Genomic DNA, 72089 nt, shown 5'->3' on the forward strand with positions numbered 1-72089 from the left:
TTTAGATTATAAAAGTTTGTCCATCTTGTATTTATTTAATTAAACATTTGAGTGTAACTGAATATTAATGAAAGATATTACTCCAAATCGGAAACATAGTCAGACATAAATTAATGGTTGGTTTGTATATCTAAAAAAATTTACCCCCCCCCCCCCAAAAAAAAAAAAATAATAAATGATGATTATCCCTCGCACATGGCCGAGGAGATCCAGCGCGAGTGGACAAGTGATCTGCGGTCGGCTCGTGTTCTTCTATATGTACCTTATCACGCGTTCATGTTTCATATTTTGCACGGACAGAAGTATATTTTATTATGTTTTCAACTATTATATAGATTTAAGACGAAAATAAATAAATTTATTTTACTTGTACAGTTGATTAAGCATTGATTTAATTATACGATAGCGTACAAGGTAGTTTAAAAATCAAATCAAATTATAATCAAAGTTCCATGTTACATGTACATGTTTGCGGTAGGTGCTAGCACGATAAAAGAATGTCCTGAATTGTCCTGAATTGAGGCATTTGATGATTATTTAAAAGAATATTCACATGAGTTTTAAACAACTTAAGATTAATAGATTATATCAGTCACATATTAATCACTCTGTAGTTTTTCTACATGGTTGTTCGTTTCAGTGTGGAAGCGAACTCAGTGCTGTGTCCCCCCTCCTCCCGCCCCTCTGACAAGTGCTCGCGCTGGATTTTTTTAAATTGGCGAAAAGATATCCAGATCTGTCGAAAATCATTTTTGGTGACTTCTTCTCATGTGTAACATTTTCTCCTCAACGTGTTTAATTTTCCCACCCGTGTGTTTATTCGGTCAGTCTGTGTTAATTCAATCGCCACGTGCGACCGAAGATCTTGTGTCGCTTCAGCGCACACAACTCAGAACATATGTAATTGAGTAACAACTGGAAGGGTGCTTTTATAAACAATAAGACTATTATTCTAAGTCAATCATCTTCACATTAAAGATGTGAACTCGTAACCTAAGAATGTGGCTAATAAATTAACCTGTTGATCACGCTAAACTTTTATAGTTATGAACATAATAATTCATGATATATTATAATTAAAAGTTTGAAGACAAAGACAATTTTTTTCTTGGGAAATACGACTACATTATGCAATGCAGTCGTTCGCCATAGAAATCATCAAAGTACTACAACTGTCGACGGATTTCTTATTTCTTTGAAAGACCATGATAATTCACTTGACTTGCAGGCTATAATATAGCGATATATCTGCCTCCCAAAAATATATGCGCTTCTCAAAGTTACACTTAAGTGAGATAGATGTGCGTTATTGGGAATTTTATTTATTGCTAATTGTATGGAAATTGATTTAAAAAAAACAACTTTTAATTGAAGTTGTGTATTATGAGGTTGTAATGCAACTTAATTTACTTACAAGGTTAGCTACAGCCAGTGGAATATAGGTGGCTTTTATGTGAACAATGAATACCCAATATATTAAATACAAGATAAATAGTTTCCAGAATTATAATACTAATATGCTTGTGTATATGAAGGTTGCACCCTCATTTGTATGGCTGTAGGTGAGGAGGTATAGGTGTATCGATGTACATACAATGTATGACTGCACATACGGATTCCGGACCATGGCTACAGACGATACCAATGATAGTCTTTTAATACATCAATGCACAGTTTGATCTAGAAACTGACCAGTTTCATAACTTCTTCGAATTTCTCTAACACGGACTGTCTAATTCCTTCCCAGAATTCCAATTTACGCAAGCGCAATTGAAGTTGTTTTTTTTAATTTAATTAGTCAACCCACTGACATAAAAATAAGGATTTTGCATATTATTACATCGTCGAGAGAAGTAAAATTCATTTCTGCATATAAGGTTATTAAATTCACATTACATAGCGGTGTCTCTATGAAACAGCACCATCTGGTGTAAAAGTTAGATGCTCGCCTTTGCATAAATTCTCCCGCTCATCTTTTTTATTAGCTGATTATATATTATTTTGAATGTCCAAATCTACTCGTATCATTAAATAATATCAGACGACACACATTTCCCTGAAGAAAATCTCAAAGATGCCATCAATTTTGACTAATTACTAAATTTTGTCAGCACGTAAAAATTTTAAACTTGCAAATAGTCTTCAAAAATTTAGAAAGATTTAAATAAACAAGTTATCTTAGAGAAAAGGTTACGTGTTTTGTAGGCGGGTTAGGTTTTTAAAAAAAACTGCAATTCCTGACATGAATCATGAGTACATACTGTTTATAACAATGCTTGCTACCCTTTTAAAATTTAACTCGCCATTAAACATCTCACATTTTATAGAATTTTTGAAACGATTACACAGACTGTGTTCGACAAATAGTTTTCCTAAAACATTTTCTTCCTGTCTTGTTCAAAACACATTTTATATACAGGCTTTCAATCACAACCCGTTTTTATAGCAAAAGCAGAAATGAAAGTTTAGTCATTATAATCGTTTGACACCATATTACATATATTTTTAACCCGCAACAACAACGGAAGACCCACTCGTGGCTTTGCCACGAGCTCTGCTCTAGTTATATCTCTGATAGTCTTTGAGTTTATGTCTGCACAAAATTGGTCGTAAAAACTTACAAAATCGGCCGTAAATCGGAATCGGAAGTGACGATTTCAAAATTAAAATTATGACAACTGGCAATCATCGGTTAAAAAATGGTGGAAATCGGCCGAATAGTTTTCGAGATATCGCGTGCAAAAAATTTGTGGAAAAAATAATAATAATAACTAGACACGATCTCGTTGCGAGCAACGAGGAGGTCTTCCGTCCGATTTTTAGAAGAGGAAATGACCTTTCCTTTTCTCTTCATAAACGAAACATATCAGGAAATGCAGATGTGATCTTAAAGAGCGATGGATGAAGAATTATACACCCCGTTGGATCCCTAATTTGAAGGACCAGCCCCATTTTATTTCATATTAAATAAGAGGTCTTTTGACCTGATAACACGTCTAATAACCTGTAATAAAAAGAAACCGGAGAAAAAAAAGAGGGTCTTCCTTTGTAAACGGAAGACCTTAATAACAATAAGAATAGAAGGGTCTTCCGATGAAGACGGAAGACCCTAATAATAAAAGACTGTTTTTGTATAAATCTTAATTGAAAAGTGTTTTTCAACTTGAACTTTAGTCCAACAACCCTTTTATGTTGAATATTTTAGTTAGAAAATTAAATGAAAAGGAGAGAAAGAAATAGAGAGAAAGAACAAATCTTGGCTCCGGCGAGATTAGAACACACAGCCTTTGCAGATGTCTCAAAACATGGCTGACGCAAAATAATTCCCGAATTTGTCTTTGAATTTGGGGCGTTTCCGCCCGGGAGAAGAGCTGAGTTTTTGTATGAGATGAAAAACAACGTGTAAGATGTCTGACTATTCAGGTTTGGTAACAGTGCGAGGTCATTTGAAATATTGATGCGTGTTTGTGTCTGGAGGGGGGGGGACGAAAAGACCTAAGCTTGATTTTCGTCGTAAATAAATCGAAAATAGAATTTTGAGGTGTGGATCTCGGATTCGGTCATTTCTTGTAGTACAGTAATCTAGAATTGAACTAGGTTGAAAATAAAGGTTCAAGTCGAAAGATCCAGTAAAATCAGGCCAGAAAAACTAAATTATTTTGTGAATAGGAGGAGGGGGGGTCGGTGCGTGTACTGTGTAAATTTAATTTCCCAGTATAAGCAATAAGCGCCGTTTAATCTCAGGAATTTCGTCTTGATTGTTCAATCCGCTGCATATTTAGCAGAAAATAAGAATGGTGTCCGAGGTTCATTTTCACGAATTTTCATTAGGATTGAGTGAAGGGCTTGGGAGTTATGAGTTTTTTTTTTACAGTAAATGTCAATCACGACCATTGAAACTCAAATGCCAAAAACTTCATAACTCTGTTAATAATGAACAAAAATTGGTCTGGTAATTAGTACAGTAATCTAGAATGGTACTTAGTTGAAATTAAAGGCCCACGATCAAAGATCAAGGGAAATCGGGCCAGAAAAACTAAATGATTTTATGAATGGGGGGGGGGGTTCAGTCGGTGACTTCTATATTAAATTCTAAATATCACAAATAACACAATTTCTAAACAAAATACATATGTTAGAACAATGTATAAGCGTTGTTTGAAAGATGTAACTATTGATTTTTTAACATCTGTTTATCTTAGGCTCAAACACTCATAAACGGCTGGTCAGTGTTCAAACCTTGTCGCAGTCACCCGTTCGTTTGTATAGTTACGTGTATAAACTTTTGATGTTTTTCTTAATCCCAGACAGGCAACAGATTTGTATCAGTATATAGACATGCACAACAAAAGGAAAAAGTCCACTATCTTTAATAAAAATGACTTTTTAGCGTTGACTTCAAATCAGTATGAAGACAATCATTAAACAATGAATTTCAAATTATTTGAATCCATAGACATTATCCCGTAACTTGAAATAAATACATGTTTAGGATTTTTGGACGGCAATGTAGATTTAGCCTCTATCCAATTTACTGCATGTTACCTGTACTAGTTCTTATTTAAATGCTAAAACATTTGTACTTGAGAGAGAGAGAGAGAGAGAGAGAGAGAGAGAGAGAGAGAGAGAGATTTTCTAGTTTTTTATAGTGTTTAGGGAATCATTATATTAGCAACGTATGTCAATAAACACATTTATATACATGCATGCGTGTATCTATATATGTGAATAAATACTAATCAGTCCTCCTTTTCAGGTACTGTTGAATACTTATTTAAACGTGGGTGCATTGCTAAATCTTGTGTGTGTCATTGAGATGGCGGCATTTCTTTGATGCCAGCAAAGCGACCCAGCGTACTGCAGGGGTACTTCGGCGGCACGTCTTTGATGCCTGCGATGCGACGAGCGTTTGAATTTAGCGAACTGCTGATAGAAACAAGCTATCTATTTGTAATGAAAAAAAAATACTATTATTCTTATTAACAATAAATATAAAACGGAAAACATTAAAATCCACCATTTTAAAGATAAAATCGTTAAACAAACCTCAATTAAGAAAGAAAAAACGTTCGACACTCGGGAACTGAACCCGGGTCGCCTGGGCACAAGTCCACCACTTAAGCGACTGAGCTACGGCGGACTCTCGCTTCAAGACTTTGAAGCCTAAAATCTCAAAACAAAAAGTTAAAAAATGACTTTTTTGGTTTCCTTCCGGTGACGACCGGAAGTGACGGCGGGCGTTCGGATATACGTAGTACACTGCGGCTGGACACTCTCTACCATCCCTGAAAATTTAAAAGTTCTACCTTAAATACTTTTGGAGATAACTCGTGAACAAGCAAAAACATAAAGTCTTTAATATCTCGGGACTGGAAGTAACGACCGAAAAAATCCCACGTAATTGTCTTACAAATTTTGTCATAAACAAGATCTGAAAGTTTTATTAAAATCGGCTGAAGCGTTTTTGAGAAAACGTGGGAGAAAAATAAAAGAATAATAATAATAGAGGAAAAGAAACAAAGCAATAACAATAAGGTCTTCCGTTGGAAACGGAAGACCTTAATAACTAGATACGATCTCGTTACGAGTAACGAGTAGGTCTTCTTTGCGATTTCTGTTTTAAATCATACCATGAATAATCGATACAATTTCAGAATTATCCCCCCCCCCCACACTTTAAGATAATGTATACAAATCCATTATTACGTAATAAATGGGTGTGGCAATGAGTTTTCCAGATAGATATTGCTACAATTAACAACTTTGCTTTAATAATGCATTACGAAATCTTAATCGTTTTTATGTAATTTGTAATAGACTTTACGAGTTTATTGCCCCCCCCCCCAAAAAAAGGGGGCCAGCCCCTTTTTCTTGATTTCTTTGAAAAGGTCTTAAGAATACTAACAATTTTCATTCTTACACCCATCTAAAATTGTTGATCATTTTTAAGATACAAATGTATGAATAGTTTAGGGGCCAGCCCTCTAGATCCTTAATGGGGACAGAAATTGGTATTTTGATTGCTGGAATCGATGAGAATTATCAATGCAAGCATTTTCTCTTCTTTCGTGTTTTGATAAGTGGAATCGATTTAAATCATAAATTCAAACATTTTCTCTTCTATGATGTCTAACAAAATATGTCTACTTCTCTAGTTATATTGCGTCAAAGTTGAAGTACTTTGGCCCCTAAAAATTCCTAATTACGTAATAAATGGGCGTGGCAACGATTTTTTCTAATAGATATTGGTACGATCAACAACTTTGCTTTTATAATGCATTACAAAATCTTTATCGTTTTTAAGTTATTTGTAATAGCGTTTTTGAGTGCCTTGGCCTCTTATTCAAGGGGCCAGCCCCTTTTCTTTTTTATTTCTTTGAAAGGGTCTTAAGAATACTAACATTTTTTGTTCTTACACCCATCTAAAATTGTTGATCATTTTTGAGGTACAAATGTATGAATATTTTAGGGGCCAGCCCTTTAGATTCCTAATGGGGACAGAAATTCGTTTTTTGATAACTGGAATCGATTTAAATCATTAATTCAAACATTTTCTCTTCTAAAATGTCTTACAAAATATGTCTACTTCTCTAGTTATATTGCGTCAAAGTTTAAGTACTTTGGCCCCTAAGAATCCCTAATTACGCAATAAATGGGCGTGGCAATGATTTTTTCCTATAGATATTGGTACGATCAACAACTTTGCTTCTATAATGCATTACAAAATCTTTATCATTTTTAAGCTATTTGTAATAGAGTTTTCGAGTGCCTTGGCCCCCTATTTAAGGCGCCAGCCCCTTTTTCTTGATTTCTTTGAAAAGGTCTTAAGAATACTAACATTTATTGTTCTTACACTTATCTAAAATTGTTGATTATTTTTGAGATACAAATGATTGAATATTTCAGGGGCTAGCCCTCTAGATCCTTAATTGGGACAAAAATTCGTGTTTTGATAACTGGAATCGATTTAAATCATTAATTCAAACATTTTCTCTTCTATGATGTCTTACAAAATTTGTCTACTTCTCTAGTTATATTGCGTCAAAGTTTAAGTACTTTGGCCCCTAAAAATCCCTAATTACGCAATAAATGGGCGTTGCAATGATTTTTTTCTAATAGATATTGGTACGATCAACAGTTTTGCTTCTATAATGCATTACAAAATCTTTATCGTTTTTAAGCTATTTGTAATAAAGTTTTCGAGTGCTTTGGCTCCTAAATAAAGGGGCCAGCCCCTTTTTCTTGATTTTGTTGGAAAGAACTTTCAATTTTCTACCACTTTTGTTATATATGTCTTAACAAAATATGAACTGATAAAAAGATACAGATCAAAACGTGTGAAAATTTTAAGTGGAAATTCGTACCCAATTTTTGCGCCCAGGCGAGCTCCAAGAAATGGCGCAACAGACGTTTAACAACTACATGCTGCACAACTTCAAACTATAGTCTACCTGAAATTTTGGACTTTTGGCCCCTTAAAACCCTTAAATAGGTAACACATAATAAAATCTTTACATTCCTTGGATACATAACAGTGAGATAAACATATTTGCTTCTATAACCTTCAAACATACAAAATGGCCGATAATTCGGTACCGGAAGTGACTACGTAAAAATTAAGAAAAATGTATGAAGTTTAGATCACGCTCAAACACCTGTGAAAAAATGGTTGAGATCGATCGAACAGATTTTGAGACTTCTCGTGCACAAAATTTGGAAAATAATAATAACTAGATACGATCTCGTTACGAGTAACGAGGAGGTCTTCCGTTCAGTTTTTAAACGATACCATTAAAATATCAATGAAATGTTAGAATTTCCATTCAACCCCTCCCATTAAGATAATGTAAACGATTGTTATTATCCTTTCAATTGCTTGACAAAGAGTTTTGCTTTTTCACATACAGCACATTAACGATTTAAGATTGTAGTCCCCTTAAATTTCTAATTACGTCATCAATGGGTGTGGCAATGAGTTTTACAAACTCATATTGTTACGATCAACAACTTTGCTTCTACAATGCATTACAAAATCTGGATCGTTTTTAAGGTAGGTGTTAGAGACTTTACGAGTCTCTTGGCCCCTAATTTAAGGGTAAGCCCCTTTTTCTTGGTTCATTCAAAAGGTCCTACAAATACTAACAGTTTTTGTTTATACACTTACCTAAAATTGTTCTTCATTTTTGAGATACAAATGGTTAAATATTTCAGGGGCCAGCTTTCTAGATCCTTAATGGGGACAGACATTGATGCTTTTATTAATGGTATCGATTACAATCATAATTGCAAACATTTTCTCTTCTACAATGCTTAACAAAATATGTCTCCTTTTCTATATATATTGCGTCAAAGTTTAAGTACTTTGGCCCCTAGAAATTCCCAAGTACGTCATTAATGGACACGGCATTGTTTTTTTTTTTTTTTGATAGATATTGTTACGATCAAAAACTTTGCTTCTATAATGCATTACAAAATCTAAATCGTTTTAATGTTATTTGTTATAGAGTTTACGAGTGTCTTGGACCCTAAATAAAAGGGCCAGCCCCTTTTTCAATGATTTCTTTGAAAAGGTCTTCAGAATTCTAACATTTTTTGTTCTTACACCCATCTAAATTGTTGATCATTTTTGAGATACAAATGATTGAATATCTTAGGGGCCAGCCCTATAGATCCTTAATGGGGACAGACTTTAGAGTTTTGATTAGTGGAATCGATTAGAATCATTAATGCAAACATTTTCTCTTCTACAATGCTTAACAAAACATGTCTCCTTTTCTATATATATTGCGTCAAAGTTGAAGTACTTTGGCCCCTAAAAATCCCTAAATACGTAATAAATGGGCGTGGCAATGATTTTTTCTGATATATATTGTTACGATCAACAACTTTGCTTTTATAATGCATATGCATTACACCATTTTTATTGTTTTTAAGTTATTTGTAATATAGTTTACGAGTGTCTTTGCCCCTAAATAAAGGGGCCAGCCCCTTTTTCTTGATTTTGTTGGAAAGAACTAATACTTTTGTTATATATGTTTTAACAAACTATCAACTCATAAAAAGATACAGATCAAAACGTATGAAAATTTTGAATAGAAATTCGTACCCAATTTTCGTGCCCAGGCGAGCTCAAACAAATGGCGGCACTGGCGTAAAACAAAATAATACTGCACAACTTCAAACTATAGACTATCTATCCTGAAAATTTCATAGTCATAACTCTGATAGTTTCTGAGATCAACTCTGCACAAAATAGGTCGTAAAAATGTACAAAATGGCCGATAAATCGGTACCGGAAGTAAAGACAGGAAAAATCTTAGAAATGTATGAAGTTTACATCAAGTCCCATCTTCTGTGAAAAAATGGTTGAAATTGATTGAACAATTTTCGAGAAATCTCGTGCACAAAATATGGGGGAAAAAATAATAAGAAACAGTACGAAAACTATAAGGTCTTCCGTTGGAAACGGAAGACCTTAACTAGATACGACCTCGTTACGAGTAACGAATAGGTCTTCCGTCCGATTTTTTGTTTTTTTTTAGTTTCAATGATACCATGATATATCGATACAATTTCAAAATTAACCCCTCCCCCCCCCCCCCCAAGTTTGAAGATAAAGAATAAAAACCCTAATTACGTCAAACATGGGCCTGACGATGACTTTTTCAAACCGATAATGTAGAGATCAACAACTTTGATTTTATAATGCATAACAAAATATTTATCGTTTTCAAGTTATTCGTAATAGACTTTACGAGTCTCTTGGTCCCTAATTAAAGGGGCCAGCCCCATTTTCTTGATTTTATTGGATAGAACTTTTAATTTTCTACCACTTTTGTTGTATATGTCTTAACAAAATATCATTTGATAAAAAGATACTGATCAAAACATATGAAAATTTTGATTCGAAATTTGTACCCCATTTTGATGCCTCAGCGAGCTCCAAGGAATAGCGCCACTGGTGCAAAACAACTAAATAGTGCACAACTTCAAACCATGCTCTACCTATCCTGAAAATTTCAAAGTCATATCTCTTATACTTTCTGAGATCAGCTCTGCACAAAATTGGTCGTAAAAATTTACAAAATCAACCGTAAATCCGGACCGGAAGTGACGACGACAGAAAATTCACAAACATATAAAATTCAGATAATGTCCCATCATCTGTGAAAAAATTGTTGAGATCGGTTGAGTAGTTTTCGAGAAATCGCGTGCACAAAATTTGGAAAAAAAAAATAATAATAAACAGTACGAAAACAATAAAGTCTTCCGTTGGAAACGGAAGACCTTAATAAGAAACAGTACGAAAACAATAAGGTCTTCAGCTGGAAACGGAAGACCTAAATAACTAGATACGATCTCGTTACGAGTAACGAGTAGGTCTTCCGTTCAATTTTTTAAACGATACGATTAAGATATCAATAAAATTTCAGAATTTCCCCTCAACCACTCCCTTTCAGATAATGTATGCGATTGTCAATTTTCTTTTCTTGAGTTCATTTAAAAGGTTTCACGAATACTAACATTTTTTGTTCTTACAACCATCTAAAATTGTTGTTCATATTTTGAGATACAAATGATTGAATAGTTTAGGGGCCAGCTCTCTAGATCCTTAATGGGGACAGATAATGGTGCTTTCATTAATGGAATTGATTAAAATCATCAATGCAAACATTTTCTCTTCTACAATGCGTAACAAAATATTTTTTTCCAGATATATTGCGCCAACGTTTAAGTACTTTAGCCCCTATAAATCCCTAATTACGCAATAAATGGGCGTGGCATTGATTTTCTCTGATATATATTGTTATGATCAACAACTTTGCTTCTATAATGCATTACAAAATCTGTATCATCTTAAAGTTATTTGTAATAGAGTTTACGAGTGTCTTGGCCCCTGATTAAAAGTGCCAGCCCCTTTTTCTTGATTTTTTTTTTAAAAGTCTTAAGAATACAAATATTTTTAGTTCTTAAACCCATCTAAAATTGTTCATCATTGAGATACAAATGTTTGAATATTTCAGGGGCCGGCTCTTTAGATCCCTCATGGGGACAGATATAGGTGTTTTGATAAGTTGAATCGATTAAAATCATAAATGTAAATATTTTCTCTTCTATGATGTCTAACAAAATTTGTCTACTTCTCTAGATATATTGTGTTAAAGTTTTAGTACTTTGGCCCCTAAAAATCCCTTATTACGTAATAAAGGGTCGTGGCAATGATATTTTCTAATAGACATTGGTATTATCAACAACTTTGCTTTATAATGGATTACAATATCTTTATCGTTTTTAGGTTATTTGTAATAGAGTTTACGAGTCTCTTGGCCCCTAAAAAAAGGAGCCAGACCCTTTTTTTATTTTATTGGAAAGAACTTATGATTATCTACCACTTTTGTTATATATATCTTAACAAAATATCAACTTATAAAAAGATACAGATCAAAACGTATGACAATTTTGAATGAAAATTCGTACCCAATTTTCGTGCCTAGGCGAGCTCCATGAAATGGCGCCACTGGCGTAAAACAATATAATAGTGCACAACTTCAAACTAAAGACTACCTATCCTGAAAATTTCGTATTCAATATTGAATAGTTTCTGAGATCAGCTCTGCACAAAATAGGTCGTAAAAAAGATAGAAAATCCGCCATTACTCGGTCCCGGAAGTGACGATTTCAAAATTTCAAAAAACGTCTAGAATTATGACCTCTGGCAATCATCTGTGCAAAAAATGGTCAAAATCGGCTGAATAGTTTCTGAGAAATCGCGTGCACAAAATTTGTGGAAAAAAATAAGAAGTAGAGACAGTACGAAAACAATAATGTCTTCCGTTGGAAACGGAAGACCTAAATAATAAGAAACAGTACGAAAACACTAGATCTCGTTAAGGGTAACGAGTAGGTCTTCCGTCCGATTTTGTTTTCATATGATACGATGAAATATCGATATTCTCTGCCAAATCTGCGATCTTGGTGAATCTAGGTTTTTTGTCTCGAGTCCGAAACGGACGAACAAAAGAGGTTTATGAAAATAAAAGCTAGGTTTTTTTTATACATTTGTTTATTTTTTTATTCTTTGTGCAGAAATATTAGCTATCCTTATTAAACAAAATGTAAATATTTGAGGCATTGTGGCCAATGGAAAAGAACATAAAATATCCCAATATGCTGACGACACAACCTTGGTGCTTGATGGTTCTTCAGAATCCCTTGTTGCTGCTCTGGATACCATAGATCTTTTTTCAACTTTTCCAGGATTGCAGATAAATAGTCAAAAACAAAAATGTGTGGATAGGTTCTAAAAAATTTCTAAACAAGTATACCATCATACAAGATGGAAACTGGAGTGGGGTTGTACAAAATTCAATCTGCTAGGAATAGAACTCTCTGTTGAGATAGAAAAAATTGTTAGTCTAAACTATTGTGTTCAAATACCTAAAATCAAAACTTTAATACAACAGTGGAAAAGGATAATTCTTACTCCTTTTGGTCAAGTTACTGTAGTTAAAACATTACTTCTTCCAAAACTCAATCACCTTTTTATTTCCTTTCCAAGTCCAGATAAAGAAATTATTTCTTCCCTTACCAATCTTTTTTATGAATTTATATGGAATTCAAAAATAGATAAAGTCGAGAGACAACTCATTACTCAAGACTACTTAAAAGGTGGTATTAAAATGTTGGATATTAACAATTTTTTAGTGTCATTAAAATGTTCATAGATAAAGAGGTTAACAAAAGACAACAAACCATGGACGGATATTTTTTTAGCCATTCATAGCAACAAAGTGGTAAAGCATTTGTTAGACTTTGGTGACAAATATGTACAAAACATAATAAATCATAGTAATAATTTTTGGAAAGATGTTCTACACTCATGGTTTAATGTTTTAAGAACAATTGACTATTCATTATCTACAACAAATGTATGTGCTATGCCAATCTGGTACAATACAAATATATGTGTGGGTAATAAACATGTCATTGTTTATAATTGGTATGAACATGGTATTAAAACTATAGGTGACTTTCTAAATGAAGATGGTCAGTTTTTGAAACAGCATGATGTTGCACAAAATTATAGACTGTCTAATGTATGTACAATGCTATACAACAGTGTTATTAATGCAATATCTAGTTTCCTAAGATCTCAGTCTATAAAAAGATCTGATGTTAAAAGATACTACTATCCATACATTCCATTTTACTTTGAGTATGTTTTATTGTTTGAAAAAGTTCGAAAATCTTGTACAATCTTATTAATAGTGAAGATATTATACCTAGTTCCATTCAGAAATGGAACACTGAACTATCCATGCAACTAGAAATTAATGTTTCTGTTAAAGAGTTCTTTAAAGTATGTTTTAAAACAAGTGCTGATACCTCAGTACAATGGCTTCAGTGCAGAATTCTTTTCAGAATGTTGCCTACAAAATACTATCTTAAAACAATCAATGTAAGCACTGATGATTGTTGTTCTTTTTGCAAAGAAGATGTAGAAACAATTCAACATGTATTTATTAAATGTTTAGAAATACTGCCATTATGAAATAAACTCAGCATGCATATCTATTGTAAAACTACAAATAGAATTAGTTTTAAAGTTAATAATGTAATATTTGGTAAAATACCTCTAAATCAAGGTAACAAAGTTGTAAACTTTATAATTTTGTATATCAAACAGTATATTTTTAACTGTTTGAAACAAAAAAAGATCCCTCACTTAAAGGGACTACTACAACATATCTATTTCAAATATAAGGTTGAAAGATACATATCAATTAAATCATGTGAAATGTTAAAATTTGACAAACAATGGTAAAACTGGAAAAATATTTTTGAAATTTAATTTTCCTGTAAACAAATAGAACGTGTTTCTGATATTTATGTGTGCAAGTGTATGAAAGGATGTGTGAGTGCCAATAAATATTTGCTTTGTTTCTTTGATTCCTTGTAATAATTATGAAAATGACAATAAAATTTTTTAAAAAAAACCTCTTTGCTTCGATAATGCATTAAAAAACCTTTATCTTTTTTAGGTATGTGTAATATACTTTACGAGTGTCTTGGCCCCTAATTTAAGGGGCCAGTCCCTTTTTCTTGAGTTCATTCGAAAGGTCTCATGAATAATAACATTTTTGTTCTTATACTTATCTAGAACTGTTGTCCATTTGTTAGATACAAATGATTGAATATTTTAGGGGCCAGTCCTCTAGATCCTTAATGGGGACAGACTATGGTGCCTTGATAAATGGAATCGATTAGAATCATAAATGCAAACATTTTCTCTTCTACAATGCTTAACAAAATATGCATCCTTTTCTAGATATATTGCGTCAAAGTTTAAGTACTTTGGTCCCTTAAAATCCCTAATTACGTAATAAATTGGCGTGGCAATCATTTCTTCTGATAGATATTGTTACGATCAACAACTTTGCTTCTATAATGCATTACAAAATTTTTATAGTTTTCATGTTATTTATAATAGAGTTTACAAGTGTCTTGGCCCCTAAAAAAAGGGGCCAGCCCCTTTTTCATGATTTTGTTGGAACGAACTTTTGATTATCTACTACGTTTGCTATATATGTCTTAACAAAATATCAACTAATAAAAAAGTGAACATTTTGAATAAAAATTCGTACCCAATTTTTTTTTGCCCAGGCAAGCTCCAGGAAATGGCGCCACTGGCGTAAAACAACATATTAGTGCACAACTTCAAACTATAGACTACCTATCCTGAAAATTTTATAGTCGTATCTCTGATAGTTTCTGAGATAAGCTCTGCACAAAATAGGTCGTAAAAATGTACAAAATGGCCGATAAATCAGTACCGGTGTTATATAGTGCCTTTTCCCCATGGCCATCTTTCCCCCGGAAAAATGGCTATATAGCAGTTTTTCCCCCACGGAAAGCTGACTATATAGTGGGCTTTCCCCCTTTTTATAGCCAGATTACCCCCACGGAAAACCTACTATATAGTGGATTTTCCCCCATTTTTACTTTCCGGCCATGTTTATTGCGGACCACTCGTGACAATAATTTGCAATAACTGATATGATATTGATTTCTCACAAAAAAGGATACTTATGGCATTTATTAATACATAGAATAAAATACATGGTTTTTCAACCCCAAATATGAACTAATGCATGCGCCTTCATAACATGCATGTGTCATCATCGTTTATTTCACCTGTTCTCACCCCTTTTTGGAACACCTTTTACACGGATTTCGGAATACCTCGAATCTTTTTCATCTAATCGATGCTTATCCACAGTTTTGACTTCGACGTTATGAACAGGCGAGAACACATTTGAGTGAAAATACGCTGGTTTAGAATATTATTAATTTTCCAATGTATTACCATCAATGTATAAGCTTCTCCCAGGGAACTAACTGACCAATCTTGACTTAATTTTGTAGAGGAAGGGAATAAAAAGTGGAAATGTATTATTTCCTTCGTCCAAAAGGTTATCAATTTTAAATTAATACCGCTAGAATTGACGATCTTAAAAACAATTATATATTTCTTCTGCTAAATATCAAACGGGAGACAGGATGCAATGATATGATGAGAAACTGAAATGTTTTAGTTTTACTTTGATTGATTGGGTTCTAAATCATGGGTAAGGGGTATTTTAATTATGTATTAAAAGCATATGTGAAGTTAGTGTTTACCATTTCGTTTTAAAGTTACGCATATTCATATGTTTAAGCACATTTCTACGAAACGCGAGATATTATGATTTAAACATTTTAAAAAACAATGAAATGTCTTCACAACCAGAACAATGTCGGTGTCTTTCCTGGTTACTTTGGAAAATGTGAAATGGAGCCTGAACTAACTTTATGTTTATATTGTCACTCACTATTTGCTAATTTTTCCACTTTTAAGTTTGCAACGTGATTTATAAATATACAATTTTGAAAACGATGCCATATAAATCAAGATGTACGATTCCATTACCTAAAAATTTATACTATTTGTTTCATATTTTTGCAATAAAGATTTACTTGTGTACCATATTATTTCTTCGAACAATTAAATAAGGGTAATTAAAAATGTAAAACAAAAAAAAAAACCCTCAAAAACAACCAACACATATATTGTGATGAGCTGACTTTTTTTTAATATAAGCTTGTTTTTCTAATCAACTAACAAATGAAAAAGACGTATATGCGCTGAGGTTGGTTATTTGTTTTTGATTTTCGATTTCTCCTTTTATGAATAAACGTTCATTGATTTATTTATCTAATTATCTATTATATCATTAGTCATCTTATGAATTGATTAAATGTTTTGAAGAATAATGAATTTTACCCGCGTACCTTTTTAAAAAAGTTTGTTTGTAAATTTAAAAAAAAAGCAGCAGAATTAAAGTAATTTTCAATCATTTTGATAAAGAAATGAGTGGTTGTGTATTTTTAAATGATGGTTTTACTTTTAAATGACCGTAAAAATATGTTCAAGTGGTCATCTTTAGTTTTTAAGATATGGGGCCCTAAAAATACATATTCTTTATAATTGGATTTCAAACATCGGGCTCGAAAACAACAAAGGCTCCTACCCTGCATTGGGGCTTAAATTTTCGGTGTCATCTACTAGTGGTATACCACTATCACTGTGAAAATATGGTTAATTGGTCATCTCTAGAATTTGAGATTCGGGTCACCACTCATAGAACACTATTCAATCATTATAATGGGGTTTTAAACATCGGGCCCTGAAACATTAAGGGCCCCTACCCTGAGGGCTGAAATTTTCAGAGTCATCTTTAAGTGGTAAACCTTTGCAACTTAAAAAAATATGGTGATATGGTCATCTGTAGTTTATGAGACATTGGACCCTGAAGAATATGCACTATAAATATTATAATAGGATTTTAAAAATCGGGCTCTGAAACATCGGAAACAAAATTTCTCTAAAACAGAGGTTTAGCCTGGATGAAATTTTTACAAACAGACAAACAGTCTGATAGATTTATCAAGATTTCTTAAAACATTTTCGTTTAATACAATTTCAGAACACAGAATTATGAATATAAGTGTTTAACTTGTAAAACTTTTTTCAATAAATTACGTAAATTAAGTTCTATGTGTAATTCCATTACATACATGCTCAACTTTAAGCATCGTCTATAAAGATAATAAATCGGCAAAACGAAACTTAACCTGTACAGATGAATGCAGATATACATGTATGCAACATGGGAGTGTAGAAACATTGATTTTAATCCCTACTGGATTTCCATAAATATTTTTTATAAAATCTGAACCAAAAACGTGCGGGAGAAACCCTACTATGGGGGAAAAGCTACTATATAGTAGCTTTTCCCCCCGGGGGGAAAGGCTACTATATAGTAGCTTTTCCGGGGGGAAAAGCTACTATGGGGGAAAACTGCTATACAACACCGGAAGTGACGATAGGAAAAATCTCAAAAATGTATTAAGTTTACATCAAGTCCCATCTTCTGTGAAAAAATAATTGAAATCGGTTGAACAGTTTTCGAGAAATCTTGTGCACATAATTTGGAAACAAATTTTAAAAGAAACAGTACAAAAACTATAAGGTCTTCCGTTGGAAATGGAAGACCTTAACTAGATACGATCTCGTTACGAGTAACAAGTAGGTCTTCCGGTCAATTTTTAAACGACACGATTAAAATATCAATGAAACTTCTGAATTCCTCTCAACCACTCCCCTTTCAGATCATGTATACAATGGTCAAAATCGTTTAAAATGCTTAGCAAAGCTTTGACATACAGCACATTAAAGATTTTAGTCCCCTAAAATCCCTAATTACGTCATCAATGGATTTGGAAATGAGTTTTACAAACTGATATTGTTACAACCAATAACTTTTTTTCTACAATGCATAACAAAATCTGTATCGTTTTTAAGTTACCGGTAATAGAGTTTACGAGATTCTTTGCCCCAAATGAAAGGGACCAGCCCCTTTTTCTTAAGTTCATTCGAAAGGTCTCATGAATAATAACATTTTTGTTCTTATACTTATCTAGAACTGTTGTCCATTTGTTAGATACAAATGATTGAATATTTTAGGGGCCAGCCCTCTAGATTCCTAATGGGGACAGACATTGGTGTTTTGATTAATGAAATCGATTAGAATCATCAATATACACTACGGCCAACGCGGTTTATGTATTTACCGCGAGTCCTCGTGGTGTGAAATTGATCGCGGTTTAGCACTGGTAACTCAGGTAAAACCGCGCATCCTCGCGGTACAGCTTCTCACCTTGGCCACACCGTCGCGGTACTGTGAAAACAGTCCCAGGTGAAAACTATTCTTGTTTTTTTTTTAACGCGAGTTACCTCCCCCAATTTCTTCTCATACGGGAAATATGATTGAGAGAATTAATGAATATTAAATCATATTTTTTTTTAATAAAAAGGACTTGATTGTTACAATTTATTATTATTTAATAAAAAGTGGGAGAAATAAAAGGAAGGTGTAATTATGCTAATACAGAATTTTGTATACTATTTTGTATATTCGATGGGGTTACATATAAATTAATCTTGGCACATTCATCGCTGACAATTCTTTGTTATCAATGAATTTGATTGATAATTATATACCCGATAATAAACGCTTCACCAAAATATCTTATTTCGCCTCGAGAAAGGGATACTAATTAGCGTTTCATTTACAATCTTTCATATTTAATTCTTACCTTCAAAACATACCTTACACTTGGTCATTTCTCTTCAATACATTTAAAGAACTCATTTAATGAATAAAACAATACATGTAGATATAAAATGTTTTAAAGTGCACTCGCTGATCACCGCTGCGACCCAAGTCTTTCCCCGTGATCGACATTACTTGAATAGATATGCTGGTAGCCATTCTACCATATCGACGACCCCCTCGCGCTAACATCCATGCCAACGAAAGATATTGATATAAGTTGTATAACTTGTTTATCAAACGTTTTAAAATTAAAAAAAAAGTCCAATCAATTTACAAAAATGCTAATGTTAAAACCGTGTCTATTTAAAAATTGATTTTCCTATCCGATCTAGCAAAAGTATGATGTTCAGAGGGTCGCCCAATATTTATGCTTGTTGTTCAAAACCCGGGATTTAAAAATATGAATGATCATTAAAAAAAATTTATCCTGGGGTATCCATCACATGTTAAAATGTCGCAGTGTCAGTTGACCAACAGAGGAAGGTGAATTGCGTAACATTACGTATACAGTATGTGTATATAGAATTTGGGTGGTTGCCGTCAGGGTGGGTGACCTGCAGCAATTAGTGTGACTTGGGGTCCGCTAAATAGAAGTATATAGTCCGTTCTTTCAAAAAGCAAAATTTTCTTGATATAATAATTTAATTTTAAACAAATGAAAATTTGTTTTTCAATTTAAATTTAAGGAAATTATTCTGCGTATTCATAACACAGTGTTTACAAAATACATCCATAAAATAACGTTTTAATGATATACTCGATTGAAATACAATTAATGAACAGACTATAATCAGGGTTAATCAGGAATAGAGAGAGTAATTGAGAACACAGCTAAAGTTATTTTATATACACATCTAGTATTTGTACTTTTTAAAATGGTAAGAATGTGATTGTTTGAATGAATCAATTGGGAATCATATGAACAAAGATTTGTGTTTGTGTGCATAAGCAAAAAAAAATTCTTTACCCGATATGTGGTATATTATTTATTTCTCTAGCCATGTTAAAATTAAGAAAGTTTAAAAATTCAATTTTCTTAGAACTTTATATATTTTAATTTTGGAGAGAGAGAGAGAGAGAGAGAGAGAGAGAGAGAGAGAGAGTTGTCTCAACATTCGATAAGATTTTTCACGGCACGTGGTCAGAGCACATGTGATATTATGTGCATTTCAATCAGAATGCCGTTACGGCTACATGTACTACTTTAGCAGTTCACATAAAAAAATTGTTATTTGAAATGAGAGTGAGAGAGAGAGGGGGGGGGGAGAGAGTCTCAGCATTCAATAAAATTCTTTATGGCACGTGGTCAGAGCACGGGTGCTGCCATGGTCAGGAAGTGTTATGTAATAGTTACACACCCGTAAACACAGGGATGACTGATTGTTAATGTACCTGTCTGAATTATGCATTATTTTGCTCGAAGTGAGTCTCCGGTCCATATCCTTCACCCCCCCCCCCCCCAATATTACCAAGTAAATCTACTCTCTAGATCTCTCGAAACCCTTGATCCCTCGAAGTCAAACTGCAGTACCATTATTCATAATCTGTTGTTCTTTTACTCTCGATACTCCGAAGTGGCCGGTATATGCAAGCGTTACATAATTTTAACACCTACTTTGTCATTTAAATGGCTTAAGGCATTAGACGCGGGACCCGTGTTACGGGATTTTCTTCAGGTGACACTTGTCCTGCAAGGTGATAATTGTTCCATGATTGACCATACCGTTGCCTAGACTATAATTAATACCGATCGTCCTAAATGTACATATAATCCGATTTATTTAAAACGAGAGAGAGAGAGAGAGAGAGAGAGAGAGAGAGACGCAGAGGCCGGAAAGTATTTAATGAGTTAAATAAGAGTAAAATTGAGGGGAAAACATACAAGTTGAGTTGATGTCTACGGTAGCGACCTTATAATAGTACATCGCGGAATATTTGTCTTCTTTAAATCTGTGGCATATTTTCAACTCATCATATGCAAAAAATAATACTTTAAAATATTACTGATTTTCAAGTACACGTATATGCATGATTTGCGTAATATATTGCTAGGTTTGGGACTCTTGAACAACATTAACAAAATACATGCAGCAATAGTTTTATAGAAGTTTTTGTTAAAAAACAATTCAAAGAAAATGAACTGTTCTTTTAATAATATTTATTTCTAAATTCGAACAATAATCAAAACAGCTCTTGTTCTTTCCTTCTTGGTTTAGTCCCTAATACAGATAGCACGCCTGTTACGGTGTCTTACACCATCGCGGTAAAATCGTGGCCCCGCGATCACCGCGATGACAATACCGTGACGGTGTATCGCGGAAGGATTAAAACACCATCACGGTGTCGCGGGAAAATACGGGATCCGCGTTGGCTGTAGTGTAGATATTTTCTCTTCGACAATGCTTAACAAAATATGTCTCCCTCTCTAGATATATTGCGTCAAAGTTTAAGTACTTTGGTCCCTAAAAATCCCTAATTACGTAATAAATAGGCGTAGCAGTGAATTCTTCTGATAGATATTGTAACGATCAAAAAGTTGTTTCTATTATGTATTACAAAATCTGTATCAGTTTTCATTTATCTGTAATAGAGATTACGAGAGTATTGGCCCCTAAATAAAGGAGCCAGCCCCTTTTTCTTGCAGTTTTTTTTTTTGGAAAAGTCTTACCAATAATAACATTTTTTGTTCTTACACCTATCTAGAATTGTTTTCGTTTTTTTAAGATACAAATGATTGAAGATTTTAGGGGCCAGCCTTATAGATCCTTAATGGGGACAGACATTGATGTTTTGATTAATGAAATCGATTAGAATTATCAATATTGATATTTTCTCTTCGACAATGCTTAACAAAATATGTCTCCCTCTCTAGATATATTGCGTCAAAGTATAAGTACTTTGGCCCCTAAAAATCCCTAATTACGTAATAAATGGGCGTGGCAATTATTTTTTCTGATAGATATTGTAACGATCAACTACTTTGCTTCAATAATGCATAACAAAATCTTTATCGTTTTTAGGTTATTTGTAATAGAGTTTACGAGTGTCTTGGCCCCTAAATAAATCTTGATTTTGGTGGAAAGAACTTTTGATGATCTACCACTTTTTTTTATATATGTTTCTACAAAATATCAACTGATAAAAAGATACAGATTAAAACGCTTTAAAAATTTGAATCAAAACTCATACCCAGATTTCGTGCCTAGGCGAGCTCAAAGAAATTGCGCCACTGTGTAAAGCAACATAATAGTTCATGACTTTAAACTATTGACTACCTATCCTAAAAGTTTCATAGTCATATCTCTGATTGTTTCTGAGATAAACTCTGCACAAAATAGCTCGTAAAAATTTACAAAATCGCCGATAAATCGGTACCGGAAGTGACGACAACAAAAATTTTAAAAACATAAAAAAATTCAGATTACATCTCATCACCTGTGAAGAAATGGTTTAAATCAGTCCAATAGTTTTTGAGAAACCGCGTGCACAAAATTTGTGGAAAAGAAGACAATAAAAATTGGTACCCAATTTTCTGACATAGGCTAGCTCCATGAAATGGCGCCACTGGCTAAAACAAAAACAATAGAAACAACTTCAAACTGTAGTCTAGGTATCCTGAAAATGTCATGCTTATATCTCTGATAGTCTCTGAGTTTATGCGTGCACAAACTTGGTCGTATAAAAATTACAAATTCGGCCGTAAACAACAAACATTTCAAAAACATATAAAATTCAAACGATGTTCCAGTGTCTGTGAAAAAATGGTTGAAATCGGTCTAATAGTGTTCGAAAAATCGCGTGCACAAAATTTGGGGAAAAAAATAAGAAAAATAAACAGTACGAAAACAACTAGACACGATCTCGTTACGAGCAACGAGGAGGTCTTCCGTGCGATTTTTAAAGGCAATATGACCTTGACTTTAATATTTTACCCTTTATCTCCTTATCGGGACCACATAACAAATTTTGATGGTTGAATTTTGTTAGAAATATCATTCTCAGCATCTTTTATTCTATATTGCTTTTCAAAATAATGCTTTTCAAAATACTTGTTCTGTTTGAGATATAGATTATCAAAGTTTTGGATTTCTGGCCCCTTTGAACCCATAAATACGGAACGCATGATAAAATAGTTATAATTCATTGTTTAATAACTTTGAGATGAACATTTTTTCTTCCAAAACATGTAACATGATATTTTTCTGTAAAGTGCTATAATAGAAAAACTTCCGAGCCTTTATGGCCCCTAAATTGTAGGGCAAGCCCCTTTTTCTTGATATCAAATGTAAGGTTTTTGCTATTAAACATATTTTGTTCAACAAGTGTTTAGAAATTTGTTATTGTTGCTAGTGTGTTTTGTTAAGACTGTTTTAGGGACTAACCCCCTATCTCCTTATTGGAGACATATAACAACAGTTCGATGGTTGATAATTGACTAGAGCATTATTCTAAGCATTTAGTATTCAATATTGCTTTTCAAAATATTTGTCTTTTTTATAGATATAATTGGTCGAGGTTTTGAACTTCTGGTCCCTTAAAACCCCTAATTACGGAACGCATGATAAAGATTTTATAATGGATAGTTTTAATATGTGTAAGATAAACATTTTTGTCTCTTAAACAAATTACAAAATATGTCTTGGTAAAGTCCTATGGAATAAATACTTTAGAGCCCTTTTGGCCCCTAGATTGAAGGGCTGCCCCGTTCCTTGAAATGAAAGATCTTTTGATATTAAACATATTTTGTTCAACAAGTATTTAGAAATTTGTTATCGTTCTTGAGTTATTTGGTAAAGACCACTTTAGGGATTCACGCCTTATCTCCTTATTTGGGCCATATAACAAAACTTCGATTGTTGAATATTGACAAGACCATCTTTCTTAGCATTTTTTATTCCATATTGCTATTCAAAATGTTTTTTTCATTTTTGAGATATAACTGATCGAAGGTTTGAACTTGTGGCCCCATAAAACCCCTATTTACGTAACGCATGATAAAGGTTTTATAATGGATAGTTCCATATGTTTAAGATGAACATTTTTGATTCTTAAACAAATTACAAAATATTTCTCAGCAAAGTGCTATAGAAGAAAAACTTTATAGCGCTTTTGGCCCTTACATTGAAGGGCTAGCCTCTTTTTCTTGACATCATATGAAAGATCTTTTGATATTAAACATATTTTGTTTAACAAGTGTTTAGAAATTCGTTATTGTTTTTGAGCTATCTGAAAATGGACGTTTTAGGGGCCGACCCCTTATCTCCTTTTGGAGTTGATAACGAAGTTTTTAAGGTTGAAAGTTGTTTAAAACATCATTCTTAGCATCTTTTTTTCTATATTGCTTTTAAAATATCAGTTCTTTTCGTGATATTTTTGATGAAAGTTTTAAACTGCTGGCCCCTTAAAACCCTTAATTACGTAACGCATAATAATTTTTTATAGGTAAATTTATAGGTAAAAGATGAAAATTTTTGCTTCTTAAACATATTACAAAATATTTCTCAGTAAAGTGCTATGAAATAAGAACTTTGTAGCCCTTTTGGCCCCTAATTTGAGGAACCAGTCCCTTTTTCTTGATATCAAACGAAAGCTCTTGTAAAAATAAAGTTTATTTGCTATATGAGTTATGTTTAAATATTTTCAAGAAAGGAGGTAAAGAACGAACACTTTTAAAAATCACGTCGTTATTCAAACTCAGTTTTCGGCTCTGAGCGAGCTTCGACGCTTTTTAAACCAGACAATCATAAATGCCTTTAAACACATATACAATCGTTTGTCTACAAAATGTTTGTCTGAAAATTCAAGCTCAATATCTCTTTTCGTTTAGGAGGAGATAACAGGACAAGCAGACCCTCTGAAAATCGTTAAAACGTCAATATCTCACGAACGGAAATGACGTCATTAAAATTAAAAAATTATAGATTTGAATGGACTATACATGACTATATATGATATGGGCCTAAAATGGCCCCCTTAAATGAACATCACCATTTTACTGTTATTATTTGTTTTCTTTACACAGATATATATGTGATGTTTTTCATTATGTTCATTTTGATTCAAAGGCTCAGTTTAGAAATATGATATCATAAAGAAATCGGAAGACCTTAATAATATTTTTTTTCTAAACTTGTTTCAAAAGCAATCCTTAAATTCGCATGAGAATTAGAATTTAGAATTACACTAGGATTGTTTCACAGATAAAAACAAGCTGGGATGATTTTTTAGCAAGTGTTTGAAAGAATTTATCAGACTTAGCAGCTTGTAAGGCCACCATTGCGAGACATGAATAAGACCAGGACAATCCTCGTTAAGTAAATATATCAATTCACTTTATTGAATGTAACAGCTCTTCTGCAACATATGTCTAACAATAAGATTAACCTATACACGCGCATTAGTTAGCATTTGCCACATGTTTGTGTGAATATGAAGTTAATCGTCAAAGTGATGATCCAGACTGCACCTTTCCTTGGCACGCTTATCTACTTTACCCTTTTCGAGTTATGAGATTTTCACCACTTTCATGCTTATTTTTAAGGACACTCTGCTTTTGCAAAATTTTATGATATAGGAGTTTAAGCTGCAAGCTTTAAATTTAAATGTTAATATGTAAAAACCAAAATTATTATTGTATATAGGGTTCCCGCAACGCATAGTCACCGATTCTCTTTATATTGTATACATATATACATATTGATGCAAAAAGTAGCAAGATACCCTAAATTGTTTCTAAGGGCAACCTTTGTCATTGAAAGATATACTAAAGATTTGAAATGGTAAATATTATCAAATATAAAGAAATATAGAAATCAATAGCCGCGAATATACTGTAAGTAACTTTTATGAAATATAAAATACAGTAATTTAATTATCTATAAGGAGAAAATCATTGGTAGGCAAAAAAAAAATATTACCATCACTGAATGAAAACTGATGACTATACGCAAAATATGATTTTTTCTCGTATTAATGTTATAAAGTACCATAAATTGGGGTCATTTAAACAAACCAAAAGATCCAAAGATTTTTCTTTCGTAGCAAGGTTAAAATAAAAAAAGGAAATAATATTATGATTCTAAAACCAACTATACTAGTACTTGTTTAAAATACAATTTTTAATTACTCTGTGTTTCTATTTGTTAAAGAATGCTTAACTTTACATCAAATGTGTTCAGCAACAAAACAAAAACCGCAGTTGTTAAGGAAATACACGTATGTGGATTTAAGGTAATCGTTTGAAAATTCTTAACTTTCGAAAACGTCATGCCAACGGCTTTTGCGTCAGCTAAAATGCAGCTTCAATTGATATTATAAAAGTCGAGGACATGTTCAGTCTTTTAAAGCGATTCATATTTTTATTATCATGCCATAGGCATGAATAAATTCTTTTTTCAAATGTAGGACCTACATCAAAATCAGCAGATCTTCATAACTTTTAGTCATGTTAACAGAGCGACAAATTTGATTCCTTATACGGTGTATATATTTTCTTTTTTGCCAAAAATTGCCAAACCATAACAACAGATTTTTCTTTATTAAAAACTATTCATTTATGAATACATGTAAATTAAAAAAAATAGAATAGCTTAAAGTTACTATTTTCAAACTTTTGTCTCTATTACAATGGCAACCAGTCTTTGTATTAATCGTTTAAGGTTGTCTTGCATCTTTAATGATCAAAGCGTATCAAAATAGGAAATACAAAGAAAATCGGTACACGTTTCTATGCATGTCCACCAACTTTTTCCCATCTTTAAGCAAGTCCTTAAAGGTGGCTTAAAGGTGACTTAAAGGAGCTTAAAGGCTATACAACCTTTAAGCCGCCTTTAAGTCACCTTTAATCAAGTACTGATAGGTCCTTATGTCTAAACTTCTTTAAGCTACCTTTAAGCCACCTTTAAGCATCTTTTAGTGGCATTTACGCTCTCTTTACACTGCCTTTACACTGTCTTTAAGTGGCCTTTAAGTCAATATTGATCAAGCTGAACAATAAAAACATATATTAAATGCAAAAGCTGTTTTATAGGGATGGGAGGGGGTCATCCGAGTGATAATATAATTTCCAAGGAAAGGGGGGGGGGTGTTCCAGGCGGTTTTAATCGTCGCTCCATTAAACACAGATCGCTATCATCACCACCGCTCCGATGGACACAGATTGCCGTTTTAAAATTCTTTATAATTTTTGGGGGGTTTCAAAATTATTGTAGGGATGAGCGCAGTCTCTGTATCTTAATATGTGCATAAAACTAATTAAAGTATGTTTGTTTCCTATTATAAATTAATCGGTGAAAAAAATCTCTCTCTCTCTCTCTCCCTCTCTCTCTCTCTCTCAGTTCATCCGGTTATTAAACAAAATAAAGATAATGAACCAAAAATGCATGATTTAATTTGATAATCTATTTAAGGTTTGTATTTTTTTTTCAATTTTCATTATTTCTAACTCTAGATCTGCTAGATACATGTTAAAGATGAAAAGACTCTCAACCGCCTTTGTTATATCGGGCAGGATATTACTGCTTTGTTTGTCTAGACATAGTTTTGTTCGTTTATGTATATCTAATTAGAGTCTATTGTTTTTCCAACTTTAGAAAACCCCTGGAACTAACACAGAATATACAAGATATACACAACAGTTGTGTCGTGTGCCCAGGTGCATGTTTGTGTATATCTAATTAAAGTCTATTGTTTGTCCAACTTAAGAAAACCCCTGGAACTAACACAGAATATACAAGATATACACAACAGGTGTGTCGTGTGCCCAGGTGCACGTCAGGGTTTTTAAAGGCGTTGAATCTTAGTATATACGAGTATACGATAAGTCTAGTGAATAAAAGTAAATTTACATTTGTAATTCATTTTCAAAGTATTATTTCCTAGCTCTGGGTTTCAAAAATGTTACGTCTACAAATTAACGATACATGTATGTAAGAGTAAAATCTTGAGGCTAATTAATTAATGTACCGGTGGTCATAAATAGGGGTTGATTATTTAAATATATGTATAAGTGTAAATATGTCAAATATACCCGGCCTGGCACATCATACAATTGTATGTACAAGTCATTTGCAATTGCCACATGCAGTAAATACGTCACCGGTAATTGGTAATTTTGTTTGTTATAGAATTGATAGTTTAAAAATAATGTACATACAATTACATGTAAATATTTAAACATATTGGAACGGCGCCGCGATCATGAAAACCGGGAAATTGCGGGAAATTGAACATATACCCTAATAGTATCAATGCATTTAATAAAAGAAATGATTTCATTTTCTTTCTTACATTTTTATAGCTACATTGTATAAATTAGATGAACGTATATCTACTCGGTTTAAATTTATTAACTAAGATTTTAGAATGCCTACTATAGTGAACCTAACGGTTTCCACTTAGGTATAATAAATGTTTGTTCACTGAAGACCAAGTTCCGTATTTCATTCTAAATACATGCATGCATGTAATTTATAAATTAGATATAATTGATTGTTACAAACTGAATGGCTTGTCAAAATCTTTTCAAGTAAACACATTCAATACAGATTCAATATCCACTGATATATAGGATATAAAAACGCTCATATATATGTAAGTTGCCGTGGCGCAGAGGAAGTGTGGTGATGCTAGTAAACTGAGGGTCCCAGGTTCATTTCTCGCCGTGGCCGGGTTTTTTTGTGGTTTTTTTTCATTTTTCTTTCTAGAACAAAAACCGTTTTAATACCTTTTCTTTCATAAAGTTAATACATTTTGTTGGAAATTAAGCACAATATTGAATTAAAAAAAATTTTATGGCTTAAAGGTGGCTTAAAGGTAGCTTAAATGTGGCTTAAAGGTGGCTTAAAGAAGTTTGGACATTAAGGACCTATAAGTTGTCCTTAAAGGTGGCTTAAAGGTGGCTTAAAGATAGTCTTTAAGCTGCCTTTAAGCCATCTTTACGCTTTCTTTAAGCCACCTTTAAGCAACACATATAGCTTAAAGGTGGCTTAAAGATCGTCTTTAAGCTACCTTTAAACACCTTTAAGCTATCTTTAAGGAGGACTTAAAGATGGTCATTCATCCTGTGTACTATGAATAAACCAATAAACATATTTGCGCCATCTTTTCCCCCCATCTTCAATTTGCCAATATAGATGGTTTTCCATAGAAGCAATTCGCAATGGAGGCCATGTTGTATATTTTTACGCGAATTTCCCCTTAAGATTCCTATATCTTTCTGAAAATATCACCTTGTTATTTTGGGAAGTTGACGAATATAGTACTGAAGTTCCTTATATAAGGATAATTTGGGTTTTGAAGCATCGGTTAATTTGCAATTGTGATAATGTTTTTGATTTCCCCATGTATATACCTGCATATCTCGTTTGCCGTTTATTACTCGAAGAGGAAACTCTGTGTCTTAATCTACAACATTACCACAGATCGAGAGGAGGTAACTGCTGCAAAATACGTCTTTTTAATTTGAACTTGAAGTCATTAACTCACACAGACACTTAAATATAAAAAAAAATCGATAAGCACGTTTGCTTTATTATATCTATAGGAATCAGCCACAACCCCTCGGAACGTACTGTGCATATTCTCGCCTGAATAGCAGTTGTAAAATACGTAATGGCTATAAAAAGCCGAAAATGTCCATTATGTAGGATATTGTACAGTCCAGGGCGCGTCAGGTTCTCATAATCACATTTTACTTATTTCCGTTGAAATATTTTTCAGAGATTTAAATTTAATTATTATAAGAATGAGGTCATTGACATGATAATAATGATACGATTTATGCTAGGTAGCATAATTAGCCTTCGTTATTTATAGAAAGAATTGATCTGTTTCTAATAACAACACAAACAAATGTTTCATACGATACCCTTTAACATTTGAGATGCTAGGATTGTGAAATGAATTATTCACAAATCAATAAATACTTGACCGTACGCTGCAAATTCCACATTCTTCTTCTACTTGTTTTGCATGATTTGTAAAGTAGAAAAAACTTTTTTCACCTTTAATGACATCTAGAAATATATGATGTAGACACTCAATCAATAAGGTCAACCAGATTAATGAAACAGATAAAAAGAAACGTGTGATCGATTAATTTTGAAATAAAAAAGTGAGAAAAAAGAGTCTTCGAGTATCGAGTGCCGATAAGAGTGAAATAATAAGAGTATTATATTTGAATAAGAAGAAAAATATTTATTCTCTAATCTTAAAGTTCAAGCGTTTTAAGGTACTGATTGATATTAAGCAACAGCAGTGTATTTTGTTGACAGAAACTGAGACAATACCAGATATCTGAGTCATATTTAACCTACTTAAGGTTAAACGACATGTTGATGTGACGCTAACAATTAAATTTTACTGTTTACTTTATATGAACGTACAGAAATAAATCAGCTGATATTACTCAGTATTAAGTAGATAATAATTAACAGAAATTGTGTGCTTAGTAAAATAAACAAAAAATATATCCATTGTATTCTTCATAAAAATAATGACATTGGTAAATGCCAGTACAAACATGGACACAGACATACAATTAACAACATTAGCCGCGGAATGTTTAACGACGCTTTCAAAACCTCGTGAATGAGCAAGTATTTAAAGGCATAATTCTCTATGCTTCTTTTGATAATATTGCTTAAAATTGAGAGCATTGATTTGAGTTTATCTGGAATATCAGTCAATAGATCGTTCCCTCATGTAATAGTTTCCGTATATGCTTTGGTGTCTATCTGCTATCACCGCCTTCCACATAACGTTCAATTCTTTGTCTCTTGCAGGCATTACAAGATATTCACACTTTCTTTTCAATTCCTTGTAACATTTTAAGCCTTCTGGGTGCATAAATGTTAAGTTTCCTCGAAAATTTTCGTGTACCACATTTTTTACTCGGCTTGGAAGCAATCCAAACAAATAGAAGTCATCGACACAAAAGAATGGGGCAGTGAACACTGCCTGGTACAGGGTGGGAATTAGGTCAGTAGATATAAACACTACAAACCCGCTACAGTATGTGTTGGGGTACGTGTCACGCCCTTTATAAAACCACTCACTTACAAACCACTTGCTGGAATTCTTCCTAATAATTGGCATTGAATTTGGATTTATTTTGTTACAAAATATAAATCGCTTACGCTGTTTCAAGAATGAAAAATCTTAAAAAAAACTTAAAGATATTTATAAATGCATCGTCAATTTTGATGATTATTTCTGCATTCATACAATTGTCTGTGATCCATCGATATCCCATCACTCCTTTATTTGTTAGATTTCTATAAGAGTCCACAAAATCACCTTGTATGATGTCGTGGTACTTTTTATTCTCACTCTTTAACAGCCCTGTCACTGTTTTATTACTCGTCGTACCAACTAAGAAGATCACTTGTAGGTTTTCAGGACTATATATAATGGGAACTATTGAGCCAGGTTCTCCTCATTTCTTTCCGTCTCCAGAAATTCCCAACAGAAGTGTGAACCATTACTAACACCGAAACATTTTCGTATTTCCTGCACATATTTCTGTTATTTAAGAGAAAAGGTACGTGCATTCCGTCCGGGTACCTCGTTTTAGTCCTTATCCTTCGGACACTAATTTGTAGTTGTTTCCAAGTTGGAGTAAAGCATCTTTAATCTGTCTATTTTGGCATCAGCGTCCATTATTTCTTCATTCACTGTAGAAACATGATCTTCCTCGTTGTGAATAGCTAAGAACAAACGTGTTGAGATCACTAAACAAGTAATCCTCACGAATTTTAGGTACGACTTCTCTCTAGATCTGTTCATAGTTATTGATTAAAAGACCGACTCAACTTGCTTCTACTCTTGAATCGTTGACAGCCAGCTGTGGTTGCTGGACGCCATTGATTTATTATATATATATATATATATATATATATATATATATATATATATATATATATATATATATATATATATATATATATATATATATATATATATATATCTATATCGTTTACTTATAGGAAATATAATCTTTTCCGCCCGGTGCGATATAAACCGAAAATTCACCTACCCCAATGATAAAAACCCGAGGGGTGTGACATAAGATTTATATCCCACCCCTTTCCAGAAATCTTTGGATTTTATATCACACTCCTTACCGTCAATCATCGTCTATTTCAGGGAAGTTTATTAGAGATGAAATATATTGACAAGGAGCGATTTGTTAAATAATAATCATTCACCACATTATGTTTTTATTGTCTTTTTTAATATTTTCTATAAGTATATATATGATATAAAAAATCAGAACATGGTAATTTTTATTGCCATGTACTATATAACATATAAAGATTGCCGGAGAGTGGTGTGAAATATATAGCACATCTTTCTGTTTATCATCGACTAGAGTTTGGTATAGATGGCAATAAAAATTGCCATGTTCTGATTTCATGTTCAGCCCCAGAGCCATGGAATAATCTAAATATATATATATTAGGAAGGTTGTCTGTAATTCATGCTGCTGTAAACGATATCATGTTGTTTCAAAATTACAAATTGACCGGTAGAAATTAAAGCTTATGGTCCAAGTGACCCTTCAGTTCAAGCACTCACTTGAACCTTCTATTAAGGTGAGCTAAAACAATACAACAATTCTATATTGAAATACGTTTTATATAAAATATGTTATTCATGTGTATACTACAGTTTGATGCATACTTTATGTTATACAAATGAAAACTCAAAAGTCCACTTAGTGTGGCATGTTAATATGTTTCAGATGTGCACAGTCTGTCAAATATTCCAGGGATAAAAAGGAATACACGACAGTGTTACTGAGGCTTGGAATGACATCAATTGCCGGTTCATTGTGGATGACTCCATAGAACAGTTGTAATGGCCGAGCTATCACCACGCCCACTCCGATGTAAAACAGCACGATCTGGAAGGCATAGTTCATTTTGTAACAACGGCTGCATGTGGCATTTTCGTGGGCACAGGATTTCAGAATGGCAATGTTCCAAAAGGAGACACCTGTCAAAAAATTTGAAACAACAAATTGAACAAGTGAAAAGCTGTCAATGTGACAGCAAACCGGGTTTTCATTTATGTGAACTGTATCCATAATCCATGTCAACCCGTATCTAATGAAATAGAGTACCCTATATGCAATATTTTGCCAAAATGACTAAGTTCAAAAGCTGGGGTTTTATTTTTCATAAATTATCGGAAATCAAAATCCTAGCAATATGCACACCTCTGATATATGTATAATTGATCTGCAAAAGAACAACTTCTTATCTTGAAAACTGTAGGAGGAGTTATACGTATAATGCGGGTACCCTTTCGGCAGCCGCCCTCCAGCCCGCCATTTTCACCATTTTGATAACCGGATTTTTCCGTTGAAAAACCCGATTAAAAATGAACTCATGCAGTTATATATAAAAGCATAGTTATGAACTTGTCTTGGATGCAATAACATGTTAGTCAATGATGAATATCATCTAACGTTCTTATAATGTACTTTTTTTAAAAAAAAGGCATATTTATTGAGATTCTTTATCAATAATTTTTATATACAGTGAATTAGGAATTCCAACAATGACTTGATAATTTAGCCTTGTCAATTAAGAAATAAACAGGAATTTAAAAAGTTCACCGTGATATGAACTTTATATTTGATCACGTACCAACCAAGTTCATATCCTGGTGTTTTTTTAATATTGCTGTTTTTTAACTTATATTTACTTTTGAGAAAGGCAAATTGTTTAAAATTACTAATATAGCGGCGTTTTTACGTTTACAATTATGCAACTGTCAAACGATAAGCACCTGCACTAATCATTGTGACATCATAAAAAAGTCCACACAGAACTGGATATTTTCGTTATTCTATAAGAAAGCATACTTTCAAATGTAAATATTTTGATATGTACATATATCAACATTATCTGCTGGTTTACGAGCTGAGTAACTGATATTGACAAATCATATACAAAATATCAAGGTCACGCGGCACGTTCCTCAAAAACTGTCGATTATTTTTCAAATCTCCAACGGCCTGACAATACATGTATAGGATATAAAATTATTAATATTATTGAAATTATTTTCTAAATGATTACAATTTCGTATATATATATTTATATATATGAGCCAGTGTATGAGAAAAGGGGTATATATATATATATATATATATATATATATATATATATATATATATATATATATATATATATATATATATATATATATATAACATTTTTGAATAAGTTTTCCCGTTATGTCACAAATGAGATAATTTTATTACTATGCCCTGAAAATTGCTGAATCACACCGGAAACAGTTATATTGCCCTCCCGGAAACAGTTATATTTCACAGGAAATGGTTATATTGCCCTCACGAAACTGTAATATCACCATCGCGTGCAAGAATTCTGCATATTAATTACGTCGGGTTCGAAATTCAGCGACCAGTTGCTAAGCAAACGTAAACAGATCCGCGAATTTTAAACATGTCAGGCCAACGTCTGCGGTTTGTTCATCTAAATTCAGATGAACTCGATAGTTTAATTGATGAAAAAAAATACGACAAAAGTGATAAACTCAAGCGTGAGTGTTTTTAGAACATTTGCCTCTGCCTTGTGAATTAAATAAATATGTTGATAACCCGAGTTTGATTTGTTGAAAAATGTTATATAACATATATTACATGTCTTCTCGGGCGACAATACCAGAATATTTGTCCCTCGGTGACAGGAAAGCCCTGGAGTGTTATGTCGCCCTCTGCCTTCGGCATCGGACGATATAACACCCCAGGGCTTTCCTGTCACCTCGGGGCAAATATTCTGGTATGTCGCCCTCAAAGCCATGTAATATATGTATAATATATAAGAGAAATTCACCTTATTGGAGCTCGACCTTTGTTCACCCGGGGCTTGAACTCACGACCTTTGAAATCTATTCTCCTAGCAGTGACCAGCAATCGCACTAACAACTCGGCCATCTTGGCAAGACTTGCGTAGATTGCCGAGTGGTTAGTGCGGTGGCCGCTCACTGCTAGGAAAATGGATTTCAAAGGTCGTGAGTTCAAGCCCCGGCCGGGGCGGAGGTGGAGCTCCAATAAGATGAATTTCTCCGTGCTTTATGTATATCATTCACTATGGGCAGGTAAATGTCAATTTGAGAGTATATTGTATATTGCAATGTTTGTGCTAATTATATATAAGCACAAATAATTCGTTATTTTCAGTGCAAACAACACTTCCAGATATGTTGTGCATTTAGATATCTTTTTGTTATGAAAAACACTATTTTACAATGTTTCAATATTTCCATCGACACATATTGCCAAATTTAACTTAAATTCCATAAAAGTCAAGGAAAAATGAATCCCAATTTTTGCTTAAAATCAGCATATTTCATGCCATATCTAAAATTTTACATAATAGACTCATACTTTTTGTTTTATTTCCTGAAATTTTAAGATTTTTTTTGACAAGTTAATCATTACTGGAGAAAAAGTTTGAGACTTTTAAATAATTTCATTACATGTTGAATTGGTAATGGATAAGAATAGCGTTTTATCAGTGCAAAAAGGTCAAAATATTAATTAGGTGAAGATATTGTAACATTTTTCTTTATGATAATTTTAATTTTATTTATTTTAAATAGTATAAATTTGTAATTGATGCCATGGTTCATTCCGATAAAATATAGAGAGAAAACCGATTTTTGTGCAATCTGCACTTTGAGTGCAGAAAGGTCATATTAAATACATCGTAGCGCCAAATGAAGTATATAGACCCCAGAATTTTGTTTTAAATTTTGGCTAAGCTATGTGTGTAGATTTTTAAAAACCACTTTAGAAAAAAACAATTAAGACTTTTGATTGCAGGATCCAATGTCCTTAAGAGATATTTTTGAGGGAAAAAAAATTATATATCTACTTTGTGTCCATAAATTTTAAAATGCTATTCATCTGACCAACTCTAAACATGTAAAACAACCAATGTAGTTATCGATTTCTTAAAACTGTAACAAATGTCTTAGCACATATCAATTACATACAAACAATAAAACATATTAATTTTGCAATGTTTCAAGGTTAAATACTAAAAATTTCATATTCATGCACATACATATTTGTAAAAACAAGGATATATTTTATGTTGGTAAAAACAAAATGCCCATTGCTTGCATTTGAAACCATTGCGTGAATCATGCATCATCAAGTACACGTAGTCTGTAGAAATAATTTTTTCAGTAGAAAAAGAAACCATGCGATTAAAACGATTGTAATAATTACGATAATGTGTTCATATGACTCAGATAAAAGTTTCGGAAAGCTGGAGATACTAAATTATTCCCTTTCACATTGTACAAAAAAGACAGACAGTGAGTCTATCACTATGATCGTAGTCAAAACAACAGGTCTAGACATTTCCAGATCAGACACGATTTTGTATTTTTTTCTGAACGTAATTTGAAACATTTATAGAACTTTAATTGCAGCCCCTCTAAATGAAGTCCTGCATGACTATCAGATGAATTTCAAACATATTTTATTCCTATTTTCACCATGATTTATGGCAAATTAATTTTCATTATGCAAATGCGTGCAACAAATGCTCTAAAAATTGTCAAACTACCCAGATATTTAATGTCAAATATTGAAGGAAATCTGAAAAAAAATTAACTGTAGAGAGTTCTTAAACAGTTAAGGTGGTTTAATATTAACATATTTGGGCATGCAATTCTATTGATACACAATTTTGAATCTACATTAGTTTAGCATTTGAACAGTAGTAAGACAATACCTGTATCAGCTGTAGATAACTGCCTGGCTGTCCACACATAAAAGCACACAAGAGGAAGATAGTACAATATGTACTCCATCAAAATATGTGAAGCATTCTTGTCCACATTGTTCCTGCATACAGTGAAGTACACCTGCACATCTGATGTTAAATTCATCGAGGCCGTTTGGTGTAAAGACTTTTCTGGGTTTTGCCAAATGATCAAGGAAACAGAAAGCAATGCGTGCACAACAATCAAATTGTATGCTGTACTTTTATTCCTAATGAAGGATCCAGCAAGAACAACATGTGTAGTTATGATGGTAACAAATATGACGTTAGAAATCAGCGTTGGGACAAAGAAATCTCGACAGCCATCGTCCTTTGGTCTGAGACTTTCTATCTGCATTAAACGCTTGAAATACCCCAACACAGATGCACAGTACAACTCGTGCACCAGGCCAGTCGTTACTATGACTACAGTTATCACGGTATGTTTGCAGTTATCCAGCATCAAAAATAGCAGCACCAAAAAGCCGGCAGCCAGTGTCCCAAACAGAACTACCGACTGCAACATCTCCAGGGCAAAAAATGGCATCCCCATGTTGGCTTTACGTTCTCCTTTCCTTCATTCCACTTATATCGTACTTGTTTCTGTAAAAATATAAATTTATCAGCATTACAAGTACATGTAAAAACTTGTATAGTCCGACGGAGGGTGGTTTTGAAAATTTTGGCCGGATTAAGCAACATCTGGTTTGGAGGACATTTGCAAATTAATTTTACTCGTTTAATCGTCTATTCTTGCAATTTTCAATTCTTTTGAGGTATACTAGACCTCCTCGATCGTGATTATGGTGCCAATTTTCATTTTCATATTTTATTAGGAAAACTATAACTGCAATTTACCTGACACGAGACAAGTGCATGCTTCAACAGAAATTCTTAAACAAACAATGACCACGCCACAAGTCAACAGCATTTATGGCAAGAAATTAGGACTGTATTTTTGGGTGATACTTGTGTACCCTATTAATATGTTTTACGGTGCAACTGTTTGGAGGGCGAGCCCAATAGTGGGGCTAAATCAGTAAATTCCCTTTCATCTCTGGCCTGTCATCACGTATATTTTGTTTTGCTCAGGCTAAATTATCTAATTGCCGGCCCAAAAGCATTGACATAATAAACTTATTCAGAGATATTCACAGGAACGGAAAACAGATTTCTTATGAAGATTTATAATTTTTCATTTGGAAGTCTTTTGGAAAACCTCACACAATTTTCATCTGGACTTCATTCTATATCATTTGCAGTGCGAATCTCCATAGATTTTTACTTGAATTTGCGACATTCTTTAGTCGAATAAGATTGAAATATAAAAACATGTAAACAAATGTTTATTCTGGTAAGTTAATTAATTTTATGTATGACTACCGTTTTTCGATTATGCTATAAGACACGCCCATTTTGTTTAACTCACAATTTGTATTCATAATGTTATCACAGACAGACATTTGAAAATGTAAATATTGTGATAGATGAATTATATTTAACACCGGTATATTATTAACTGCACGTATTTTTTTTTAAATCAGCATCAATTGTGGGCCTACATAATCACATGTAATCATAATTTCAAACAGTTGAATCTTCACAATTAGATGATGCAAACATTTATTTCACTCATTTTTGTCTCAGAGGTCACGCAATACATATATAGTTTATATGATTAAAATACTGGATAAAGGGGTTATCATTTACCTGCAAGATTTTTTGTTTGGTGTATTAGTATCTATACTGATAAATTAAGGCATTTTGCAAAAAAAACAAAATGCCTCCACCAGAGTACTTGCTTAAACCTTTGGTATTTCAACAATTGCGTGAAGATGTCCGTATATAAGGTATGATTGAATTTTAACTAATCGAAAACCTACTTTCATTTTCCATAAACAAGCCCGAAATAGCAAAAATGAGAGTAAGGTGGTAGACACGCTTTGGCGGATCCAAGTCATGGATAGTTTCGATCAAAATATATACTTGCAATGAAATAATATTAAATGATTACGTAAAGAGTGAATATATTTACGGTGAGCCTATTTATAGAATACACAGAAGTTAAGATTTGACAAATAATGTTGAATAAATAAAATGAGTCAATTCGTTTCTTTAGTGGACAATTTTAGTTTTGATTCTCATTCGCTTGCGAAGCACGACCTATTGTGAGAGAATGGATTAAACTTTCCAGAACGGAGTAACCAAGAACGCGGATTAACTAATTAACGAAAAGTATAGGACGAGTTCTTCATGCATCGCGGGCAGATACCTTGGATCGGAATTCGATTGATACAAAAGTTAATAAAACAAATTGGAACAATTCATGCGAATTTAGCATTGATTGAAACAACTTTCCAGAACGAGGTGCCCAGAAACGGGTTGACTAACTGACATCATGACGGAAAGTGTAGGGCAATTTACCATCGAGCAGACACTTTGAATCTGACTACTTTGGTTTAAAATATGCATGCAAATGGATAATAATGCATAACCTAGCGTGTTTTAATCTCATACTTATTTATCCCACGTCAGATTTGTTCTGAACCTTATACAATTTGAAAACATTTATGACTAATGAACAGATTATTGTATTTTTCGTCTATATGGATAAATGATGTATGCATAAACGGAGAAGTTTAATGGGAATGCCCCCCCCCCCCCCTCCCTCCCTTCCAGATTGTTTTTCAAAAAAGGAGTCTTTTATCTGAAAATCTTAATTTGGACAGTAATAGGTTTATATTGCAAATTGACCTAAAGAACCAAATTTAGAACGAGAGACACTAAATACTCGTTCACTCTTTTAAAATAAATACAATTTAAAAAGTTCATTTTTTTTCAGTCAGCTGCAACAAACAGGTTTAAGGCCACGTACATGTATATATTATCCGTTTCAGTTTAGAATTTTCATCCCTGCCCTCTCCTTTAAATATCCAAAATTGCAGTTTGTTTTTTATTTCGATTTTAAAGAATAAGATAAGGAAAAAATCGGACAAAGTGTATACAAAAATGAACAAAACAAAAAAAATGGTCAAACATATTAAGCATTATATCATAAAAATGTGCAAAGTGTTAATTCCCGCGCTTGCACGGGCTATCATCTAGTTCATAAAAAAAGTCGAACTTAAATTCGCATTATTTTCATTTTCTGACCATTTATAAGATTTAAAAAAGTAAAAAGATGCTATTTAGCTCTATGGATAAACCACGTCGATTAGATACATTTCATTTTCATATATGTTGTCTCATATCTGAAAGTGAACAAAGATGACCAACAGAGTGTCGACAGATAAACTGGAAGCCATTGCACAGTCTTTGAACACTGTTGCAAAATTTCCTAAGGCCACAGTCAAAAACTAAAATGGTCTTAAATTCCCTTAAACGATTGTTGTTTACCTGGCGTGAACTCGAGTGACATTTCATAACCTTACATCAGGGACCAAATAGAGCAAAATGTTTGGGAGACTTTAATTTCCCTTCACAGAAAAATAGCGAGAAGTTTTTAAATCATTACTTGTCAACGGCAATATGCTAATGATTATCTACAAAGATTCAACCTTTAATAAATAAAATTGGCATAGAAGTCAATAAAAATTTAAAACCACCTTTAGATAAAAAAAATTATATATTATTTTTTTTATTTATTATATTAATTTTATTTGTTAATTATATATATATATATATATATATATATATATATATATATATATATATATATATATATATATATATATATATATATATATATATATATATATATATATATATATAATCCAAAATGAGTAAAGTTAATCCACACAAGTATTAAATAATAAAAAATAACAGAAAGCCGATTCAAAACTCTACCGGTTTCATTAAAATCTTCAGGAGTATTGAACAATCACCATAGATACATAAGATACATACATTTCAAATGATCATTGTGACGTCATATAACATCAAGTATATGTTGCGCTTTTCAGAGTTCATTATGACGTCATAATATAAGCGTCTTATAATAGTACGGGAAAAACATAAAATATATTCAAATATTCCATAATTGTACAAGAAAAACATAAAATATATTCAAACATTCATAATTATAATGCATTCAGTTTTGGTTTATATAATGAAATGAAATGTTTTTCTTTTGTTTCACGCTCTTTTTCGGTTGTTGCTTTATAAAATTTATAGATAGGACACACTGTAAAGTTCGGAAAAATGTTCTTGGCACAGTTTCTGAGATGTCCGCTAACAGCCGTGCACTGGTATTTTGTTTTGATACCAGTGCACGGCTGTTAGCGGACATCTCAGAAACTGTGCCAAGAACATTTTTCCGAACTTTGCAGTGTGTCCTATCTATAAATTTTATAAAGCAACAACCGAAAAAGAGCGTGAAACAAAAGAAAAACATTTCATTTCATTATATAAACCAAAACTGAATGCATTATAATTATGAATGTTTGAATATATTTTATGTTTTTCTTGTACAATTATGGAATATTTGAATATATTTTATGTTTTTCCCGTACTATTATAAGACGCTTATATTATGACGTCATAATGAACTCTGAAAAGCGCAACATATACTTGATGTTATATGACGTCACAATGATCATTTGAAATGTATGTATCTTATGTATCTATGGTGATTGTTCAATACTCCTGAAGATTTTAATGAAACCGGTAGAGTTTTGAATCGGCTTTCTGTTATTTTTTATTATATATATATATATATATATATATATATATATATATATATATATATATATATATATATATATATATATATATATATATGTATATATATATATATATATATATATATATATATATATATATATATATATATATATATATATATATATATATATATATATATATATATTAATTTTTCGATACCTATTACAGAATAATCCTCAACTGTATGTTCGTCAGTATAAAAATTAATTTATATTTTTTTATATTTTTTTTATATATATATATATTAATTTTTATTTACTGATAGCGGCATAAAACTAAAATTGTTATTTTCCAAGACAGCGTCCATCATAACACACCAACATGCCAATCATTTCTTTGTAAAGCACAGAAGTATGAATTAAAATTAAAACGCCAAGAATACATAAATACGCCAAGGCTTGCGGCGAGTGTCCTTACCTCATTCTCTATTTATGTTGTCGTTAGAAGTAAACATCGTTTTGCATTAACATTTTCAGATCTAAATAAGTACATGCAAATATTTCATAGTTCGCACTTACGTACCGGTAATTACGGCGAGTTTTCAAACCCTCGTTTCAGTTCTACAGTTCAGTGTGTTTGGTGATCTGTAGAGTGTTAATGTCTCACACCCGAATGCTACTCGTGTGAAAGTCTCTAATAACGTCAAGCTTGAATTATGAAAAGAAAACTGACTGATAAAAATGTTGGATTTTTTTCCATTTATCACTAGCTCCGATGAAAGAAATTCAAAGTCATACTTTTTTTTAAACTTTTCCCTTAAAACCAAATCATTTTAACTTCTTTTGCGTGTGTGTTAAAAAATGCATGTTATTTTGTGAGGTTTTAAAATGTGAAGTAGCAAAACAAATTAAAATGATGCCTTTAAGGCGCTCAGGCAGAAATTTGATGATCATTAATAGCCTCTAGTGCAATACATGTAGATTCTGTATAAATAAAAATCCATTTTCCTCTGATAATTCTAATGTTTATGATAAAGTATCAAAATGATTTTATAGTCATATCAAAGGTTGAGCGGTGCAGTTCTCAAACATATCCTAAACAATTGTTTTTATATATGGGATATAAACACACATGAACGTCAAACTCTGAACCCCTGGTGAGGCAAAAGAATCAACAAGGGGCCAAAGTCAAAACAATTTTAAAGAATTTTTTTTTTAAGAATATGTCAAAAATTGCATATATTGATTAAGTAGAACACTATGTTATAACGTTTCGGTTTTGTAGATACATGTATGATGAAAATGTTTTCCTTTGTAAAATTGGTTTCCCAATGTGGCCCAACCCTACTCATCAACATTTTGATTTCAGTAACAAATTTGAATCTACATTATTTCAGGTTGCTTTCACTATAGTTACAGTTATTCTACGCAAATGGTTTTTAAAAAGAGGATTTATAAGATTTTTTTCTGTATATCTTCCTATGTACCCCCCCCCCCCCCCCCCATCCATGACCAAATCCTACCCCGGAAATCATGATATAAACAAACTTGAATTTACCCTTAGTACCTGAGGATGCTTCCACACAAGTTTCAGCTTTCCTGGCTGATTAGTTTCTGAGAAAAAGATTTTTATAGATTAACTCTGTATATTCCTATGTAAAAATTCGACAACCAACCATAGTGGCCCTACTCTACCTCCGGGGGTAATGATTTTCACTACTTTGAATCTACACTACCTGAGGATGCTTCCGCATCAGTTTCAGTTTTTGTAAGTTTTTGTAGATACATGTATCATGAAAATGTTTTCCTTTGTAAAATTGGATTCCCAATGTGGCCCCACCCTACTACTCAACATTTTGATTTCAGTAACAAATTTGAATCTACAATTTTTCTAGGCAAATTGTTTTTAAAAAGAGGATTTATAAGATTTGTTTCTGTATATCTTCCTATGTACTCCCCCCCCCCCCCTTGTGACCCAATCCTACCCCGGGAATCATGATTTAAACAAACTTGAATTTACCCTTAGTACCTGAGGATGCTTCCACACAAGTTTCAGCTTTCCTGGCCGATTAGTTTCTGTAAAGAAGATTTTTATAGATTAATTCAATTAATATTTCTAATATGTAAAAATTCGACCCCAACCCATAGTGGCCCACTCTACCTTCGGGGTCATGATTTTCACTACTTTGAATCTACACTACCTGAGGATGCTTCCACATCAGTTTCAGTTTTTCTAAGTGTTTACCTGATTTTTTGATGAGTTGCGGGATTTGATGACATAAGTATTATGAGAGAGAGAGAGAGAGAGAGAGAGAGAGAAATTCACTTATCATATTATCGGACTTTTAATAGTTCTTTAAACACGTTACCTGCAGTCAATCAAAACATGCAAAGAGTATTTCTTTCGGGGACCCTAGCGGGTAAGGAACGGTAACTCTGTTAGGTATTCCTCTGTTACATTTCAGTGTTACATTCGATGTTTTTACCTATGTGTCGATTTCGGTTTGAGAACTAATCTATATTTTATTAGATATTTTAAGCATTATAGCTGCTAATTATTATGTAGATAAATTAAAATAATGTACATGTATGGAATTTTGTTTAATTTTGAACAAGCCGCTACCTTGCAGCTACCGTGTATTGTAGAAGTGCCAGCGAAACTGCTGTGTATATAACCTTATTGTTCTTGCTTTGTTTCTTTTTCCCTATTATTAAGGTCTTCCGTCTTCAGTAGAATACCTTACTGTTTTTCTACTGTTTCTCATTCTTCTATATTATTAAGGTCTTCCGTTTCCAACGGAAGACCTTATTGTCTTCGTTCGGTTTCTTTTTCCCTATTTTTTTTTTCCAACCAATTTTGTGTACGCAATTTCTCTAAAACTACTCGACCGATTTACATGAAACTTTCAGATCTGATAGATAATGATCTGAACCTTATCGGCTTGTCCAGGAGTAAAATGGCCAGACGTTCAAAACTTTGATAATTAATATCGGAAAAAGGAGAAATATTTTGAAAAGTAATGTAGAACAAAAGTTGCTCAGAATAATGTTCTTAACAATATGATACCTTAAATTGTGTTGGTGGCCCCGGTAAAGAGTTGAAGGGTCGGCCCATAAACCACAGTTGCTCAGATATCTCGAAAATAGTTAACAGTTCGTGAACACTTGTTGAACAAAATATGTTTATATTCGCGAGACCTTTTATTTGATATCATGAAAAAGGGGCTGACCCCTCAAATTAGGGACAAGAAGGGCTACTAAGTCTTTTAATAATAACTCGTTTTTGAGTGAAAATTTGATATTAATGTTAAACAAAAACAAAACACGTTTTATGCTTAATCCAATGCTGAAATCCGTTTTAAAATCGGACGATGCACTACAGAGATACTGGGGTTTAAAAATTGATTTTCCCGGAAAATTCGATTCCGCGTTCTTAGTTAAGAAAATAGGGTTATGTTCAAAGTTAAATTAACTCGTACCTAAAATAATTCGATAATTGTTAAATCGTTATTAAGGTGGCTCACTATACCGTGAAATATTTTCTCAAATCAGCAGAAAAATTACTTGATTATGATAGATATCATAACAGATAAGAGGTATTTAAGTCTATTTGGCAAAAAAAAATGTGCAATTTTGGATGAAAAATTGCATTTTCAAAATTTTAATTTAGTTAACATGAACAAAAGCTCATGTTAAGATCGAAGCTTGAATTTTTTAGTAATTGCAGATGAATATTTGTAGATGTTCCTCCACGCTTCCAAATGGGAAAAATGCAAACGGCCTAGGCTCATGCACCTGAACCTGAAAATTAGCACCAAATTTTTTCACGAAATTTTTGCATATTTTCTGTAATATCTTTTAATGTAAAAAAAAATGTTTAGACATTGAATGCAAAAGTTTAAACGGGTTTTAATTTGATATCAGTCAAAAGGAGCTGGTCCCTCCAATTAGGGACCAAGAGGGCTCTAAAGTCCTTTTATAATAACTCTTTACTTAACAATAATTTGTTCTCAATTATAGAAGCAAAAATGTTCATTGTACATATGTCTGTCTACATAATACCATACGTAAATCATATGTTACGTAAGTAGGGGTTTTAATGGGCCAAAAGTCCAAAACTTTGATCATTAATATCTAGAAAAGGAGAAATATTTTAAAAACTCTGTTGAACAAAAGTTGCTCAGAATAATGTTCTCAACAATATTCTACCTTAAAAATATTTGTTGGTGGTTCCAGTAAGGAGTTGAAGGGTCGGCCCATAAAACACTGTTGTTCCGATATCACTAGAACAGCTAACAATTCGTGAACACTTGTTGAACAAAATATGTTTATATTTGTGGGACCTTTCATTTGATATCAAGAAAAAGGGACTGCCCCTCAAATTAGGGGCATCGAGGGCTACAAAGTATTTTTATAATAACTTATTGTAGAGTGATAATTTGTTAATTATCATCATAAAAAATAAGAGCTTATAAAGCTTAATTCAAAACTGAAATCCGTTTTAAAATCGGACAATGCATTACAGAGATATAGGGGTTTAAAAATTGATTCTTCCGGAAATTTTGATTCCGCAGTCTTGGTTAAGAAAATAGTTTACATTCAAAATGAAATTAACTCGTTTCTAAATAATTCAAAATATTTAAGTCGTACTTGAACGCATTTGGATGTGGATTTGCAAAGTTCTTCCTGAAATTGATAAGGTTTCTATTAATTCGTACTTAGATTCATTCGGATTTTGTTAACTCGTACCAAGAATAATTCCATTTTTTTTTTCTTTTTGTTTGAGTTTATTTTGTTATTAATTTAAGAATACTGCTTCTTTGGGGATCTTCTAGCTTGACTCTTGACATTAACGAAAGACCCACTCGTTGCTTAGCAACGAGCTTTGCCTTTGTTTTTATCTCTTTTTTTTTCTTCCTAGACGCGAATTTTGAGGCTTCATATCGTGCTCATCTCTGAACAGTTTTTGCTAAAATTTCAGGGCTTATAGACTTTACAAAACATAATCTTAATCAATTCATAAATTTTAGAAATCCTCTTCCGTTAACGAGTTATTCCCTTTTTTAAAAAAAATTTAGGGCCTTTGGTTTCCAGACAAAGGCTCCTACACTATGATAGCAGGGAATGGGAATCCAACGAATTTGAATAACAGAGACATTGTAGTTGTGCATATCGGTTTTTGTTTTTGGATTACGTTTTAATTTAGGAAAAGGTAGAGGGTCAAATAACAGGATTCCAAAAAGTGCGAAAATTTAGACATATTTTCTTTTGTATCTTTTAAATGAAAAATATTTTGCTAAAACATATTGAATAAAAGATGTGCAAAATATCAAGGGCTTTCATTTGTTGACACCAATAAAAACAGGGTTGGCCCCTCAAATTAAGGGCCAAAAACCCCTTAAAGTCATTGCTTAATAACTCCAAAACGATTAGGATTTCAATATGGCTGGAAAAGTTGTTTGTTGGGATCTCATAAAGGTCGTTACAATGTTATGTTGTTAGTGATTTGTGTAGTATGAGTGTAAAAAGCTTTACATAGTAACATGTACCTGTTTTCATTTGGCAAGTTAACGAAATTCTTTGTAAGAAAACAACTGACATAAAGTTACCACAGGAGGCATTAATTCATAAGAATTTTTTTTTTTAGAACACATGCTTTTTTTTTGAGGAGTTTAAGTCATTGTTGTTGAGTTTTTATAGTCACAATCCTTCAAAACGGGAATCGAAAAAAAAAATCTTTTTCTTTTTTAGTAAAACAAAATACGGATTGTAAAAAAATATGCATTACATTTTAGCTATTAGCTGCATGCATTTAAAATCTACCTTGAATCAGAGCTGTGTATGTACCATTACGTAAGCTATCACTCGCCCGCGGCCGAGAAAACCGGTCACCAGGGTCGCGGCTGGACTACCTTCATGTATATAGCGGTCAGCGGTTATCTAAAAAATACACGAGAGTTGCGTCTCTCATATAAGAGTTTTTAAACCGCGAACTCAAGAATTGTTTAGTTTTAATTACACATAAAAGTTTATGGATTAAACGATTGGGTGTCAATTAAGAAACCGTTCAGATAATGAATAAAAGCAATGTCATTCTCAATCTAAAGCAATATCAGACATAGATCATTTGTAGGTCTTAAGTTAAAAATAAAGAACTTCTATTTGATAGATTTAGTCATTACACTGCAAACTTTTCAAATCTTCCCGGGTTCTGAGATGTGCGTGTGTGTGCGTTAAACCTTTACGCATTCTATCCTTCGCCCACGGCCGAGATGATCAGTCACGGCTGCACTACCTTGGGTTAAGCGGTTATCAAATACGCAAGATTCGCACACGCACACATACATGTATATGAACATGTTTGAGTTTATATAGCCGTAAATATATGAACTGTTTTAATTTTATGTTATAAAAGTTTGTCCATCTTGTATTCCTTTTATGAAACATTTGAGTGCAAATTAAAAAGTCGTTCTGAAAATTAATAAAAGCGATATTACTCCAAATCGGACACATCGTCAGACATAGGTGCATGTTTGAAATTGTGTACGGATACAACGTAATATATTTTATGTTTTCAACTATTATATTGGTTTAAGATAAAAAGGTAAATTTATTTTACTTGTACAATTGATTCAGCATTGATTTATAAGATAGCGTACAAAGTAGTTTAAAAATCAAATCAATTATAATCAAAGTCCATGTTACATGTTTGCGGTAGCTGTTGGCACGATAAAAGAGTGAGTTTTTAAACAAGTTTAGACTAGATTCTATCGGTCAAATATAAATAACTTCTGTAGTTTTTCTACATGGTCGTTCGTTTCATTATGGAAACGAACTCTTTGCTGCGTTGCCCCCCCCCCCCACCTCCCGCCCCGCTGCCAAGTGCTCGGGCTGGACTTTTTTTGGATTTGGTAAATTGGCGAAAAGATATCTAGATCTGTACATGTCGAAAATCATTTTTGGTGACTACTTCTTATGTGTAACATTTTCTACTTAACGTGTTGAATTTTCCCATCCGTTTGTTTATTCGGTCAGTCTGTGTTAATTCATTCGCCACGTGCGACTGAAAATCTTTTGCCGCTTCAGTGCACACAGCTCAGAACATATATAGCCCAAGGTCATCAATTTTTATGTAGTTGAGTAACAGTTGAAGGGTGCTTTCACTACAGTGGTCAATTGATAAACAATGAGACTATTATTCGAAGTCAATCATCTTCACATTAAAAGTGTGAGATCGTAATCTGAGAATGTGGCTATTAAATTAAGCTGTTGAACACGCTAAACTTCTATAGTTATGAACAAAATAATTTTTAATACATTACTAGAATTTGACCCGTGCGTGCACGATTTGACATTGTATATGATATCGGACATTTACGAAATAGATACATCGACACACCGTATTGTTGCCATTTACATAATAAAGCTTTAAAGCCTACAATAATGCTATTAATTTCACAACATTATGCTTAGTTAGAATAATCTAACTGTGTCTCGGGACAAGTCTATACCACAGTTAAAATGCCTCCCATATACCCGTAATGTAGCAAACAAATTGCAGAATCGCTCCGAAACGATTTTGGAGAAAAGTAATGAAGCTGCATTGAAAATAACAGTCAAATTATTCATAATAAACCATTTTAAGGCTGTAAATACCTTTCATCTAAAAATTTAATCCATATTAATGAAGTTTTCAATCGGTAGTTTACCTACAACATTTTCTTTTTGTCTTTTTCAAGACACGATTTTTATACAGGCTTTCAATCACAACACGTTTTTGTAACAAAAGCAGAACTGAAAGTTTAGTCATTACATGTATAATCGTTTGACACTAAATCATATATATTTTCAACTTGCAGCAACAACGGAAGACCTACTATTGGCTTTGCCACGAGCTCTGCTCTAGTTATGTATAATTATGTCTGCTCTGTTCTCTGTTGGCATGGGCTAGCACCGCTTGTGGTATAGTGAGAGAATGACTGAAGGACTGTGTATTCATTCAAAATGTTATGCTAACAGATTTTTTTTTCAAAATTAGAATTGAAAATCTGTTTACCTTATTAATACATTTTATTTTTTTATGATTTTCAAAAACCTTAAGAAAAAAAACACACTTATTAAATGGTGGAATTTTATACAGTTATATTGATTAAAAGGGCAACATGCTAATCTGTAGGGACATTTATCAGATAAATAAGGAAACATGAATTAAGGCAAAGAATGCTTCATTTGACTTTAGTATTTTGCTGGGCTGCAGAACTGTAGCTTTCCGGAAATATTGCCGGGATTTGCCCACCCTTGATCTATTGCCTAGTACATGCAAAGAATAAAATGAAAATATACACAGCTGTACGGCTCAGAAATACGTGCGTTCAATTTGGATTTTGTTTGGTGTTTTTAAAAACTAATTTTGCAAACTTATCCTGTTGAAACATCAGATCTCATTTTACATTGTACCACTACTGTTTTATTCGTGATTTGGAGAAATCGAAAAGATCCATAAAAAAACTCATTTATTTCTTTGCTCATTTTGCTTAAATCTGGTGCGGAATAGTTTACCCATATTGCCATTAGTTTTATGGGATGGGGAAAAGGTCAAGGATCAAACTTCTTTGGAAATCAACATGTATATACATGTAAACAGTTTTATTCTGACTCCATATCTTTTGAATCCTTTATTGATAATGTAGACATGCCTTTGTACACAGGTGGTTTTGTGGTCATGGGTCAAATTTTATTACGAAGACTCCTTGTACGCTCGTATTACATTACAGCATGTTCCATTAGCAGTATCATTATACTGCAAAAAATCAAATTGGATGCAAAGAAATGCGAACGCTAACGCCCGTTTCCCGCCTACATTTTATATCCAAATATTTCGGAATTTCTGTCAGATATTCAAAAACTAAGTTTTCTGCTAAAAAGTATATCCAAATCCTAATCAATTTATATCAAAACAAAATCTATAATAAAATTATTTATTTTTAAACAAAAGTTTTGCTAACGCGGGGTCTAAAAGAAAATTTCATTGAAATCGTCTCTATAAGTGAGGAAAATCTTATTTATCGGCCAATATGTGCATAGAAACTTAATAATAACATATTTACGATATGTATTTAAGTAAAATTTCATTTTTATTCATATCTGTTAATTAGTTTTCGAAAATTTAGAAACCCAAATTCTTTTTTGGAATGTATTTCGGTCTGTAGACATATGTCCCCCCCCCCCCCCTCCGTGAAACAACAAACCCTTTGGTAAAAATATGCTAAATAACAATGATTAAAACCCCTCAAAAGGAATTTTTGTTTCACGGGGGAAAAAGATGTTTTAAAAAACATTTCCGTTTTCCGTTATTTTCTATTATGAAATGAGCTATTTTAACCCGAAATACAAAGTTATCTCGCTTTGTTTAACCAAATCATTTATATTTAATGAAAATATACATAAATGTTTACATCTATACTTATAAATTAAGGCATTTTGCAAATAAACTATAAAACGCCTGCACCAGAGTACTTGCTTACACCTTTGGTATTTCAACACATGCGTGATGCTGTCCGTAAGGTATAATTGAATTTTAACTGATAAGTTATTATTGTGAAATTAATCAAAAACCTACTTTCATTTTCGATAAACAAGCCCGAAATAGCAAAAATGAGAGTAAGGTGGTGGACACGCTTTGGCGGATCCAAGTCAGGGATAGTTTGCATCAAAATATATAATTGCAATGAAATATTATTGAATGATAACGTAAAGAGTGAATATATTTACTGTGAGCCTATTTAGAGAATACATTAAAGTTAAGATTTGACAAACGTTGAATAAATAAAATGAGTCAATTCGTTTCTTTAGTGGGCGATTTTAGTTTTGATACCCATTCGCTTGAGAATTTTCCAGAACGGGGTAACCAAGAACGCGAATGGACTAATTGACGAAAAGTGTAGGACGGGTTCATCATGCATCGCGGGCAGATACCTTGGATCGGACTTCTATTAATACAAAATTTAATAAATAAAATGGAACAATTAATGCGATTTTAGTATTAATGAAAAGAACTTTCCAGAACAGGTTGCCCAGAAACGGGTTGACTAATTGACATCATGGCCCTATATATAGGGCGAATTAACATGTCGGTCAGGTACTTTAGACCCGACAAGTTTGGTTAAAAATATATATGCAAATGGATAATAATGCATAACCTAACGTGTTTTAATTTCATTTTATACTTTTTTATATCACGACAGATGTAAACCTTGGTTAGGTAAACCTAAGACATAAATTTGTTGAAAAGATTATTGTATTCTACGTAAATGTTTAATTATTATTAGGGATGCCCCCCCCCCCCCCCCCCAAATGATCGTTTTTTAAAAACAGTCTTTTTATCTGAAGTTCTGATTTTTTATCCCCGTCCGTTCCTCTAAATCTGCAATGCAGTTTGGTTTTTTTATTTCAAATTTAAAGAAAAATGGGACAAGGACAATACTAAAAAGGAACAAAAATATGGTTCAACATATTAAGCATTATATGATAATAATGTGTAAAGTGTTAAATCCAGCGATTGCGCGGGGTATCATCTAGTTATTATAAAAAATTAAGTTTAATTAGACAACTTTCAAAAAATGACTTTTAGTTAGACGGCTAGACAATACCATCGTTCGCAGTCCTTTGAAGACCTCGTAAGAATTATACATATTAGTGGAAAACTCCTGACATTACACAAAATTTTCAAATGAAAAGGTAAAAAACAAGAGGCCCAATGGGCCACATCGCTCACCTGAGCAACACTAGCTTTATATGGTCGTTCAAAGGATACCGTGCCATGTGGCCCCTCGGTAGATAAACCAAAAATGAATATCTAAATTATACACTTATTTTAGCATATACTTAATCTTTGACATACTTACCTTTATGGAATACCATTTTTAACGAAAACGAAATAAGATTATATGCAATATAAATAACTAAATTTTCGATTGCTGTTCACGGTTAACTTTCAGTTCCCTTTATTTAACCCCCCCCCCAATCACTTTATAAAACGATTTAAATACATGAGAGCATAAAGGTACATTTCTCCCTCCACTATTTACTAGTTATTGTATTTTATTTTTAAAAATTCCTATATGTGAAAGAAGAAAAGTGTACCTCAATGCACCAGAATAAATGCGCTCAATTCTTCACATTAAAAACATTAAACATTTTAATTGGCCTTCTCCATTATAAACGATTGTCATTTACCAGGCATGAATTCATTTCGTATGACGTTTCATATCCTTACTCACTTGATTGAAGAATAAACTTAACTGAAAAATGTTGTCACATATGTTAAAGAGCTATAATTCAAATCAATGTATTGGCAGGCATGTCGTTCTATTGTACCAAAGCCCACCCATTATTTTCATCTTTATTAAAAAACAACAAATGTCTACAAACAAAGATGATTTTCCGTTGCAATATATTTTAAGAACAGCGATAATGCTTTTCTTCTCATAATAATAATAATGTGTCAGGACTATGGAAACTGTTTAAAAGGCGTCGTTTTCATATACTTGTGTTCGAAAAACTATCAAAAAAAAAGACTGGGGGAATAAGATGGTACAACTGCCCATTTGGTTAAGTCGTAAAATACAACTTCAAATTTAACACTTTTTTCTAATTAAATATATTTGATATGTTATAATACAAGTTTACAAAAGGGTAATTTCTAACTATATTCAGTTTGAAATTTTTCAAAAAATTATCAGAAAAAAATAACAGATCCTAAAGTTTTGGTGGTATCAAACCTACAACCTAAAAACCTATGTTCTATAAAGTTACCTAATGTCTGGTGCTCTAACCACTGAGCCATTTCATTCACAACAAAGTGTGTTGTTTAAATGCTTTATGAGACGTTGGCCCCGAATTTACGGACTTGTATTATTTTTCAAAAACGTTCAACTGCTGGGCTACAAAATGACATTTTTAAAGTAAAGTGGGTCATCTCTCCACATTTTTGTTGATTAAAATCGGTTTAAATTCCATTAAACCGCATTTAGACTATAGCAAAAATGTGGAGCTCAGACCCATTCTATAAAAGAAAAGGCATTGAAGTTATAAAAATGACATTATTTGGAGGTATTGAGACACATACGCCAGTTTGAATCAACCTATTCAAGTTTTTAAGATACTTAAGGGTTACAAACCGATGTTACGTTTAATATACATTGTTTTTCATTATTTTTAAAACAATTATTAGCTTTAATGATATTTTGATTTTGCAGTATCTAATCATTCCTCATATGGGCATTTTGCACGCCTTATTGATCCATCTTCTTTGTGTAGATTTTATGCAATTCATAGTTGAAGAAGGTGCATAAGAAAGTAGTTACAGCATATTACCCTTTTGGCAAGACATTTCTATTGATCAATCAAAATTTCAGCGTCAATCGAAGAATTATAAGCAAGATACATAACTTGGTATTTCCTATTCAGAATTCACAAAAGCATGGCCTCAGTTCTGTGAGCAAAGCTCTGTATCTTGCTTATAATTCGAAACTTGACACAGCTGAATATGGTTAGTAAAGAGAAAATTGTAAACAATTAAAACAAAAGAAACATGCACTAAATTAAAAAAAAAAGAGCACAATTTATCATTCATAATATATTTATACCTATATATTTCTAGCAGCAAAAACAGTCTCCGTTTAGACTGAAAATGCAGAGCATCTTCACCAAACACGTTTCATTATAATCAACCATAACGTAGAGATCGTACCGAATTACCAATAGAATGTATAGTACTTATAATAAAATATATTGTTAGTGCATCAGATTTTGCTCATTTTGCGCACGTGAACAATTAACTCTCTGACTTACCGAAGTCTATATTTGATTCGATACGTAAAAATTCCAAAATACAGGCGATATTTCCATAAAGCATATTAAACGAAATTCAAAATAACGTAAAAACACCCGTCGGTCACGAGTGAAAATGTCAACGCATTGAAAGATTTAACCCAAATTCACTTTACGAAACCGGCACAAATATATTACATGTTTCAAGTATCCCTTCGTACGTAAAGTGTTGCACAACAGGCAAATTTATCTCTGATCCGTTTGTCATGAGTCAACATTCAAACATGGCTGCTTTATACAAAGAACTTTCGTTTTCAATAGGGAATACCGAACCCGAAGTTATAAACCGATTGACAGCGATTATCTCTTTACTTTTATTTTCGTAAATTACTCAAATTTGAAACAGAATTCGCCGATAATTTTTGCAATTTATATTTTCCTTTCCATAGGGATTATTTATGCAGAGTTACGTTGAATTTCACTCAGTAGTTTTCGAGAAGAAGATTTATTAAAATGCACCCCCTTTTTCTACAGTTTCGATGTTTTTTTTTTCGCTTTGAATAAAGATCGGTCTTTTATTTCTGCAATTTATATTTGTCTTCTCATAAGAATGCTTTGTGCCAAATTTGATTGAAATTGGCCCAGCGGTTTTAGAGAAGAAGTTCAAAATGTAAAAAGTTTACAGACGGACAGACAGACGGACGACGGACAAAATTTGATCAGAATAGCTCACTTGAGCTTTCAGCTCAGGTGAGCTAAAAAAAAAACTCTTCAAATTCTCGCAAATTAAATGCAAGATTAGAAACAAATATGTGCTTTTCAAACAAAGGAACCGATAATGACCTCATTTAAAGCAAATGTTTTGGTGAATAATCAATAACTATCTGTTGTATGTTTACTAGAAAAGTTTAATGTAGCAAGTATATTATGCGTGTTAAAGTGTACTGAGAAGCAATAAAATACAAGTGACTTTCCCGAATTCATTCAAATGGTTTGAATAAATCTAAGACTAAATACAATAAAACAAATGTACTTTTCAATGATTAAATTATTAATCTTTATAAAACGTCAGTAAATGAAACTGCTGCAATTGAATATTGTTTAGTTTGTTTTTCAAATTTTTTCACTTTCGTTGTGAGCAAATAGAAATAACCCACTAAAGTCGAAGATAAAATATTGATTGATTTGATTGATTATGATGACGTGCATTCCAAAAGCAATGCCAGTTTAAACAGGTTCTTGTAAACGCATTCCGTTTACTATACACCTACGTGTATTAAGTGTCTATGAGGACAAAAGCAAGTGAGTTGGCCCACGAGACTGCAACTTTTTTACCGTAAAGAAATTGAGGGAAAATGTTGTCGACAGGGACAATAAACATACAACATGTATGTCCAAATAGTTAGTAAAAACCTGGTAAGTTTTATTATTACCCTTTGCAGGGTCAACCCAAAGGTCAAAAGAGAAAAAAAATACCTTCTTTATACAATCAAATATTTAGGCGTATTGTGATGAAATCAATCAAAATACGTTTTAGAGTAAAACACCCTTATAACGTAGTGCCAGGGACTGGCGATTTTACTTCGTTATAAGGGTACTTCGTTATATCCATCGAGTTTATAACATGTAATAAAGTCACGGGAAATTAAAATCACTTCGCTGTACGCGTCAATTCACTATAAGCGTGTTCGCTATAACCGTGTTTTACTGTAGATACAAACTTCTCAGCTACAAAGGCTACTGTGATAAATCTATGGGGTTTTCTCCAAAGATGACGGCCAAGAGACAATGCTTTTTAAAGTGTGGATTGAGATTGAGATCACAACTACAAATTCCACATAATTGTCCATGTAGGGAACTCACGACCAGTTGTGCATGTAAGCGTTAAAGCCCCAAGTTCGGGGGAATTTAATGCAGCCACTGTATGACACACACTGCTTGTTTTAAACTCGATTTAATTGGTTTGTTATCAGAATCTGTCACCTAGCATTAGATTCAGCTGTATATAGAGCAGCTGAGTTGCAGAGCCGTCACCTCAGCACTGCTGGTATATCACTGACTTTCATTGATAAACACCAATTGCTAACTTTTTAAGTAAAATTTCTCAAATTAATAGTAATTAATTAACAGTAGCAATTATTTATCACAGCAAATACACCATATTTACATAATATTCAGTCATCATTATCACTCTCAGAGTCCGAGTCTGAACTATTCCACATCTTCAATATCTTGAAGGTTTTGCGGACAAGGTTGTTTTAAAATTAGTTTGGTCAAGGTATCCAAACCCACTTAGTTTTCCTTACCTTGGACACAAGTGGGAATAAATTTCAACACATTCTTGTTATTTCATTCAGTAATGCCACCTTGGACACAAGTGGGAATAAATTTCAACACATTCTTGTTATTTCATTCAGTAATGCCACCTTGGACACAAGTGGGAATAAATTTCAACACATTCTTGTTATTTCATTCAGTAATGCTGTAGCTTTTTAGGCAGAGCATCACTGCAGAGTCATAAATCTGACTGGATTGTAACCTTTTGTTGACAGCAGACCCTGATAAAAAAAGTTTCTCCCATGGGAGAAAAACTGGGGCTTTAAGTTTTAGCACAAGTATGCCATACTGGCCGCGGTTTTTCGACGACACTTTAATTATCATACATCTAATATGCCATATTCAAACGACACCACCGTCTAACAGTACTTTCAGTACTTTGATCAAAATCGGTACATGTATCATCTTATTATTTTTTTTTCCTTTCACACCCTTATAGCTACAACATATAGATATACACTGCATTATCAATGTATACTCACTGTCCAGGTAATGCACATACACATGAATGTGATCTTTTATCAATTATCCTAAAATAATGATAAAATCTACCGAAGGACGTATCAATATTGTTAGTAAATTATCATACGTTTCTGATCTACTAAAATTTAATCAAAGCACGTTGTAAAATGACAATCTTAGTTGTGTAGAGCACTACAGTGGAGACATTTTTCTCTATCAATCTGATTAGCACAAGGTGTGAATTCCTGCAGGGTTTCCTTTAACTGTGTGTACCTGTCATGAAATCCTATACCCCGGAAAAAATTTTTCTAGAAGTAGTAACAGTTTTGGCTTGCTTTTTACACATGTCCATGTGATTCAATAGCCCACTTACTCCGATCTAAATCAAAATATAAGCATCTAAGCTACTTTGTTACTTATAAATTTATACACACGAAAACTTACCGATTTCTCAACTGACTCATTCCCCCAAAACGAAAATAGTACGGTTCAGCTGCACAATGTATGATAGATTAAGCAAACAACGATGGAGGTCTACCTTTATAGTCTTGTCAAAGTTGTCAATTCTGATTTGTAGAGGCGAAGGGTGGAGCCTGAAGTGTCAATCTCACTCAACTCAAATACTTGATCGATCGTACTTGCTTAAATTTCATACATGTACATAGGCGTAAAGTTAGACCTAACCATTAGGCACATAGCATCATAGAGGGTTCAGCCCACTTTTTCTCGCAGGAAAGATAATTGTTCCTAAATATACCATTTACCTTGATTGAAGTCATGGGTATACTACCCCCCCCCCCCTCTTTTGGTAGGTAAGATTTTTTTTTTTGTTGGAACTATAGGTATACCTTCCCCCATGATTTTGGGAAATACGTTTTTCTTTTTTTGCTTGTCAAGATTTCTGAGGATTAGTCTAGCCCCCCCCCCCTTTCAATTTCCTTCCGACGCCACTGCATGTATGTTAAATGATTTTTCATTACTTTAGATCCATAACTGAAATATTGTTTAAGGTTGTGATATCAAAATAGCGTAATGCTGAGAGAGAGAGAGAGATGGGTAGTATATATTTTACGAATTACAGACTGATTAAAGCCGACCCAAATGTTTTTTTATCTGTTTGTTACCGTGTAGATTTTACGGTGCTGGGTAATCCTTCTGGAACTTCATCCGCCGTGTGCAGTACGAACGGGGCGAGGAAATGTTGGCGGAGAGGGGTTGTAAGTATAAGGTATAATGTTGTGGCGCGTTGTAGGCCGTAAGGTAAAACAAAGGAAACATGAAGGTGTGCCGTATTCGCGAAGTTCCACAAGTAAACAGTTCCACAGAAGTGAACAGGCAATTGATGCAGGATTCCACATTGTTTTATTGGACGAGACTCAACGATGGCAACATTATAACAATTTAACAGATGATCTACGCAAAGCCATGTACAAGATGCCTTACATCTCGTCCAATTTAACTCATTTAAACTCTTCAAAATTTTCAATCTCACCTTACAAATACTCTTTCAAAATCTTTGCTTCACCCATGTTTACTTACAATGTTTTGTTGCTATTCAATTTTAAATGTTTTCTCCCTGTCCTCTGCAGAGATTTGAGCAAATTTCGACGCTGCCATTTTGTTCTGCTCCAGACAAAACAATGTGACGTCAATATTCTAAGGGCAACTACTCTAATTTTAAAGAATTTCAAAGGGCAACTACTCCAAATACTTTAAGAACTTACGTCATGCAGTTTATGTATAAACTACGATGAAATGTCGAAATGAGTAAGCGAAGCGTCGACCAATGATGGCCATATTGCCTAATATTATTTCTCACAGAACAAATATAGAGATATATGAGGCAATCACGTGCTATGTTTAAACCAATGAAAATGTGACATTTCAGTCCAAGGGAAAACAAATATATATAGGATTCTGTAAAATGAGTTAAAATTGACAGGTGATAACATAAGTAAGCTGAGTGAAAGATTGACAGATATGAAATAATTAAATAAACTAAACGAGTCTTTGATGTCCTAGACATGAAAACAGATAATTGCACAATGTTGTTTTAAGGGATTAGCAGTTCTTGAGACATGACACTCTGTTTCTTTGAAATCACATATATAGTCCGAAAAGTGTCAATTACTAAATGAATAAGTAACTTTGTAAGAAATAAACTTTGCGAAAGTATTACAAGACAGATGTTGAATTAAAAAAAAAAGAGTCAAAAATAAAGTTATTGATGAACAGTGAATTTTGCCCGTTGATATTTTTTCGAATTTGAATATCCGTAAAAATTAAACCATCAATTGTGCTACTTCACCTGAAGACAATTTAACTTCTAATAACATTTATACACGTACCAATGTAATCACCGTTTACTAATATATTTATTTTAAAATTAAATTATGTGCAAAAAGTTTTTGAGCTGGTTTCAACTCGTTAAAGCAGATACCTTGAATATCTAAATTATTACTTTTTTGGGAGTTGATTTTAATCAACTCTCCTATGCTGTCACTCTGGCAAACCGAAAGTGAAACAGTGTTTGGACCTAAGCACAAATCATCACCGCTGAAAAGTCTTAGTTCTTGAATATAATAGAAAAATTCGATGTAATGTATGCTGAAGCATTGTTTTTTTCAAGGAAACTTATCGACATGTATAAACACTTTAAAAATAGTAAGATTTTATATAATACGAACAATTAAGATTCATGTATTCCTACGCCAGAGTTAAATATAGTCTAGTTCAATCAAAAGCTCGGCTGTCTCTTGAAATCTCCGACAAACAGAGGGGCTCTCTTGCTTGTCGGAGATTTACGGAGACAGCTGAGCGTCTGGTTGAACGAGACTGGAGTTCAATATCAATAGTGCTTGGATCCATACAATTTTTAGAATTGTTGCGATTACTAATACATAGTTTAAAATCTATCTTTAAATATTACAGAACATGATTCATATGGGGTTTCTCTAAATTCTTGTCTGAAAAGTCTTATTATTCATATTATAAAAAAGTTCGTAATTTAGATACAGACCAGAAACTTATTGCCACGCAAGATAAATTGAAATAAATGATAATCGATAAAATCAACTCCCGTCAGTACTTCAGTACTTTGATTTCTGTTTGTACCACTCTTGGACAGATAGGTTCTTATGCATGCAATAGGAGTATCAATATGTTAAATCTTTGAAACAATTGTACATCTGATTTAATCATTTCATATATTCAAAATATTTAATGAGATACGATATATTATTTTTCCAAGGAATGCATTTTTCCCAATTAGGGTCTTCCGTTTCCAACGTAAAATTCAAAGTAAAATTAACTCGTACCAAAAATAATTGCTAAGTCGTACTTGAACACATTCGGATTTTTTTTTGTTAAGTCGTTCTTGAAATCAGAAAGGTTTTTGTTAAGTCATACTTAAAATCATTCGTTTTTTATTAAGTCGTACCAGGAATAATTCGACTTTTTACATCTTTTTTATTTTAGTTACTATTGTTATTGGTTTAAGAGCTCTGCTTCTTACAGGAACTTCCAGCTTTACTTCCGACATTAACGGAAGACCCACTCGTTGCTTTGCAACGAGCTTTGCTCTAGTTATTATTATTATTCTTTTTCTTTTCTTCTGACTCCTTTTTTGCCTCATAACTCAAAAGATTTTTAACCGATTTTGATGAAATTTTCAGAGGTTTTTGCAAGTTGGCGTCCCTCAAACATGTTCAAGTTTTAAGGACGTTGGATCCTGCGATCAAAAGTCTCTAAGTTTTTTTCTAAAGTATTCTTTAAATATCTACACACATATCTAAATCAAAATTCAAAACAAAATTTTGGGGTCTATATGCTCCTCTCGGTGCTACGGTGTATTTAATATGACCTTTCTGCACTGAGAATGCAAATTGCACATAAATTGCTTTTCCCTCTATAATTTTTTATCGAAATGAACCATGGTATCAAATACAAATTTACATTATTTAGAATTAATAAAATTAAAATTATCATAATGAAAAAGTTTGCAATTGTTTCACCTTATTGATATTTTGACCTTTTTGCACTGAAAAAATACTATTTTTATTCATAAACGATTCAAAATGCAATTAAATAATTTAAAAGTCTCAAACTTTTTCTCAAATTATGACAGACTTTTGAAAAGAAACTTAAATATTCAGAAAATAAAACCAAAAGTATGGGTCTATAATGTAAATTTTGAGATATGGCATGAAATAAGCTGATTTTAGGGGAAAATTGGAGTTGATTTTTTCTTTACTTTTATGAAATATCACTTAAACATGCCAATATATGACGATAGAAATATTGAAATATTGTTGAAATATGTTCTTTGAAACAATACGAAGATATCCCAATGCATAAACTGTCTGAAAATTTGGTCTGCACGGAAAATAAGAAAGCTAAAATTACGGTACTCTAAAACAACTGAGTTATGAAAAATGTTCATTTTCTTCTTAAAAACCTTCCGCCACAAAATATAGTCCCTTACTACACTCTCTAAACATGGAATTTTTTCTTCACTATTTTATTCAATAGAGTTTATTTGGCATTGTAAAAAAGGAATTTACAAGTAGATTTCATATATGACACAGAATTTCCAGACTAGAGGTGACACAAAATGGCTACCTAAAATCAGAGGATCGAACCTCTTTAAAGAGAACGTCACCTCCGTTTTGACGTGACGTCATTTTTTAAAATTTCAAAAAGTCATTTTGTCCCGGACTTTTCTCAAAAACGCTTTAAGATAGAGGCTTGAAATTTTGAATGGTTATGATTTGATCGATTTACCTTTGTAATAAGGCTGGAAATGAAAATCTATCACTTCCGGTCGAAACCGGAAGTAAAACAAATTTTTCGAAAAAATGAATTTTCTGATTTAAGCAAAAATGTATATGTGTTTTGTAGAGCTTATTAAGCTGAATCTAACACTGACAGCCGATAGAGAGATATCGGGGTTTAAAAATTGATTTTTCCGGAAATTTTGATTCCGCGTCCTTGGTTTAAAAAATAGCGTAATGTTCAAAGTAATATTAACTCGTACCAAAAATAATTGTTAAGTCGTCCTTGGACACATTAAGATTTTTTTTGTTAAGTCGTTCTTGAAATCAGAAAGGTTTTTGTTAAGTCGTACTTAAAATCCTTCGTATTTTGTTAAGTCGTACCAGGAATAATTCGATTTTTTTCATCTTTTTATTTGAGTTACTCTTGTTATTGATTTAAGAGATGTGCATCTTACAGAAACTTCCAGCTTTACTTCCGACATTAACGGAAGACCCACTCGTTGCTTTGCAACGAGCTTTGCTCTAGTTATTATTATTATTCTTTTTCTTTTCTTCTGACTCCTTTTTTGCCTCATAACTCAAAAGATTTTTAACCGATTTTGATGAAATTTTCAGAGGTTTTTGCAAGATGGCGTCCCTCAAACATGTTCAAGTTTATTATTAGGGTCTTCCGTTTCCAACGGAAGACCCTCTTGTTATTCTATTGTTTCTTTTTATTATTAGGGTCTTCCGTTTTCAACGGAAGACCCTTTTGTTTTTCTACGGTTTCTTTTTTTTCTTATCCTTATTATTATTATTCTTTTTATTTTTTTTCCAACTCAAATATTTCAAAAACGCTTGTATCGATTGTTTTGAAATTTACAGGTGTAATGTGTATCTAAAAGATCTCTATGATATGAAAAAATTATTTGATGACGTCATCAATTTCGTCAGATATTGACGTTTTTCACGTTTTAAAAAGTGATTTTGTCCGGAGCTTTTCTCATTTTTTATTTAAGATGAAGCTAGGAGATTTACAGAGAAGGTAGAACAATCGTTTCACTTATGACATTAGGCTGGAAACTCAATTCGGACACTTCCGGTCGAAACCGGAAGCAAAACCATTTTTTTTTAATTTTTATGTTTTTCAATTTTAAATATTTTACGTACGTATCTTACAGTAATGTTCATGCTGAGTTCAGAACTGAAATCTGTTTTTGAATCGGACGATGCATTACAGAGATATCGGGGTTTAAAAATTGATTTTTCCGGAAATTTTGATTCCGCGTCCTTGGTTTAAAAAATAGCGTTTTGTTTAAAGTGAAATTAACTCGTACCAAAAATAATTGCTAAGTCGTACTTAAACACATTCGGATTTTTTTGTTAAGTCGTTCTTGAAATCAGAAAGGTTTTTGTTTAGTCGTACTTAAAATCATTCGGATATTGTTAAGTCGTACCAGGAATAATTCGATTGTTTCATCTTTTTATTTTAGTTACTCTTGTTATTGGTTTAGGAGCTCTGCTTCTTACAGGAACTTCCAACTTTACATCCGACATTAACGAAAGACCCACTCGTTGCTTTGCAACGAGCTTTGCTCTAGTTATTATTATTATTCTTTTTCTTTATTTTTCTGACTTTTTTAAAGCTTAATATCTCACAAAGTTTTCAACGGATTTACATGAAACTTTCAGGGATTATGAAACATCATCGTCCCTTAAAGATGTTAAATTTTTAACTACAACGTTACTTCCGTTTTTACGTTACGTCAATTTTTAAATTTAAAAAAAGTGATTTTGTCCAGGGCATTTTTCAAAAACGCTTTAAGATAGAGACTTGGAATTTTCTGTGTTGAAGCATTGATCGTTTTTATTTGGACATAAGGCTGGAATTTAGTTTCCGTCACTTCCGGTCCAAACCGGAAGTATTTTAAAATTTTCGAATTTTCGAATTTTTCGTTTCAATTTCAAATGTTTATGAGGTTTGTAGAGTTGGTCATGCTGAATACAAAACTGAAATCCGTTTGAAAATCGGACGATGCATTACAGAGATATCGGGGTTTAAAAATAGATTTTTCCGGAAATTTTGATTCCGCGTCCTTGGTTTGAAAACTAGCGTAATGTTCAAAGTAAAATTAACTCGTACCAAAAATAATTGTTAAGTCGTACCTGAACACATTCGGATTTTTTTTGTTCAGTCGTTCTTAAAATCGGAAAGGTTTTTGTTAAGTCGTACTTAAAATCATTCGTATTTTGTCAAGTCGTACCAGGAATATTCGATTTTTTCATCTTTTTATTTTAGGTTCTCTTGTTATTGTTTTAAGAGCTCTGCTTCTTACAGGAACTTCAAGCTTTACTTTCGACATTAACGGAAGACCCACTCGTTGCTTTGCAACGAGCTTTGCTCTAGTTATTATTCTTTTTCTTTTCTTCTGACTCCTTTTTTGCTTCATAACTCAAAAGGTTTTTTATCGATTTTAATGAAATTTTCAGAGATTTTTGCAAGTTGGCGTCCCTCAAAAGTATTAAAATTTTAAAGAGAACGTCGCGTCCGTTTTGACGTGACGTCAATTTTAAAAATTTAAAAAAGTCATTTTGTCCCGGACTTTTCTCGAAAACGCTTGAAGATAGAGGCTTGAAATTTTCAATGGTTATGATTTGGTCGATTTACCTCTGTAATAAGGCTCGAAATGAAAATCTATTACTTCCGGTCCAAACCGGAAGTGAAACAAATTTTTCGAAAAAATGAATTTTCTGATCAAATCAAAAATGAATATGTGTTTTGTAGAACTTATCAAGCTGAATCTAACACTGAAATCTGTTTTAAAATCGGACGATGCATTACAAAGATATCGGGGTTCAAAAATTGATTTTTCCGGAAATTTTGATTCCGCGTCCTTGGTTTAAAAAATAACGTAATGTTATGGGTAAAATTAACTCGTACCATAAATAATTGTTAAGTCGTACTGTAACACATTCGCATTTCTTTTGTAAAGTTGTTCTTGAAATCGGAAAGGTTTTTGGTAAGTCGTACTTAAAATCATTCGTATTTTGTTAAGTCGTACCAGGAATATTCGATTTTTTTCATTTTTTTATTTTAGTTACTCTTGTAATTGGTTTAAGAGCTCTGCATCTTACAGGAACTTCCAGCTTTACTTCCGACATTAAAGGAAGACCCACTCGTTGCTTTGCAACGAGCTTTGCTCTAGTTTCATATTATATTCGATTAAATCATATGATATTAATATCATATTTGCAGGATGAGAAATACATTACGTGTGGTCATTTCTAAATATGACTGTTTGTATGAAATATGATATAACATTTTAGTTGTATTAAACCGTATTATAGACAATAAGTTACGATTTTGATATGATGATTGTGGCCTAATGCATGTAGGTAATTCTCCGTTAGTTCTGTCATATTTTCTGTTTTTACTCGGTGTGGGGATGCTAAAGAGGGAATGCTTGGACGCCCCGCACAGTCGGTTCGAGTGGATTTTCTGATTATCTTTTGTCGGTCGCTGTCCGTCTGTAAACTTAAAGGGGCATGGTCACGATTTCGGTCAATTTTTTTTTTCTCGATTTTAATGTTTACAATGCTTCAGTAAGACATTTTTAATAGGCAACCAAAATTTGAGTGTCATTTGATGAGTTATAAGCGAGTTACAGACCCTACATTTCTTCGCTATGTAAACAAAGCGTTTGTTTAAATTTTGAACGTTGAAGTGAAACTTTCAGGTTTAGACCTAAAACGAATCTGTTAATAGTTAGGAACTATTTAAAATGAATAATAAGATAGACAAACCAGCTTTAAAAAGAATTTTTTATTAGTATCTTGAACCTATGTGAACAAAAACAGGGCATGAGCCTTGTTTACATGAAGAATTGTAAGCCCTGTATCTTGCTTGAAACTCAACGACTGGCACCCAAATTTCATTGGATCATTAGAAATGCATTCCTAAAGCATTGCAAACAAGAGGTCCATGGGCCACATCGCTCACCTGAGGAACAATAGGTATGATAAAATCAGCTTAATGGAGTCACAATACAAACTATCTGGACAATGTACAATAATACATGTAGATCCTGTATAAATGAAATCCATTTCCCCCTGGATATTCTTATGTTTATAATCATTAGTCCCTTTTCTAACAGGATGATTTTATAGTCATATCACATGTTGAGTATTGCAGTTCTCAAAAAGATCCTTAACAATAATCAATGGGATATAAACCTACATCAAACTCTGAACCTTCTTATGAGGCAAAACAATTATAAAGAATCATCTGGCTGATCAGTTTCTGAGAAGAAGATTTTTTAAGATTTACTCTATATATTCCCTTGTTAAATTTTGACCCCCCCCCATTGTGGCCCCACCCTACCCCTTGGGGTCATGATTTTCACAATTTTGAATCTACACTACCTGAGGATGCTTCCACAAAAGTTTCAGCTGTGCTGGCTGGTTAGTTTCTGAGAAGAAGATTTTTAAAGATTTTCTCTATATATTCCTTTATTAAACTTTGACCCCCAATTGTGGCCCCACCCTACCCCCGGGGGTCATGATTTTCACAATTTTAAATCTACACAACCTGAGGATGCTTACACAAAAGTTTCAGCTTTGCTGGCTGATGAGTTTCTTCTGCGAAGAAGATTTTTAAAGATTTACTCTATATATTCCTTTGTTAAACTTTTACCCCCAATGTGGCCCCATCCTACCCCCGGGGGTCATGATTTTTTAACAACTTTAAATCTACACTACCTGAAGATGCTACAGTGCTGCTATCCTGAAAGTTGACAAGGATAGGATAGGATAGGATGCAGGATGCACGATACATGATAGAAATATAAAAGTTAAGTTCTATCCTATCCTATCCTATCCTATCCTGCATCCTGTAGCCAATCAGATTCGAGTATAAATTTCAGAGTTATTTTGCGAAACGAAAATTGGCTAAACAATGTATTTTCAATGTTAATTTAATACGTTTTACAAGTTTAACCATTTAAGAATAATTATTATATCAAGAACGCGGTGCATAACATTAATGCGCGCTAAAATGTCGGCGCTACATATTTGTCAATTCGTACGCAAGTACGGAGTTACTGCGAGAATTCGTTGCAACATTTGACAACGTCAGAAACAGATTTCTGTATTTACTTCATTTAAAGTCTGCAAATTTTAAATAAAAGCTTGAATTTATAAACGACTAATTTGGCATTTTAAAAGATAAACATGTATACAAGAAACAGATATTGCTTCACGTTTCATATAATTTCTTCGATGCCCAATAACAGAGACGCATATTTCTGTCCGATATTAACCTGAACATATCGAATTAATAAATGTTAGCTAGCTATAACTGCTTAAGAATTTATACTTTAAAAATAACTCCGAGTGGTTAAACTATAAACGATATAAACTTCCTAAAGGAATTATTTATTTCCAGATCGTGTTTACATTTATCGCCGAACGAATCGCTCGAATAATGAGAATTACGCTCAGTTATATGTGATAAGAAAATAATTTAATAAAAATATGTGACTAAACAGTTCCTCAATAAGTGCATCGAAGTTATTTATCTGTTTGTTATGCATAAATATAATTAAATAAAAAATCTAATCGCTTACCTGTTTGTTTACGTTATTGTGTCCATCCCGCGTACGATTTAATTTTACCGTAGCACAGGTATGTAAGTTATCCCGCTCGATGAATATTCGGTTTTAAGATTTAATTATTCATTTTGAGTACTACATTAATTGATAAAATCATTTTATTTTTAAATTTCGTTTCATTTAACTTGCATTCCTATATTTTGAAAGTATGGGATAGGATAGGATAGGATAGAGCTTATTTGCAGGATAGGATGCAGGATACAGGATATAGGATAGGATAGGATAGTTTTGTCAACTTTCACGATAGCAGCACTGTACCACACAAGTTTCAGCTTACCTGGCTGATTAATTTCTGCGAAGAAGATTTTTAAAGATTTACTCTATATATTCCTTTGTTAAACTTCGACCCCCCATTGTGGCCCCACACTACCCTCGGGGGTCATAATTTTCATATTTTTGAATTTACACTACCAGAGGATGCTTCCACAAAAGTTTCAGCTTTGCTGGTTGATTAGTTTCTGAGAAGAAGATTTTTAAAGATTTACTCTGTATATTCCTACGTAAAACTTCGACCTCCCATTGTTGCCCAATCCTACCCCTGGGGGTTATGATTTTCACAACTTTGAATCTATAATACCTGAGAATGCTTCCATACAATTTTCAGCTTTGCTGGCTGATTAGTTTCTGAGAAAAAGATTTTTAAATATTTACTCTGTATATTCCTATGTAAAACTTCGACCTCCCATTGTTGCCCAATCCTACCTCTGGGGGTTATGATTTTCACAACTTTGAATCTACAATACCTGAGAATGTTTCCATACAATTTTCAGCTTTGCTGGCTGATTAGTTCCTGAGAAAAAGATTTTTAAATATTTACTCTGTATATTCCTATGTAAAACTTCGACCTCCCATTGTTGCCCAATCCTACCCCTGGGGGTTATGATTTTCACAACTTTGAATCTACATTACCTGAGAATGCTTCCATACAATTTTCAGCTTTGCTGGCTGATAAGTTTCTGAGAAAAAGATTTTTAAATATTTACTCTATATATTCCTTTGTTAAATTTTGACCCCCCCCCCCATTGTGGCCCCACCCTACCCCTTGGGGTCATGATTTTCACAATTTTGAATTTACATTACCTGAGGATGATTCCACACAAGTTTAAATTTCAGCTTTGCTGGCTGATTAGTTTCTGAGAAGAAGATTTTTAAAGATTTATTCTATATATTCCTATGTTAAACTTTTACCCCCATTGTGGCCCCACACTACCCCTGGGGATCATGATATTCACAACTTTGAATCTACACTTCCTGAGGATGCTCCATACAAGTTTCAGCTTTCCTGGCTGATTAGTTTCTGAGAAGAAGATTTTTAAATATTTACTCTATATATTCCAATGTTAAACTTTGACCCCCCATTGTGACCCCCACCCTACCCGTGGGAGTCATGATTTTCAACGCTTGTATCTTCACTACCAGAGAATGCTTCCACACAACCTTCAGCTTTGCTGGCTGGTTAGTTTCTGAGAAGAAGATTTTTAAAGATTTACTCTATATATTCCTTTATTAAACTTTGACCCCCCCCCCCCATTGTGGCCCCTCCCTACCCCCGGGGGTCATGATTTTCACAACTTTAAATCTACACTACCTGAGGATGCTTCCACACAAGTTTCAGCTTTGCTGGCTGATTAGTTTCTTCTGCGAAGAAGATTTTTAAAGTTTAACTCTATATATTCCTATGTTAAACTTTGACCCCCAATGTGGCCTTTCCTGCCCCCGGGGGGTCATGATTTTCACAACTTTAAATCTACACTACCTGAAGATGCTTCCACACAAGTGTCAGCTTTCCGTGCTGATTAATTTCTGAGAAGAAGATTTTTAAATATTTACTCTATATATTCCTATGTTAAACTTCGACCCCCGTTGTGGCCCAATCCTACCCCCGGAGGTCATGATTTCCACAATTTTAAATCTACCCTACCTGAGAATGCTATCACACAAGTTTCAGCTTTCCTGGCTGATTAATTACTGAGAAGAAGATTTTAAAAAGATTTCCTCTATATATTCATATGTTAAACTTTGACCCCCCATTGTGGCCCACCCTACCCATGGGGGTCATGATTTTCACAACTTAGAATCTACTTTACCTAAGAATGCTTTCACACAAGTTTCAGCTTTGCTGGCTGATGAGTTTCTGAGAAGGACATTTTTAAAGATTTACTCTATATATTCCTATGTAAAACTTCGACCCCCTATTGTGGCCCCACCCTACCCTCGGGGGTCATGATTTTCACAACTTTAAATCTAAACTACCTGAATATGCTTTCACTCAAGTTTCAAATAACCTGGTCTTATGGTTCGTGAGAAGAAGATTTGTGAAATTTTCTCGAACATTTTCATAAATTCCTAATTATCTCACTTTGCAAAAGGGCGTGGTCCTTAATTTTCACAACGTTGAATCTCCTTAGGCTAAGGATGCTTTGTGCCAAGTTTGGTTGAAATTGGCCGAGTGGTTCTTGAGAAGATGTTGAAAATGTGGAAGGTTTACAGACGGACAGACAGACAGACGGACAGACAGACGGACAGACAGACGGACAGACAGACAGACAGACAGACGGACAGACAGACAGACGGACAGACAGACAGACAGACGGACGGACAGACGGACGGACGGACAGACAGACAGACAAAATGTGATCAGAATAGCTCACTTGAGCAAATTTGACAAAATCGTGACAATGCCCCTTTAAGCTTTTTTACTTCGTCTCTAATTAAAACCATTGGGTCAAATTTAAACAAACTTGGTGCAAAGCCACCTTCTGATACATGTAAGAGGTACTAGTATTTGAATTGTTAAAATAAGGAACATAACTCACTTCCAATGAAAGTCACAAAAATGTGAAAATAAGGTGGGTCTCGTCGAATAGACTCTTTAAAAATCATGCGTTAGAAATGCAAGGACTTGCAACGAAACTTTTGTGTAAGGTTTACATTTAAAATTGTTTAAACCATGCAATTCAATCTTCTTTTTCTTCTTCTTCTTAAGCATCACAATGCTACAATTTTGGATATTTCTATTCAAATATCCTAATTTGATATATACATGTACAGCTGTAGTAGAATCTGAATTATTCAAATTGTGAACTCGGACCAATGCTTGGGCCCCAAGAGAGGTTTATAAATTCAACAAAGAAATACATTCTATTGGAAATCTTTAAAAAAAACAAAAAAAAAAAACAAAAAACAAAACAAAGAAAAAACAAAACAAAGAAACAAAAACTCTTCTCGTGAATTGCAATACTACAATTTTTCTCTCTAAAAACAGAAATTTAAGAATAGAATTTAAGATAAACCAATAAATATGAATAATATTCCAGGATGATGCATGTTTTTTGTATTCTTCCTCATGAATTACCCTTCCTTTTTTTCTGTGCTAGTTTGTATTTCCGATTTGAAATATGACAAACCATTGAAGGTATCACGCCGGTAATTGTTTTCACTATATAGCACTATATAGAGGGAAAAGATTCTGAAAAAATCAGTTTGTATTTCTCATGACAAAATATTCGGAGGAAATGTTATTTTTTACCTATCTCATCAGCTAACACCATATTAAAAAGGGGTACACGATACGGCATTTTCTCAAAATATCTTGCTCTAAACAGGTCTACCTTCAAACCCACGTGTTTTCCGTTTGTATATAAACAGACTGCACACTCCCCAGGAAGCTACTGCATGTGCCTTGAAAGAAGTAGTTCCTGTGAAAAAAGATCATCATCTAACAAAACACGTTAACAAAGTACAAAAAAAAAATTAAAACTGAGTAAAGAAAAATGTAAAAATGCACTCATAGAAAAAAATTCGTAAGTATAATTATATTTAATTACAATTCACAAAGTTCATTTTGATTGGTCGATTACCGGTGTGATACATGTACCTTAAAGTCAAGCTACCTGCTAACAAGCTTATCTTTGAAAAAGATTGGTGAGCTAGCGCTGTAGCTGTCCTAAAATACAAAATATATTTCTAAACCATTGGTTTCATCTTCTTAATTGATTGCTTTTTAATAGGATGGCACAGTGGTATACTGGAATTCGGGTAAGGATCTCAATTTAGAATGCAAATCTAGAGTGGGCTTCAAATCGGCAATGGCATAAAGCTCATTCACTATGCTGAAAACATTCTGTCTCTACTGAAATTTCAATTTCGAGGAGAAAATCTTCAAGATCAGTAGAACCATTGGTACTGCTCTGTAGCAATCGTATCTTCTCGAGCATTTCTGGCAATGAAAATAGTATTAGTTATGTAGGGTGTACGAGAATTTACCCCAGGTTGTATTCCATACTTCGTGTAGCGTAATGTAACAGAGACACTTTTTGCCTCTGCTGGTGTTTGAACCCGGGTACTCTGGCACGCCAGTCCAGCACTCTACCGATCGAGCTAAAGGGTTAACACACGAGCCAGAGCTAGTAGGAATGCCATAAACCTGACTTTACCACTTTGTCCCCCTCCAAGGAAAGAGGCGTCCCAACTCTCCTGGAGTGCCAACACCGATGGGGCGAAGTCCTAGAGACAATCTCTCACCTACCAGAGAATACCCAGTTCCCAACGTGGGCGCCAAATGTAACAGAGACACTTTTTGCCTCAACTGGCGTTTGAACCCGGGTCCTCTGGCACGCCAGTCCAACACTCTACCGATCGATTTAACGGGTTAATCCACTAGCCAGAGCTAGTAGGAATGCCATATACCTGACTCAGCCACATTAATATTATTTTGACCAAAGATATAAACAAGAAGTGCATTAAACTTTGACGTCACTTTTTATTTACACCCGGCTTCAGCAGGTGGTACAAGGTGGCTTGTTAACCAATCAGATCTCGCGTTATAAGCGACATAGGATAT

General features: G+C 33.1%; 1 protein-coding gene and 1 pseudogene across 1 annotated transcript; both read right to left on the minus strand.

Moving 5' to 3' along the window:
- Positions 1-29729: 29729 nt before the first annotated feature.
- On the minus strand, positions 29730-31505 carry LOC128160855 (beta-1,3-galactosyltransferase 5-like; annotated as a pseudogene).
- An 846-nt stretch (positions 31506-32351) lies between these two features.
- Positions 32352-57341, minus strand: LOC128157988 (uncharacterized). The gene is made up of 3 exons (XM_052820659.1): positions 57268-57341; positions 36503-37135; positions 32352-32717 (listed from the first exon to the last, which is right to left on the minus strand). Exons 2-3 carry the CDS (start codon positions 37083-37085, stop codon positions 32437-32439), a joined length of 864 nt encoding a protein of 287 aa, XP_052676619.1. The 5' UTR covers positions 37086-37135; positions 57268-57341; the 3' UTR covers positions 32352-32436.
- Positions 57342-72089: the final 14748 nt, after the last annotated feature.

The sequence above is a fragment of the Crassostrea angulata genome, chromosome 8 (assembly GCF_025612915.1).
Source record: "Crassostrea angulata isolate pt1a10 chromosome 8, ASM2561291v2, whole genome shotgun sequence".
NCBI lineage: Eukaryota > Metazoa > Mollusca > Bivalvia > Ostreida > Ostreidae > Magallana > Magallana angulata.

Coding starts and splice junctions, on each gene's coding strand:
- LOC128157988 (XM_052820659.1), bottom strand. CDS start 37,085: ATGGGGATGCCATTTTTTGCCCTGGAGATGTTGCAGTCGGTAGTTCTG. Junction 32,718..36,502: donor GTTATCTACAGCTGATACAG/GTATTGTCTTAC, acceptor ATTTTTTGACAG/GTGTCTCCTTTTGGAACATT.